The sequence below is a fragment of the Psittacula echo genome, assembly GCF_963264785.1.
Source record: "Psittacula echo genome assembly, chromosome: 17".
Lineage (NCBI taxonomy): Eukaryota > Metazoa > Chordata > Aves > Psittaciformes > Psittacidae > Psittacula > Psittacula echo.
The window spans coordinates 1,781,822-1,852,105 of NC_137753.1; the positions used below are offsets into that span (position 1 = coordinate 1,781,822).

Below are 70,284 nucleotides of genomic sequence, written 5' to 3' on the forward strand. Positions count from 1 at the left end.
GATGCTGCGATGGCCCATAAAGTTAATGAAATATTGCTGAAGAAAGGGTAAACAATTAGGACTATTAGCTGTAAAGATAAACCAAGGCCTATTGCCCTCAGAAACACTGAAAGTAATTAAATTGAAAATTACAACATGGGACTACAAAACCAGAAGCAAATAAATAGAGAGAAAGAATTAACGGGCTTAATATCATGATGATAATATTATTAGCAATAGGAAGTGGGGATTGTATGATTAAAGCTGTTTATTCTCATTCTCTTTGGCTGAAAGGGGGTGGTGAATTGCTCAGGGCAACAGGAGGAGACCTGCAGCTCCAGGGTGTCTGCTTGGGGTCCTGGCCCCTCACTGTGGTGTATACATACATATGTCTTAGTGCCATTCCCACTGCCAGTAAGGGACTGTCCCCCTGGGCCAGTGGAGATCAGGCTCATCTGCCTGCAAACCTCCCAGTGCCCTAGGAGAGACCTCTGTCAGAGTCATTACCCCTCTGATTATTGGTTCCATTGAAAGGGATTAGATCCAAATTAACTTGTGGTTTGCCACCCAGAAATAATCCTCCTTCAAGGGGGCAGATCCTTCTGTAGCATCCAAGGACACTGTGAATGGGCGACGTGATGCCTGAGTGAATCAGGGATGCAGCGATTCCTGCTTCCTGGTGGGAATTACCTCGCAGCACAAGTTGTGTGTTTTACAGCTGAATCTGTCATGCAACATTTGCAAGCATCAAATACGAGCATCCAAGCTGTGAAGCTGCGTTCTGCCAGTCTTTATACTGATATTCCCAGGAAGTGCTTACAAAAGGCTTTCGGATACGTCAGATGATGCTTTCCGTGTTGTCTCGAATTTGCTTTCTGTTTCTAAGGAAAACTCAGGCTTTCAACTCCTCCTATCAACCGAAGCATCCAAACAGATCCCTAAGGCTTCAAATGATTCACTACTTCATTAAATGGGGGGAATAAAGCAGAATCTCAGGTAGTTCTCCCTCCGTTGTCTCCTTGGCAGCACAGAGCAGCCCACAGAGGCCACATCCCTATCCCATAGTGGGACATGTGCCAGGCGGGAGTCAGGACATGGCATACACTGGGATCACGCTGCCTCATCACTGATTGCATCCAGCTTGTTGTGATGTTCATTGACAAGGGCTCCCCTGCGGACAAGCGGTGCTGCCGTGGCGTTGGTCCAAGCCTGGCTCCTCACCCCGCTGCTTTGCTCTGGGCAGGAAAACCATTAATATGACAGAAGTGACCTGCAATGACTGCTGCTGGATTATTTAATCTGGCCAGGGTCCTTAGCTGCCATAAGAGAAGACAGACCAGCTGCCTGGTGTTTAAAGGTTTGGGGATGTAGGGTAGCATTGATTTGGTGCGTTTGCGAAGGTGCTGCTCTTTGGGCTTGCTGCGAGCAGGAGCTGATGACAAAGCACCCGCTGGTGCTGGTCCTCCCCATCCATCCTCGGCAACTGTTTTCCTCTCAGGAGTGAGTGGCTGGTGGGTGTCATGGATAACCCAGGTAGCAGGGAAGAGATGGGATGAGGTAATGGGGAGGAAAGCATCTCTGCTCCTTGCCCAGCCCTGTCCTGGGCTCCATGGGCCCCTCTGTGCCCGCTGCTCCTCTGGGCAGCAACAAGCCAAGCAGACGGAGCGCTTTGCCTCTCACTGGGAAGCATTAGTGTCAGCCCTTGGCTCCGGGAGGGGGAGAAGGCTCCCAGCTTCAGGCATTTAGCCAGCCTGGAGGGCAGCCCAGTCCCTGCGGTGCTGGGCTCACACCACAGGCACCTCCTGCTCTCCCAGAACCATCTCACTTCTTGCCTTGAGCCACTGCTCCTAAAACATCTCCATCACCCCTGCAGGGAGCTCCTGGGGCTGCCAGCCTGGAGGGGAGGCAAAACCGGCCACCAGGACCACTTGCCCCCTCTGAAAGCCACAGAGCAGGGGGATGCAGGGCTCTGCTCCTTGCAGCGTGCTGGCGACCCAAGGTGTCTGCCTATAATCCAGGGCAATTACACCCCTGATCTAGTTTACACGCAAAATAAACCCAATTCCTTGTTCATGTTCCCATCCACAGATTCCCAGGAACAGCCCACAAAGGGAAGCTCTGAAGGAAAGCGTGATTAATTCTCGGTGGCACTTTTAAACGCCGTTTTTATTACAATTCAGCCTTTTCACGCACTTTGCCCTTTTCCAATTCATTTTTGCTCTTTTGAGGTGGAACGGGGCTGATGTTCTGCAGCTCCCATTTCTCAAGAGCGCTTTTTAACTCTTCATCTGCCGCGGTAATGAACCTTCCCTGCTGTGCCTGCAGAATCAGGGATGTTCTGGGGATGCTCCCAGAAGCAGCAGCCTCCTCTGCTCCTCCAGCACAGGACTGGATGCAGTGGGGTATAAAGGGGTGCAACCAGGCCAGGGACGCCACCAGCCCCCCCCGGCTGTGCCATGCAGTGGTGTTTTACAACCCAGAGCAACAAAACCTCAAATGTACTGGAAATAATTCTACTATCAAATGCATTCAGCTCTGTTTGTTTGCTTTGAAATGAACATCGGGGGATGAAATGATTCGGTGCACTACAAAGAGATCCCTCGACTTGACAACAGTCACAGGCAGGTTTTCTTCCCCTATCTGTTGTCGCAGGAGGAAACATTTCAACATCTTGTCTGCTCAGCACAAGAGAAACAGCTCTGTGCTCCGAGCCTGGGAAACAAGGAGCTTATCAGGGAAATCTCTGGCATCAGACAGACTGAGGCAGCCAGGAGGCACCTTTCCTATGTGTAATGTGGGGAAGGAGGGTCTCTGGGGCAGCCTAGGGCTGCTCCTGTTAATGCTGGTTAAGACAATGGGTCCCAAGAGAGCTGGAGCCAAAGGAGCATCTGCATTAACAGAGTACAGTGCCCAGAGCCAAGGAGTGGAGCACAGGGAAAGCTTCTCAGTGGTTTTCCTGCAGAGAGAGGATGGAGGTGGCTGAAGATGCCAGGAGAGGAGTGGATGAAGCACATGGCGGGGGTAAGCCAGACAAGTCACAGAGCCTTAAGCCTAGAGGCATAATTAGACATGGGGACGGGAGCTGTGACCTTGAAAGTATTAGGGAAGAGGGCTTCTGATTAGGATACAAAAGGGCCTGGCGCAGCTTAGCCTGTTTCTAGGAGTCATTAAGTTGCCCTGGATGACTTTAGTGCCAAGATGATTTGGAGGATGAGCGGAGAAGCTTTAGCAAAGCTGACCAAGCAAGAGGGCAGGCCGGGCTGGAAGCAGGAACACGCTCCTCTGCGATGGAAGAGCAGCGTTTGAGAGTCCCCACCAAGAAGCTGAGGGATGTGGAAGTCTGAGCTTGTTGGGGTTCATTTCTCTTTGAGCTGGTTTGAAAGCGCCTGCCTTTCCCAGAGCCAACAAGGTTACTGAAGGATCACACTCACTGGTTCCGTCAGGTCTCTTCCACCCACCTAATGAAAACAAATGCCACCCGGGACAGGGACCATCCTTCTCATCTGTCTGCAGGGCCCCATGGACCAGCTGGCTTTAGACTGCTTTTTATAGATGCTATTTTAACAAAGGAACCAAATTACACCCTGGCTGCTCCAAGATGCATTCAATTCCCAAACCGTAATGGAGCTGTTGTGGGTCTCTGGTCATTAATCCTGTTAGTGTCAGGCTCTGAGTCTGGGCCTGGGTGTGTGAGGTTCAACTGGCCCTGAGAGGGCCTTTTGGAAGCAGAGAACTAAAGGTTCCTCACAGCCTATGGCAGCCCTCAAGCAGGAGGAAAGCACAGAGAAGCTGGGCAGCAGGAGGGGATATTTGTGCAGGCAAGCAAACAGGAGCTGATGAGAATCAATTGGTTTGCAGCAGGACCTTGACTGCAGCAGCTCCGATTTCCAGCTTCCTTTGCTCCTAAGGACCTCAAAACTTTAAGGCTATTTTTCCCCCTCAGTATTCAAGTCTCTGCTTTCCAGCCCTGCAAGTACTCTGTGTGTGTGTGAACGAGTGCAGTGTGAAACAAATTGCAAATAACGGCTTCTTTTTATTGTGAGATAAAAAAGATGAGGGGAGAGTGGAGAAGTGCTTAAATAAAGCTCTGCAGCTTGGGCTGGGAGCAAGAGAAAGCAGCAGACCTGGAAGCAGGTGACTGGTGATGTGCATCTCAGCTGCCTGTCTGTCTGCAGCCTCAGGCACTGGGTCCATGCACAAGCCCTGGTGCAAGGCATGCATTGTGCTCCATGGTATGACTGCACCCCTGGAGAACCCCACGTGCTGCCCTGTCCTCCCCAGCTGCCCCTCGCTTGCCTTATTGCTGCTTTCTGGGGAAACAACTGCAGGTGCAGCAGGGAAAAGGATTTAGTGATTGTTTGGGTCAGAAACCAAATAGTTGGGTGTTTTGTCTCCAACTTCTTACACTGACAGCGTTTGCTTCTTCCCTGTGCTGAAACTGTCTCTGCTGTGGAACCAGGCTGAGAGAGCTGGGCTGGGTCAGCCTGGAGAAGAGAAGGCTCCTGAAGGGGAGACCTTAGAGCAGCTCCAGTGCCTAAAGGGGCTGCAGGAAACCTGGAGAGGGGCTTGGGACAAGGGCCTGTAGGGACAGGAAAAGGGGAATGGCTTTAAGCTGCCAGAGGGGAGACTGAGCTGAGCTCTTAGGCAGAAGCTCTTCCCTGTGAGGGTGCTGAGGCGCTGGCACAGGGTGCCCAGAGAAGCTGTGGCTGCCCCATCCCTGGCAGTGTTCAAGGCCAGGTTGGACACAGGGGCTTGGAGCAAGCTGCTCCAGTGGAAGGGGTCCCTGCCCGTGGCAGGGGTTGGAGCTGGATGAGCTTTAAGGTCCCTTCCAACCCAAACCAGGCTGGGGTTCTGTGATGCTATGAAAACCACGAACTGCATCAAGCAGCTGGCACAGAGGGAGGGCACGGCTGTAGGGAGCAGGAGAACATGAAGATGTGTTTTCTGGCTGCCTCTGCTGGCGAGAGGGATTTACCCTCTGGGTAAGTGGGTAGGAGTGGCTGACACGCCAGAAGGCTGTGCTGCCATCCAGCAGGACCTGGACAGGCTGGAGAGTTGGGCAGGGAGAAACTTGATGAAATATAACAAGGGAAAGTGTAGAGTCCTGCATCTGGGCAGGAACAACCCCAGGTTCCAGTATAGGTTGGGGAACGACCTGTTAGAGAGTAGTGTAGGGGAGAGGGACCTGGGGGTCCTAGTGGATGGCAGGATGACCATGAGCCAACACTGTGCCCTTGTGGCCAAGAAGGCCAATGGCATCCTGGGGTGTATTAGAAGGGGGGTGGTCAGTAGGTCGAGAGAGGTCCTCCTTCCCCTCTACTCCGCCCTGGTGAGACCGCATCTGGAATATTGTGTCCAGTTCTGGGCCCCTCAGTTCAAGAAGGACAGGGACCTGCTGGAGAGAGTCCAGCGCAGGGCGACTAAGATGATGAAGGGAGTGGAGCATCTCCCTTATGAGGAAAGGCTGAGGGAGCTGGGTCTCTATAGTTTGGAGAAGAGGAGACTGAGGGGGGACCTTATTAGTGTATATAAATATATAAAGGGGGAGTGTCATGAGGATGGAGCCAGGCTCTTCTCAATGGCAAACTATGATAAGACAAGGGGTAATGGGTATAAACTGGAACACAAGAGGTTCCACTTAAACTTGAGAAGAAACTTCTTCTCAGTGAGGGTGACAGAACACTGGAACAGGCTGCCCAGGGAGGTTGTGGAGTCTCCTTCTTTGGAGACATTCAAAACCCGCCTGGACACATTCCTGTGTAACCTTATCTAGGTGTTCCTGCTCTGGCAGGGGGATTGGACTAGATGATCTTTTGAGGTCCCTTCCAATCTCTAACATACTGTGACTGTGACTGTGACTGGCTTGTGTTGCTGCTGTTCTCTGGAGCAAGACACCTGCTTTCCCCACAAACAAAGCCATAAATTGTCCTGCAGGCAGGTTTCAAAGGGAACAAAAAGCGGAGCTGGGACAACAGTGACAGGGAGCAGAGCAAGGATGTGAATTACTTGAAATATTGCTGAAAACTTCCATGCTATAAATACACTTCTGATCACAGCCAATCAATCACTGTAATTATCCTATAAATAAGGGGAAGGCTGGCTCAGTGGTACCTGGCTGCTTTCTGCAGGCTTCTGGAGCAAATTTGTTAGCATCTTAAAATAAACTATTTGCTCCACATGGTTTGTTTGCGCTCTCCAGGCTGGATTGTCTCCTCATTCATTTTTCATCGCCTTTGGTTCGGTCGCTGAGAATGGTTTTGTGCTTTTTTCCCTGTCTGACAAAGAGGCGCTGGGGGGAGCATGTTTAAAAACCAACTGGAAAGCGCTTGCTTTTCTTCCGTGCTGTCAGGGGTCCTGACAGCAGAGATCAAAGTTTCCTTCCACATCCCTCCGGGCTGGCTAACGTCCGTGTTCGCCTCTCGGCTGGGGAGGGGATAAGCTGGAGCAGGGAATGTGCTGGATGATGGTTATCCCGCAGTGTATCCCAAACCCAACCTGCCCATCCTTGCTGTTCCCGGTGGAAGAAGCCTCTCTGGGAATGCCCCATGGTGCTGATGCCAAGCCGGGAGCGGGTACTGAGCCCCGCATCAAGCACACAGGAAAATGGGGAACGAAAAGGTTCCCATCCTTCACTTGCTCCATGTATTTCTGGGGGAGACCGCAGCTCGGGATAGGCACACGCTGTGCTGGAGAGCAGCAGGGGTGCATCGCTGCCTCAGATGGCAAATCCTGTTTGTGTCATTCCGTGACTCTTCAGTGGGAAAATTATCAATCAGCTCCACTTACCTGTAAAGTGGCGGTTGCTGGGAAAGCCTGTGCATGTGCACAAACCATTCCTGGTGCTCCCCTGGGCAGGGAAGGAGCCGCAGGATTTATGAGTTCAGTCCAAGGCTGGCAATCCCGCAGCCTCACATCACCCATGACCTGCTCCGGAGCCTGTTTCTGCAAGAGGGTTTAATAAGCGATAAAGGCAGGATCAGCCTATGACAAGGTTTTATCCCGGGCGGAGGTGAGGATGCTGAATGCCCCTGCAGCCAAGGTGAGCCCTGCTACTAACAGACATGCCGCACTGGGGCTGGTATCCAGCCCCCTGTTCTCGGAGCGCTCGGTGCTAAGGAGTCCTCTGCTTAATGTCTTTTCCACAGGGCTATAAACTCGCAACACACCATATTTTTCCTTTTATAGATCAGCATTACTAATTTATTGGCAGTTTACTGTTTGGAAATGTCCTCATATAAATTAATGGGAAGGTAATATTAAACCTCAGTCCCTGGGGGAGGAGACAGGCAAACAAACCCCACATCCCCGGTGCTCAAGGAAAGGCAGCCCATTAAATCATCCCCTTTGCTCTACAGGGGCCATTGCTCCAAGGGCAGCAGTGGTGCAGAGATGCTCCAGAGCTTGGGCTCCGGCTCTTCCCATGGGTCCCACAAAGCCGGCACTCAGGTTGCTGTTTATTGCTCCTCTGCATCTCCTGGGTCCTCACAATCTCCCTCTGTAACTTCAGTGGGGAAATGCACTTTCCATAGCGCCTTAGAGGCTTGCAGACACCTCAAGACACTTCAACAAGCATTTAATTGCCATTGTATGAGTCTATGAATTAAAATGGCACGAAAGGTTTGTGCATCCCTTCCCTGAAGCCAGACAGGAGAGGGGGTGAGGAGCTGTTGGGTGCATGCAGAGGAGGAGGAGAACTGGGATTTTTTAGAGGCATGAGCTGTTATTAAAGACTTCTCCTTCATCTCATGCTCCTTGGGAGCAAACTGGAAGTTACCTGCCCTCAGTGAGCACTTCCAAGGCCAGGTTGGACACAGGGGCTTGGAGCAAGCTGCTCCAGTGGGAGGGGTCCCTGCCCGTGGCAGGGGTTGGAGCTGGAGGAGCTTTATGGTCCTTTCCAACCCAAACCAGGCTGGGATTCCCAGTGTCTCTGGCTTGGTGAAAGCTTTCCCAGCCCCGTGGTGCAGCCACAGAGCAGAAGAGGAATGCTCTACCCGCTCCTCCTTTTGTTTTATAAAACTATTGCAGTTTAGAAGGAAAGCAGATTGAGTTCAATCACTTCTCCTGCAGTAATAGAGAACTGCTGCGGCTCCGGAATACTGACATGCGTGAGTCGGGATCGCTTTTCTCGCTGAGCAGATGAGGAACAGGAGTGATTATTTCGTATCACTTATGGAAGAGACCTTACAGTAATGTACCTGCTGTGCATTGATAAATAGCACCCGTGGATAATAAGGGCCTTAGGCAAAGAGCAAGGAAGAAAAAAAGGCTTTCCAATGTGTGCACACAAACGCTTTAAATGTGAACTAAATTGGCCTGATCATTCCTCAGATTCGCAAAATTAAACCGTGCCAAAGTGTCAGCGTCACTGAGATTTATGAGACAGCCAAAGCAAAGGGAATCACTAACAGCCCTGCTAGAGACGATCGGGGGGATGAAGAGGCACGGACTGCTGATGCATCCAAGTGCTACCATTCTGTACCACTTCCCGGCAACAGAGAGCTGGAAAACCTTGGGGGAATGGCAGCCAGTAGCTGTGCCTCCCAGCTTTGCCATGCCTGGGTTTGCTGACGCCGCCTGCCTCTGCCAGGGCCATGGTTTTAAATCAGGATGTAGCTGCCATGAGGTTACTGGGGACTCGAAGTTAGCAAAATTGAAATCATCTTTGCTGTTGCCCTGACTGCACCTCGTGCCCCCTGGGCCCTCAAACGGCTGCCATAGTTTGAACCCCCGCTCCTGCAGAGGTTCAAGGAGAAAATACACCTCTAAGTGGTGTCTCTCTCATCATGTTTGTTTCCCATACCCTCATCGGCAAGCCAGGGCTGGGTTATCTTTTCTTTCCCCATGGGGAGCAGCGTGAAGCACTGCAGCCCGTAGCAGCACAGGCAGAGGAGGCCTCCGCTTTAGTTCCACATCTCCACGGTGTTGATACCTCCCAGCCCCTGGGAACGGAGCCACCTTGGTTCACCTTGCGGCAGCGAGATGTGAACCTGGGGAAACCATGGCAGTGCTGAAGTGGCAGCACCTTTCTAAGGATGCCAAGGATTCCAGAGCACCGTTACCCAAGGCAGGTGCCTCTGGGGCTGTAAAGTGCCATTTCCAGCCTCCTGCAAGATGTTTCTCAGGCGCTTGCTTTTGACCCCAGCCAGTGCTCCAAGCTCTGCAGAGGAGCAGGGGGACAAGGGTGTGCAGCAGCCATGTGTCCATCAAAGCTAAATGTACCTCAAAGCTGGGGGATGCAGGAGGTGACAACGAGCACTTGAGTCCAGGCAAACTCTGGGTCAGTTGGGGACTGAGGCTCCTGAGGCTTTGCATGCCCTGAGGCTGTATCAAGGGCATAGCCAAGTCAGGCACTTCTTCCCTCTCTCATTAAGCTCTGAGGCTCCAGCTTAGTTATGCTCCTGGGCTGCTAAGTCAGGGCTTCATGCTTTCTAATTTTTCCTTTTGTCTTGCAAACACATATGAGACAGATTTTGCTTCCACAAGGGATATTTATAGGACGTATGTTGGAGCTTGAAGAAGCTGATTAGCAATGTTTAGCTTAAAAAAAGAAGAAACTGCATGAGAGCAGCCTAGCCAGACAAATACTATGCAAGATGTTGGCTTCAGGGTGACAGCTCCCCCGCTGCCTTTGCTGGTTGTTGGTACCGGGTAAATACAGCTTTGTCACCTCATCTCAGCCCCCATCCAGCTCCCCCACTGACCAGCTCTGCCTTGCTATACAACCCTGTTGAGACCATTAGAGGGGTTTGAGACAGTGGGTGTGGGGGGGCTTCCTTCAGTGAATACGAGTCTCAGAGTCCCCTGAGAGCTGCTCAGAGTACAAAAGCTGCTCAGTGCTTTCCAGAATCCTGTTCCCTGTCAGCAGTGGTCTGAAAACCCGAAGTATGTTCTTACAAGGAGGTGGAAATTGCATTATACTCCTCTCTGCAAGCTCTAAGTAACACTCCTGCTTCTATCTTATGAAAGGAAAATGGGTAATGACAACCTGTTTCTATTGAAGGGACAATTTTCACTCCTCTTTGGCAAGTGCAGCCGAGGCAGTGCCCTTCTTTCCGCTCAGAACCAAATTAACAGATTTTGCCTCAAAATCACGATGGGTGAACTGCAGCCGACAATGGGCACCCACCACAGCCAGCAGCACCCTTGGAGTGCCCACACGTATTCATGCTCATGGTGGGTGGGTTATAATGGCATGGGAAAACCAGGAAGTGCAGTTGGGATCACAGGGAAAACCCCTCCCCTCTTCCCATGCTGGGGCTGTGTGAGCATCTGTGACCTGCATCACAGCAGCCAGATCCATGCAGCGCTTCCAGCTTGGCACCAGCGCCAGGAACTTGACTCTCGTGGAGAGATGACTCTGAGGAGAACAAGTTCGACAGATGAATTCGCTAATGACTTCCTTCCCTCCCACTTCAAGGGTGGGATAATTCTCAGTTCCTGCTCGGCAGCGGGCTGCTCCATCGCCTGCTGCCGGCTCTGCTGATGGGAACATGAGGCAGAGAAAGGGACCACGCTGGCCCCTTGGCTTCACTCTGCCTGACAAAAGGCCGCTAAAAATGGGGTGCTGGCTATTTTATGAGGGTGCAGAAGCGAGTGCAGGCAGTGGGCAGGCAGCAGGGCTCTCCAGAGGGCAGCAGGAACATGGCTCAATCTGAGTATCATCTCCCTCCCCATGAGGTCTTTGCTCCAAGCACCTCAGACCAGCCCCAAACCCAAAGAACAGCCTATGTACAAAAGCTTTGCATACACACCTGCTTTGGTACTGTTGAAAGCCTCAAACTTCCCTTTGAGCTCTCTTATTTTCCTGGTTCAGGAATAGTCTGGGAGCTTCTGGATGGTGGCGTTTCAAGCTCCAGAAGAGCCCCAGGGCCAGGGGGAAGCTGATGGCCAGGGCATGGTGCCTTCAAACCCAATGTTTGCTTGTCTTACTGGTATCTGTAGATGTCTAGCAGATGCTTATAGCTAAAAGAGCACAAGTAAAGTGTTCTGTTGACTTCCAGCCCCACTATCTCAAGTTCAACCTGTGCTGCTGGACATCAGAACTCCTTGGACCACAGGACGCATCCCCCAGTGCCTATTCCCGCATTGGCTCTCTGCATCCAGCATGAACAGGGAAACAATACTTTTTTAAGTGGGGCTGAGTTAAGAGGATTTGTTTCAGATACAAGATAGCTCTCATTAGCGTTTGCTTGTTTGGGTTTATTTAAGCCTTAATTGATTGTCTTCTACTTAACTGCATTCCAGTATCTCTCAGGCTCCAGAACAGCCTCTTGTGAGACTCACAATTGCACGCTCTTCCCTTCTTCTCTCTGCAGATCTTTCATGTTCATTAGCCGGGTTTAATGGATGATAAAGTCAGTGGGCTTGTAGCAAAGCCGAGCTTTCCCTTTCAAGTCACTTTCACTTTCAAGTCACATCCAGCCCTTGGAACGACTGCATCCAGGTGAGTGTCATGCTTTGATATGCATTTTGCTGAAGCTGTTGTAATCTGCAGCTGTGAACATGTGTACAGCTGAACACACGTGCAGTGTAACGTGTGTGCAGCTGAACACGCATACAGCCATGGGTTCGCATGGGATGGACACCCCTTGGGCTGGTGGCTCACTCTGGTCAGAGCTGAGCTGCGTAACTGGCTTCATTCTGAGGAGGTCCATCACCAGCCCTGCAGATTGGGATTCACAGGTGGCTCCAAAGGAACCATGCCCAACCTTCCCCAGCAGGTTAGAAGCACACTTAGGGAAAACCCAAGCTCAGCCTGGCCATTATTTGGGATACCATTGTAGCCCTGGTTCTGCTTGGGCCTGGGCAGAAGAGGTTCGTCTGCCCAGTGGTTGACATCTCGTAGAGTGAGCAACCCCTGAGATTTCATCCTTCCCAAAATAGCTTCCTTCTGACCAGGAATCCAGCTCCAGGAAACGCGGGGGTTTGGAAGCTGAACTACAGCACTTCTAGTGGCAGCTGGAGCCCATCCACCGGGAGCACACACGGGGAGCAGGGACCTGTGAGGCTCAGAGGGACAATGGTGACCTCTCATTGCTGCCTTGTGCGAAGGAGGCTCCTTCTGCTTCTAGAATAAGTTCGTACGGAGGCAGGAAAGAGCCGGTGACTCAGAAAGGCAGCGGAGGGGGACTCGTTTCTACTCGAGTCCTGCTTTTCGGCGTGCCTGCTTTGAAGGCAGCGAGCCGCGGTGGTGGAAATGCTGCCGGCTGTCCCTGTGCAGGGCTGGCTCTGCAGACTGCGTCCCACTCCCTGCTCCAGGAGCAGCTACAAAGAATCCGTCCCCAAATTCACACAAACCCTTATTTTATTGCAGCAACCGCACAGAAACCACCCAGAGAGGCTTGTCTTTTCAAGAGAGACACTTGCCTTTCAATACATCAGCTAAAGGAATAATTTAGCTTCTTAACTAAGGCAGCACCCCTGGAAAGAGGGAAACCGCATCGGGCTCTGATGAAACACCTCTTAAAATAGCCGAAGTCTTTCCCAGACGTTCGCTCGTCCTCTTTGTGCTCCCATGGCTCCAAGCGAGCGCGGAGCACAAAGGCACGAACTTTGAGGCGGGCGCAGAGCTCCGCGGGTCAGCTCCGGGGCGGCCGCCGGAGAACGAGGCTCGTTGTGCGCGACCGGGAGCGGGACGGCGGCGGCACGGAGCTGCGCCTGCTCGCTCGGCCGGCGGGTGGAGCTCGCCGCAGCCCGGGCGGCGGGTGCCGAGGTGCGGGGCAGCTCCAGCTCCGCCCGCGCCGAACACGCGGACCCTTCCCCGAGCGATCGCCGGCAGCGCGGCGCTGGAGGCACCGGACCCGCGGGGACACGGACCGGGCCCGGCCAAGGCGCGCAACTCCTCGGGGGCTCGGCTGGAGCCGCGGACGAGGCGCAGCGCGCGACCGGAGAGAGACGAGGAGGAGGAAGAGGAGGAGAGCAAGGAGCGCTCCGCCGCGCAGCCGAAGGGGGAGTTCGTGGCCGACGCCCGGTCCTGCGGAGGGAACGGCCGCTTCCCGCGGGGTCAGCGCCGGGGGCCGCGCTGCGGCGTCGCTGCCCGCTGCCTCCGCGGGGTCCCGGTCCCGTCCCGCCCCGCCGCGGCGCGGAGGGACCGCGCTCCGCCCCCGCCTCCTCCCCGCGCAACTTCCCCGAGCCGCGGCCCCCGCCCCGCGGGTGCGCGCACAGGCGCGGGCGCGCCGAACCCAGCGAGCCGAGCCCATCGCGGCCGAGCCGCGCATGGGGCGCGCAGCCTCCGCGGGCGCGCAGCTGCCCCGCCGGTGCTGAGCGGAGGGAAGGAGGGAGGGTCCGGGGCCGCAGAGCGCCGACCTCCCCCTCCCGCGCCTTGCGGCCCCCGGGCGATGCCCGCCGCGGCCCCGCCGCCTGCCCCGCCGCTGAGCGCTGCCGCGGGCGCGGGGCGGCGCGCCCGGATGGAGAGCTGAGGCGGTGAGCCCCGCCGGGCCGGCCGGGAGACGTGACGATGTGGATGCGACGGCTCTCGGGAAGCAGGTAGGGGCCGGAGCGCGGAGCGGGGTGGGGGGGGATCCGGCTGCCCGGCCGCGCTCGAGGAGCGGTCGCGGAGTTCCAGCCCCAACTTGCCGGAGCGGGAGCGGGCTGAGAGCGGGGCTGCTCGGCACGGCCGGTCCCGCTCCGGGCTGGGTGTCGGGGCCGCCCCGTTCGGCACCGGGGCATGTGCGGCGGGCGGAGGGGATGGCTGCGTTGTTGGGGAGATTAATCGAGAATTGCGAAGCAGGGGAGAGGGAGTCAAAGTGTTACGTAACACGTTTTCATTACCGCTGCGAAGTCATCTTGAGCCCAAATCTTGTTATTTCCCTGGAACCGGTGGCTGCAGAGCGCCGGTCGCACGGCCCCGCAGCCCAGGAGCACCGGGCACGGAGCCGGTCCCGGTGGGACACGCATAGGTACAGCGCGGCGGGTTAGGCAAGTGAGACCGTAAGGAAAAGTCCGCTGCTGTGAGGCTCACGATCCATTTCTCCCCCCATATCCATTACCATGTTTTGAAGAAACCCTGATTCATGTGGGCAGGGGGGCGCAGCCTGCCCCAGCCTCCCCCCTTCGAGCAGGGCAGTGGGTTGGGGTCTCACTGCTCGACGGGTCCCACGCAGCAGCCCCTTTCCCACCGGGATCTGCGGCTGCTCCACGGGGAGCAGGACTTGGTTCCCCGAATGGCTGCTGGGTGAGTGGGGGGAAGCGACCCCCCCCAGCCCTACCCCGCGCAGCAACTAGAGGAGCCCAACATGGCTGCGGCTTTGGGGTGTGGGGGGGAGGCAGGCAGGGCCCCCCCATTGCCGCGGATGCTGCTTAGAGGCCTTTGTCCATCGCCCTTGGGAGCTGCCGGAGGCTTTGTCCCTCTGCCTGGGCTTTGGCTGGCGTCTGGGAGGGTGAAACTTGAACTGAGGTTTTGTCTGTGCCGAGGAGCCCTCGGCTTTTGTTTCACACTCGCGTGTGCCGTGCACAGTATTCCAGAGGCTCGTGGTAACCCAGTTCCTTGTGTCCCCATCCGATGGCAGCCCGGGCAGGCGAGCACCTTCCCAGTCATCCATCCGTCCGTCCGTCTGCCGGGGATGCGCTGCTGTATGTGGGAAGGACAGAGTCTCCTGGGAGTCTGCGGTGATGGAGTGACCTTAGGGATTGCTCCTAGGGAAAGCACCCGAGATGGTTTGATTTTGGATGTCTGAAAAGCCAGTGGAGCTGGAGGGCTGGTTCCCGAGGCTCTGATCTTGGAAACAGAGGATGGATGCCCTCTGCTTTCTTATTTTGCAAAGAGTTTAGCAATGAGGGCAGGAGCCTCTCGGTCGCTTCTCTCCTTGGTTTTGCCTTGTGAATTTCTTTGCTGTGCACCCTGGATTCCCAGTGCCAGGCCGTCCTCTGCCACCTCCTCGGCTTCCAGCCACTCTGTGTTTTATTTTTAATAAGAGGTAACTTTACTGCTAACCTTGCCTGCTGCTCTCGCTTCACTCTTAATTGCTTCTGGCTTTATTTCTGACATTTCCCATGTCGTTTCCCCTCATTTTCTTCAAGACTGCTAGAAAAATCGCTCCCAGAGAAGCAGCAGATCCTTCCAGCGCCCATTCCACCCTGCACAGGCTGTGCCCAGAGCTGCTGATGGTACCGTACCGCTCCGGTCAACCTGGGTTCCTTCTGCCTGGGCAGCAGGAGCTGCCTGACCTTGGGGCCAGCCTTGCTCTTGCACCGTGGAGGGTGAGACCTGCAGACCCAGAGCCACACGGCCCTTGGTCCTGCATGGAGCAGCTCAGTGCTGCCTGGTCCTGAGCATGGGCACCGTGGGGCTTGGGTTTGTCATTTGTGGGGGGACAGCAGCGACCGTGGCTCCCCATGTGTGCACTAACACATGTGTGCGTGCATGCGTCTGCGTCAGTGCCTGTGCCTGCCTGGCAGGGCATGGCAGCTTTCTGCAGCGTGCTGTCTGCCTGGCTTCTAGCGCTGGCTGAGGACTTCCCTTCCGTCGCTCCGAATGTAATACTTTAAACAATATGCCACGATTTTTAACAGCGTTTAGCTCCGGAGTGATTTGCAGTAGGAGTGAAAACACCATGTGCAATTTCTTCCCGCTTGTATAAAACCGCTCGTTAAAAGCATACATCCCTGCGCGTTGGCACTGAGGAAACTTTATGGGCCTTGTAGATCCTGCCAAAGCAAACATTTTCCATGAATTTCACTCATCAAGTTCACGCTGTCAAATGTAGATTCAGCCGCTCGTCAAAGATGCAAGCCTTGCAGTCTGGAAAGTAATGAGAGCAGTAAGCAGTGGGAGTTAATGGCCTCCACTGAGGAGTCCTTACTCATCCTGCATCCACGCAGGGGCTGAGCTGGCTGCTCTCAGGTGAATTGATTGCCACCGAAATGCGGCTGGTGTCACCGGCTATGATACTTAACAGCCACGATAATGCTCCAGTAAACTGCGCTTGTATGCAGCGGTTCATCCTTCCCAACCGGCAGCAATTCCACAGATGAGGCAGCGGGATCGCGCGGGTCTCGAGCAGCCTCTTCCCCAGAGCATGAACAATCGTTGCGATAACACCCGGGCCGTCGCGTTGCATTGCTGGTGTCTCAGTGGGGTGATGGGTGGAATGCCCTGTGGTCGTGGAGCTGCTGCTCACCTGGGGTGCTCCAGGGGCTGCTCTGTGTCATGGGATGGGGGAGCTGCCACCCGTCTGCACCATGCACCGAAGCACCACAGCCTGGGTTTGCTTTCTCATCAGCTGAAAGGGAGATGCTGATGTGCTCTCAAAGCCGGGCCCACAGAGGAGAGCCACAGGGAGGGAGAGAGGAGCTCCCCAGGTGGCCCGATAACCTCGCTCCTGCCTCTCCTCGCCCAGGTTGAGCCGGGAGGTTTCCCAGCACGGCTCATTGACAGTGGTGTCTGCGTGGATGTGAGCGGCTCCGCACAACAGCTCCGCGGGGTGTGAATAATCCACGGGACTCCCGACAGGTCTGAGGTTCATTATGGAAATGTATGCATGCCTGAGCCTTGAAACGGAGCAGGGCTGCGAGGAAAGATTGCGGGAATCAATATGCTGAGCCGGAGGAGAGGGAGCTGCTCCGCTCCGGGTCGCAGTACTCGTTATTCCTGTTAAGGGCTGGTGATGCTGAGGTCATTACAGCAGTTTAAGCCCAACAGAGTTTGGGTTTGAGACCGAAACTATTCCAGCGGGATAACTCCTGAGTGTGTTGGGTTGGGATCAGCAGGGAGGATGGAGCAGCCTCGTCAGTGCTTTTCCCCCCTCATTTAAAACACAGGGGTTTTCCTTTCTCCTTCCTTGGATGGTACTGCAGGGAGAGGGTGACCTGATGAGTCTTCTTGGGGATGCTCCTGAAGCTGCTGTTTTGGCCTTTCTTCACCTCGGGGATGTGGTTTTCATCGGAGTGATTTTTTTTCACTGGAATAATATAAAACTCTGGACCTGAACTGCCTCCTTAAAGATGGAATTTGAGTTGTTATGAATATTTCCTGTGGCGCTTACCAGGACCTGCACCTACAGACTTTGATAGCTTACATAATTTCCCGTGATGGAGATGTACTTCATCTAATTTCACTTTGAAATGCATTGATTAAATCAGAACTGCTGGGAGATTTAAACTGAGTCTCTGTGGCCTGAACTTAACTGTGGGAGGTTTACCTGCCTTCATCCTTCAACATTAATTTGGTTTTATGAGGATTCCTCGTGAAATGAGGTTTTGTCTGCCACGGAGTCGCTGCTGCTTTCTGGGTTTTTCTTCCCATGGCCCCAGTGGCTCTGCAAGAAGAAGCTGTGCTAAAGCCTCCTTCCAGCATCATGCTGGATGCCTTCGCCTGGAGCCACGCAGTGAGGACCATGGGTGCTTCTGGTGAGGCTTCAGCTCTTTCCAGTGCTTCTTGCCCAAGCTGGAGGTGAATCACCCGCGCCGCCCATGGCAGGACCAGTGATGCTGCAGTGAAGCTCTCGCCTGGGCTTGCGGGGTGCAATGCTCATGGAGCACGATGGAGACCTGCAGTGGTACTCCCAAGTGGAGAAGGATGTGCCCTCTCCTCACCACCAAGTGACTTGGCCTCTCCAGTACCAATCAACAGCAGGGGAAGGAGGAGAAATCCAGCCTGGATGGAGGTGGATGAGCCGTTGTGTGGAAATAAGCAGGGACGGGGACACTGAGGTCCTTCCCAGTAGAGCAGTGGGTCATGCATCCCCAGCCTTCGAGCCTGGCTCGGGTTTCCCATCCACGACCACCGACTGCCTTTGGGCCAGTGCCCCACCAGAATTCACTGTTAAAGGCTTCCCCAGCCTCCGCCTTTGCTGGCTGTGCTGGAATAATTCAATAGACTTCAAAAAAAAGCCCCAGGTACATGAAAAAAATAAAGCTTGTCATTCATAAAGTGTTCATTTTCAACTCTGATCTGCAGAATGTCCCATTGTGACTTGGGAATGATGCGTAGGCAGGAGATGTACTTTGACATGCGACGGTTTTCGTTGGTCTCTCTTGGCAGCTCTGTGCTCCTGGCAGTGCAGTGGCATTCCCAGTGGCACCGTGTCCACCCTGCCCTGGCTGCTGGTGTGTCCCCATGAGTGATGCTGCCGGCACTGCCCGATCCTGCTCGGTGCTGTGGGCAGCATCGTCTCCTGGAGCTGTGTCTCACAGGAGTGGGCAGCGAAAGCTGCTCGCCAGTTCCTACTGAAGAAGCTGGCTGGCAGCAAGGAGAGGCAGAATCCCTGCTCCAAGCACTGGGCGAAGCATCCATGGGATGAGACTTGGCTGTGGCCAAGTGGCAAGGTGGGCGCAGTGAAGCTTTTCCTCTGCTGGCTTCCCAGTAAAGGTTGAGTAGAAGCTGCTTTGAGAACAGCTTGTAGCTGGGAGCAGTGTCATGCTTCCAGCAAGAGAAATCCAAGTCTGGACCCTGGAGGTGGAAAAAATGGAGTCTGTTGGGATGTGTGTCCCCTAATATACAGGAAGTGCAGGGATGACGATGTGCTGGCCCAGGGACCCATGGCAAGGAGTGACTGTGTGCCTGGGGACACTGGCAGAGCTGCACTGCACTGCAGGAATGTGGTTTTGTGGAGTTCATCTACAGCCTCATTGGGATCGGTCCCTCCCATCCATGCATGGCTTTGGCCATGCCTCCCATTGTGCATCCTCCTGGGATGTTCAGGAGAACCTGCACGGCTCCAGCCGTGCCTTATGGCCCTATAAATAGGAATCGTGGCAGTGTGATGCTGGCTTAGCAACAGCGCGAGGCTCTTGTGGCTGGGTGTAGGAGGGCTGAGGGCTGGCTGCTCGCAGACGGCATTTGAGGCTCCCTTAAGAGCCAAGGGCACTAATTGATGTCACCACTTGACTGCGTGTCACTCAGGTTGAAGACACGGCAAGGTCGGGGGAAGCACGGGGGATCCCCTGGGATTCGCCTGCCAGGCGAGCCGAGCCGGCGGCTTCCTTAGGGACGAGTTCCTCTAATTGCCGGAGCCCTGTGTGTGACCCGGCCCTGCTCCCAGTGCTTGCGATGGCATCTCTGCCTCCATCTGCAGGACTCGAGTGATGGAGAGCCTCTTAATTGGCATGGATTAGGACATGCACTTCAGTTGCTGGGATCATGGTTGTTCTCTTCCTCTCCCCAGCAGCCCCAAAGCTCAGCTGGGTGTTACTCAGAGAAGCGTTGCCATGTCAGATGCTGGCAAGTGTTGTTTTAGAAAGAGCTCCCGAGCAGAAGAAACGCATTTTCTACAAGCAGTTGCCTTTCATGGGTTTCCTTATGAAGCTTTCTCCAGGAAGGATGAGGATGAGTTACTCATCTTCTTGTTTCTTGGCTTCATAAAAGGCTCTCTGCTCCTTTAGCGTCCTCCAATGTGAAGTACTCTGGGTTCCCATCGAAGTGACATATTCTCTGGCAAAATCAATTTTGCTAATTTTGATGGATGAGGATGGAATTATTTCTTATGGGCAGCTCCTTGGGGATGTTCTGTTCAGGTATCCGGCAGGAAGGGAGGCAGTTCCATGTTCTTCCCTTTCACCCTGCTAGCACATGGACCCAGCTCAGGGGTGTGTGCAGGAAGGGGAGATGCAATAACCCACAGAGATTTGCAGGAGGCCGTGAGGGATGCGGGAGCTCTGCCTGGCAGAGAATTCCATCTCTCCTCTGGAGATAACACTCGGGAAGGTTTAATCTCTCCCGCAACGGGGATGTTTTTGTAATGAATGCAAAGCACAGCGATACCTGACTCATTGGCAAGTAGGCTCCGGAGGATGTGTGCCCACAAACAGCACTGTGGTCTCTGATTGACTCACCTGCACCTCGATCCGATGGGATTTCGCTCCCACAAGCTGTCTGGATGCTGTTTGCATGGTGAGTTGGCCGTGGCAGGGAAAACTGCTCTCCTCTGTGGAAAAGAAGATTGTTCTGTGCTAAAAGGGGATTTAAACCTCTGTATGGAAGGATCAAGAGTCCTTGCCCCGGATTTTATTCTCGCTGCCTTTGCTTTCTATTTTGCTTTGGCTTTTTCTCCATCTTTTTGGGCTGTTCTGTTTTCCATGTGAAGTGTGTCAAGCTGTGAGACTTGGCCAGCAGTGGGATGTCCTGCTGCGGGGCTGGGCAGAGCTTCCCAGTGCATCCGGAGCCCTGGGAGCATCCCTGCTGCACCGGAGCCTCGGCTGGGCACTGTGCTCCCCTCCCTCATGCCCCAGCTCTCTGATTTGGCTTCCTCCAAGTTTTCCTATTGATGTTTCACACTTTCAGAGAGTGCTCTGCTGCTTCTATCTTATTGTATTTCTTGCTCCATCAAAGCCATCTGTCCCTCTGTCTACTTTTAGAAGCTTTGTTTCTCTCTTCTCCTCCACTTCTGTAGGAGTTTCTGGAGCTTTTGAAACCCTTTGTGCTCTCCCTGTCTCCATTCCCTGGGATGGCTGCTGAGGTTTCAGGGCAGCCTCTGCATCCCGGGCTGCTGGGGCCACTGGGGACTTCCCAGGAGAAAGCCAGGTTTGGATCTTGGTGAGAATGGAGAGCAGCTTTACCAGGAGAGTGCATTGGTCAGGTGTCCCAGGGGTTCCAGTGGGGTCGGTGCTTGCCTTCACTCCTGTGAAACTGGATCCTTCAGGAGATCATCATTAAAAACCCCATTGGAAGATGTTCCCATAGTCTGTGGTACCTCTCATTGGCGTTGGTGGGCATTGGTGGACTCTGGCGCGTGGCTCCTGCAATGCTCCGCGCTGTGTTCCAGCAACACAATGCACCTCGTTTAATTATTTGGATTTAAAGCTCGTTAAGCTGCTGCTTTAGCTGCACCGGGCTTAGGTTCTGAGATCAAAGCGTTTCCTGTGTGCGCTGTAATGACACGCTTGAGCACATCAATTTAGGAAATAAGATAAGTGCTGGGTGTATTTACCAGCAAAGCGGTGGTGGGAAAGGGTGGTGGAAGCGGTACCTTGTACCGTGGCTTTCCTCTCTGTAGGTCCCTCCGGAGCCAGAGCGCTGGGCTGAAATAGTCACTGTCTCTTGAAATCGCTGTGCCTTCACGGATATGGGCTTCAGAGGAGAGAAACCCTTTGTAAGGCTCCTGCTCCAGTCTGGGATTATCACAGTCCTGGCCTTCATCCCCCAGGCAGGGAGAGCCCCTTTCCTGCTGTCCCATTCCACAGTGCTTCTGCTTTGCATCCTTGTGGGATGCTTTGTCCAAGGAGGAGGCCTGAGCATCCCGCAGAAACCTGCTTTGCCTGTGAGTTATACAGGGGTAATGTGCGGTAAAGGAAGAAGACTCCCAAGCAAATCGGGGGAATGAGCAGCTCCTTTGTGCCAAGCGGAACCACGCCGTCCTCCCTTGAGCATGTATCCGTGTCAGGGAGCCACTAAACCAAACCTTAGTTACTCTGCGTGGCATTAGGGTTGATCTCTAAGCTCCTGGGCTTAGTGCTCTTGTGCATCTGTCCCTGTTCCCTTCAGCAGGCTGGTTTTTAGTGTGCTTGGTAAAAGCAGGAAGTGTTCCCTGCTCTTGTGGTGATGGGAGAGTGTCCCATGTGCTTCCAGGATGGTGTTAGTGGGGGAAGACTAGCAAGGATGTGCATGAGGTGGTGCAATGCAGGAGGAGGTTTGGATAGAAGCTAAACTAAGGGTAAAACCCCTTAATTTCCTTAAGTTTATGGGATAATCACCAAGAATGGAGCTTGGTGCTGTGATTATTCAACAAGATTTTAGGTGGAAAAAATTTTATTCGGAAATCCGAGACAAACTTCCCGGCAGGTTGTGTCTGAACCAGAGCTCTTGCTGCTGCCTGGTGCCTGATGTGGAATTCGGGGGGGGGGACGAGTGGGAGAAGCCGGCGGCAGGTGCAGGTTCGGGCTGGAAATGCAGCGCTCACAAACGCCCTTTATCCGGGCAGGACAAAAGGCGAGTGTTTCTTCCGACGGGGGGATGAAGCGCCCAGTGTCCGGCCCTGCCGCGCTAAATGCGCGCAGTGTTTACCGTGCTCCGGCGGGACACGGAGCTGCCGCGTTCCATGGAAGCGCTCGGGGTGGTTCCTTGCCCAGCACTGCGCGGGCAGCGGGCGCAGGCAGCTCGGGGCAGCTTGCCCAAGCCCTGCCTGGCGGCGTCTGGCAGATGAAGGCGCAGCCGCTGGGTCTTCCCAGGGGAGCCAGACCGCGCAGGGAGCTCCTTCTGCCGGAGCCGCCGCCGGTGAATCACCGAGCGCCGGCTTTGCACTGAGATGTGCTGGAGACGCGGCTGTGTCTGAGGGCACTCGCTGGCTGTGGGGCTCCCCAGCGCTCCTCAAACTCCATCGGAAGCAATCCTGCAGGAATGGGGGAAGCACGCGGCAGCAGAGGCACTGCCCTTTCAGAGCAGGTCAGGGGATCCGGGATGGTGGTGCTCGTGCTCGTCCTGGGGCTGCTGTGGTGCTCAGTCCTGTTGGCAGCCTTTAAATCTTGGATGATGGAGCTGAACTTGAAACCCAGGGTGAAAGGTTGGCTCGGCCGCGGCCAGGCACATCAAGCAAACCTTTTACCTTCGCAGTGCTGTGTACTCCCCGTCTGTTCTGTCCTTTCTCCTCTTCCCCAGGTTGCCCTGCAAGGCCGTGCCATGGGATGTACCAGAGGGGTCCCGTGCCGGAGGGCTCCAGCATCATCCCTGGGCTGCTGCATCTGGGGCTTTGCCCTTTGCCTCTGGCGAAGGACAGAGGCCCGGCAGGCGAGAGCAGCTCTGCTGCGCCAGGGCTGTTGGCTGACAGCTTTGGCAGGGTCTGCACCTCCCGCATCAGCATATTGGCGGTACCGCTGGGTATTAATTATGGCTCCACACTCACGGCCATTCACATGTTAAAATTGTTTATTTGCAGCTGGCTGAGCTCAAGACAGAGGCAGAAAAGCAAGCGGCTCCCCTTGGCTGCCCTCCGGCCTCCTGTTCCTCCGTGGGATGTGGCTCCCCAGGCACAGGAAGGGATGGATCCAGCTGCTGTATCCCGGCATCTCCATCCTGGGGAGGATGCACAGCTCCCCAGCCCCAGTGACCTCTTTCTGCCCTGTTTCCCTGGGAAAAGAGGAGCTGTTTGTGGCAGCGTGGTTGGGAGGATTCAGCCTATTTCACCCTCTGCTGATTTCCCTCCGTGATAAATCCCATCCCCTCCGTTGTGGGAAGTGGTGTCAGTTTAATTACTTGTGGGGAGAAGGGGGAGAGCAAGGGAACTTAGGACTTGTTTTAAGTATCACTTTTATTAGCAGGTAATCCTGAAGCTCGGTTCTGTAATACAGATAGGTAGTGATGTGGCACATTTAATTTACCTAGGTGCTACTGTGTGTCAGCTTTTGTGCCTTAATTCCCAATCCCAGCTTTAGACAGCTTGGCTGCCATAGTTTCGCAAATTTGCAGTGATCTTGGAAGAAGCCGTGGCTGTGGATGGTGCAGTGAGCAGTAAATCCCCAGTTCCCATTGGATCTGAGTTCAGAGTGGTGTGTCCCGGAGCAAAGCATCACTTAGGAGAGATGCTTGTGGTCCTGCGCCTCTGCTGCCAGCACCCAGGGGAGCAGAATGGGATGCAGTGGGTGCTGTGCACCCCACTGGGGTGGTCCCTAGGCTCTCGTGCAACTTGCCACATGCCTTTCAGCACTCATCCATGCTGCCCTTGCAGCCTTCCTTCCTCCTGGCCCCGTGAGGGTCCCGTTCCAGCCCACCATGAACCAGTGATGCTCCGATGCTCTATTGCCATGGCGATGGCTGGTGGTGTCACATCAAAGGACAGTGGCTGCACTGCAGGGATCCTCACGCACCCAAGCAGGGCGGGAGAGTGGCTGCGGTGGGCACCAGGTCTGTCGTCCCCATCTTGGTGAGGACACACAATCACAGGCCAAGTACCTGCCGCCGCCACCGAAGCTTTTCCCTCTTCCCATCGCTCAAGTGTGAAAGTCACCCGCTGGGATGCAGCGGCCTCATTCTTTTCCCATACAAAGCCAGCGAGTTCCTGCATGTACTCAAACCATGCCGTGTTCCGAACGCCTTTGTAGGACACTGCCTGTCCTACTGACAAGGATGCTTTTCCTAGAGCGTGTCTCCTGCTTCCCTGCTGTGTCTTGCCTGGGTCAAGCACACATCGCCCCATCCCTCCAGCCACGGCTCCTGCTTGTGCTCTGGGCATTCACAGGAATATTTTTGCCTCTGTCTTGCTCGGTGTTTGGAGCTGGGAAATGCTCCGAGTTCGTAAATCATCCCAACAAGGACGTAACCTTGATTCCCTGTGCAATACCGATAGATCACTGAACAGGAGGCGTGAAATGGAAGAATGGCTCCATTTGTATAATTCTGCATTAAAAATCAGCCTATTCTGCATTTAGCACTGCCTGTGAAGTGTCTCCACAGTCACAGGGAGAAAGGGGCCGGTGCTGGAGAGCGAACAAGTACCTTATGAGAAGGACACAAACAGGCACCTTGTGCTGGTGCTGCCCCAGGCTGCACACTCAGGGCAGCCTGCAGAGGGTTGTGTTCTGCATTGGTCACAGGTGCTCAGAGACCATGATCCTGGTTAATTGCCTGGATGGATTACTGAACCCAGGGATTCAGTGGGTTTGGGTTCTGGGCTTGGATGCAGGTCCAAGGCTGCCTTTCCCAGGCCACTGCTTCCCGTGTTTTTAAGGTAGTCACAGGGCAGAGATTACTTTGTGGTTTAGCAATCTGAGGTCACTAATTACCAAAGCATTTCTTGTGGGTATTGTGCTCCTCAAGCTGCTCGGGGGCTTCTGGCTGTGTATGTAGCTTCATCAGGGCGGGAGGGATTCAGTTATCCTGGCTTTCCTGGTTGGAAGGAGCTGACTGCATATGGAGCTGGTGGAAAGAGCTGCAGCGTCACTGTGCCGGTCCGGGATGTGGAAGTGTCCCGGCAGCCTCTTCTGACCAGCAAAGAGCATGGAAAGCTCGTGTCCTCCAGCCTCCTTGAAATTAATCTCTTAAGTGCCAGCTTTCCTCCTCCTCAAAGCACGTGAAAGGATTTGAGAAGGGGCTTTCATATGGGCAGACATTTGGAATGGTGGGAAGGCAGCGGCAGCTCCGTCTGAAACACCTTTGTGCCAATAATGTCGCCTTTAAAGCGGAGATTGGCTCAGTTGGGCTCTGGAACCCTGGAGTGCTTAATGAGCATGATCCTGTAATTAGCCAAGTAGTTTCCCTGGAATCTGCTCTTGCACTTCTCGGGAAGCACAGGTAAATATTTGTAGGTGTTTCCCTTATGGCGTGAGAACACAGCTGCCTCCATCCATCACGCTGCGGGAGCAGATCTGTGGTTCTTGGGAGCGAAGGCTTTAGGTGCGGAGGGCAAAGAAGGGGTTTCACCTTCTCAGGTACCTCCACTGCTCATTTCTTTTTGAACCCAATTTCAGAGTTTTGTTGAATTTTTCTTTGACTTTGAGAAGTGTTTTGGGATAACATCCCCATTCACCTCCAAGGTGGAAAAAGGAATAACATGAAGTTTGCCCATGCTCCCCATCTCTCTTTGTGATGGAGAAACAGTTGTGTTTGTGCTCATGAAGCCGAAATCCTGATTTCCATAGGGTTCAGTGAGCAGTGTAATCATGGCCCTGCCTGGTGCATCCTCCAACACCACTCTCTGGGCTGCCTCTGGGGACATGTCTCTTGCCACCTGCCTTGATGGGGACCAGGGCAGCAGGAAGGGTGTTGGGGTGAGGGCCGGGTGGTCCTGCCTCTGGCAGTGCTGCATCCCGCCGCCGCCACGCCGAGCACATCGCGCTGCGTTGCCTAGACAACGGCAACTCCTACACGCTGCTATTTATTCTGAAGGACACTTGCTCTTATCTGTTGTTGCAAAGCCCTCAGAAGATCGCATGCCACGCAGAATTCCTCTGAGATAACTGGGCTCGCTGCTCCCGCCCCAAAAGCCGCTCTCTGGAAATGTGCCGGCTGATGGGGTGGCCAGGAGGATGCTCCTTGGGTGACAGCCGCTTGGCCAGCATCCCTTGAGGGTAACCCTCATCATCCTTGGGGCGGGATGGGGTGCTGCCCACCCTGAGCTGTGGGTGTCCAGCATCAGCAGAGGCTCTGGCCTGGGGGTGATGCCAGCAGTGAGGGACACCCATGTGTGAGGCTGGGTGTTGTACGTTGTGTTTTCCCACGTGTCCTTCTGATGCTGCAGGGAGCAGCACAGGGATGCTCGGGGAGGTCCCGCACAGAACCAAACCCCCGTGGGCTCAGGGCTGCTTGAGAACGTCACAAGCAGGCAGGAGGGAATGGGAAGAGGGGGGAAAGAGTTTTCCCTGTGAGCTGCCCCTCCTGAGTACCAGTAATTTGGCTTTTGGACACTTCCATGTGGTGGCTGGGATTTAGCAAGCACCAGGTTTGGGTTGGGTGCATCTTCCTGTGCCTTGTTCAACTGCTGTTCATAAAATCGTGCCATCACCATCATCTTCTGGGTGGTTTGGCTTTTTTGACGCTTCGAAACCCTTCCTCCCCCAGCCTGAACTATTTTGGTTTCTGTTATCTGTTTCTGGATCTTCCCTTTCTCTCCTTCTGCGCTCTTCCCCTGCGTCACCTTACTCCTCCCCAAAATAAATGCTGTTACGCTTTGAAAAAACACCCAATTAGGGACAAAAGAGCCAAGAGCTCCTCTGAGCAGAAAAAGGCTGGGCCTGGGAGTATCCAGGTCAGCTCCTTTAGCTTCATTTGCTCACGCACGGAGGGAGTGCATGAATGCCTGTGTCAAGCAGATGCGCGTTTTGTTGTGCTACCAAGGGCTGTGTGGGGCGCAGCGCTGCGGAGGATTAGTCTATTTAGCCATGTAAAGCTCTCATTAACTCCTGCTGAGTTCGACAAAAGTCCTTCTTGTGTAAAAGCTGAATAAAATGGAGTAAAGATTTCTGGGCTTTAGCCTAATGATGTTTTCTGCTGGGGGGAAAAAGAAAGGAAAAGAGAACAAGAGGAATATGCGTACGTGGCATTTTCTTGCCATGAAACACCGTGCTTCACGTGGGGGAGCATCTTAGGAGGAGGCGTGAGTGGAGCAGAGCCTTGGAAGGTGCAGAGCCCCTGCAGAGGGGAGGATGGGGCTGCTCGTCCTTCCCTGCTAGGTCAGGGGCTGTGCTGAGGAAACTGGGTCACATTCGGTGCAGGGGGACGCTCCTGCTGCTGCGTGGGTGACCGCCGTGGTGGGATTTGATGGGTTCCATGTGCAAATGCGGGAGTCCAGGAATCTTCTGCTTCAGGTCATGGAGGGGTTGATACCACTGCTCACTGTGGGCTTGTGCCTTGGCTTGGAGAGCTGGGGAGCAGAGAACGCCAGGACTCGTGCAGTGTAGAGACCCTGGAGTGCGGCTCTTGCTGCTGGCACCGTTTGTGCCATCTGCTTTAGGGAATTCATCTGAAAGAGCTGAGTTTGGGCAATGTGGACGCTGACTGTGTTTTATGGTACAGCCCATCCTCACATCACAGAGTGACCGAAGAGCAGCAAAGTCGCTGTCTCGATGGGGGTCCTTGCTCATGGTGGTGGGGTTTGCGGTGGCAGGATGCCTGGTGATGCTGGTTCAGGAGGGAAGAGGATGGCACCGCTGTGGGGGCTGTGTCGGATGGCCCATGCCGGGTTGGATCACTGGGGTGCTCCTCTGCCTTTCTAACTCGGTCGCTGTCTCTCCACAGGTCAGGTTGCCCGCTCGGAAGCCATGCTTGGATTTTAATAGCCATGTTCCACCTAGCCATGGACCTTGCCAGCTGCCAGCCCCCAGCCAGCGGTGCCGGCGGGAGGCTCTCACCGCGGCCGGCGCTCCGGCACAGACTGTCCCGTGGCTCACTGTGGGACACAGGGAACACAGAGGAGCTGCGGCACCCGGGACCCCCCTGGACCTGCGCGCCCCCGACCCCCCCACAGAGACCCCGCTCCCGCCGGCCCCCCCCCGCCACCCCACTGCCCCCCGGGCACCCTCCGCACCGGCCACGCTCCCGGAGGGGCCGGCGGCATCTGCGTGGCCGCGGCTTCTCCCCACGGGACGGGCGACCCACGGCGCTGCCCGAGGTCATCGTGTGGGGCCCCACGGGCGAGGAGGACTCCCTGGAGAGCAGCACCCTGCCCGGCTCCTTCGCCACCGCCGCCGCCACCACCACCACCACCGCTGCCACCACCACTGCCACCACCACCACCGCTGCTGCCACCGCCGCCACGCCACCCCCCGTGCCCCCCAGCACCCCGGCTCCTGTGCCCGGTAGGGACGTGCCCCGCAGCAGCCCCGGCCGCACCAGCACCAACGAGCCGGCCGCCGGCCACAGCAGCGGTGGCAAGGATGCTCGCCCGCCCCGCGGGCTGGGAGACAGCACAGGTAGGGTCTGCCGGGGCGGTGGGGAGACCGGAATGGTTTGGGGATCACTGCGGTGTGAGGCTCATGAAGAAGAGGTGTGTGATGGTAAATAAGAGCGCTCAGAGGGCAAGCGGCTGCTCTGCTCCGTGGCTTTTATCCGAGGTGTTTTCCAGCAGCTCCCTGTGTTTCCCATTAGTGGTATCCGTCTCCATCGCCCGTAATGGCGTTCAGCGTGGTGCTCGGCACAGCGGTGCGTCCCCCCAGCGCTGTCTGCTGTGTGGACATGGATGGGGAAGCCGCTTCCCATTTATTTCAAATTGTATTTGTTATTGCTGGTATTAAACCGTGGGATATCGCTGCGGAGTTTACAGAATGTGCTCGCTGTGCAGCGACTGCTTTTAGCCCACAGTGATTTTCTGGTTGAATCAAAGAAGAATTGTTTGGCCTAATCTTAATCCCAATTAGTTTATCTAGCCCGGCCCGATTGGCAGAAAGGGAGGAGGCATCCGTGATGTTGTTGCTGACTTAAGGGAGATATTTATAGCGGCGAAAATCTCCCAACCTACACTCCTTTTGGATAAAAGAGTGGAATTGGCTGGACAGATTAGCGAGGGAGTACCGGTGACGAGCGCTGGCGAGAGGGCTCGCTGCGTGATGAGATCTTCGGCCTCATCTGCCCAGCGAGGGGCACTGAGGACAACGCTATGGAGGCACCAAACCTGCCATGGTCGGTGCCTCGGTGGCATTGCCCGGTTGGGTGCATGGGGTCCAGGGGCCTGGTTGTGGCAGCAGCACGTGGAGTGTTGGCTCCCGGCACGTGCTGGTGCGCGGTGACTGGAGTTGGCTGCTGGGTTTAGGTGAGGATGAGCCGGTGCTGCCGGTGTTGGTGTCGGCAGAGCGCTGCAGCCCCGGCAGCCTCCCAGGGGAGCGGCTGCTTTAATGTGCCAGCTCTTAGCTCTCATTAGGGCCTTTTTCCAGGGCTGGAGTTTTTTGCTAATTAACTTCTTTGCGCCGAGTGGTGAATGGGATAAATTCCTTCCCGGGGCTAAAGGACCTCTTTGATCTGAGCCTGGCCACCCTCAACTGAAAAGAGCCAGAGCTCCAGAGCTGCTTCTCCATCCGTGGCTGGGGCTGAGCACCCAGGATTGCTCCCATGGGGAGCCCTGAGCTGTCGCTGTGCTTTGGGATGAGCATTCCGGTGCCTGGAAGCACCGGCCGCTCCGATGCCGGTGTTGCTGGCGATGCGCCCGTGCATTTTTCAGGCCCGGCTCCTCTCCGTTGTGTAAGCTTTAGCAGCTGGAAGTGTTTGTTCTCTGCTGGGAAAAACATATGGCTACAAATTAGGATTAGGTAACTTGCCTGTACTTCTGATTTGCCTCAGCGAGCACTGCCAGCCCTCATCCTGTAAAGTGCTGCACGTCACGATGGGAGCCCGCGGTGAGTGCAGAGGGAGGGAAGGAGGGAAGGATGCTGCGCTTACTGCTTGTGGTCCTTTGGCTTCCTCTCTGGTCGGGTTGGTCTCACTTGCTTGTGGCACCCCAGGGAGCTGGGGACCCCGCGACCCTCAGCACCCAGCAGCACCCATTCCCATTGGATTGGGTGCTGCCGTCATGCTAACGAAGGCAGTGCTTCACCACCATCCCCTCTCTTCCCTGCACGCATTGCCAGGAAGGGATTTGCTACTCGTGGTGCTGGGGGGCAGACCTGGTGATGGATGGGGGACTGTGGGGGTCCGCAGGGTGGGAGTGCATCACGAAGGCAGCAGCGCTCACTTAGACAAGCAGTGAAGGCAATCCTGCTCACTTAGATCTTCCTCTCACCCCACTCCTCCTCGCTGAAGAAGGCAGCAAAAAAGCCAAAAACAATGTGTCTGTGACTCATGAGCAGCGAAAAACAAGCTTAGAAAAAGTCCCCCGGAGTAAAAAACACTGCAGGTAGGGAGGAGAGGAGGAGGCGAGCGGATCCATGCCCTGTTGGTATTGCTGCTCCATGCAGTGGGTGCTGCCGGGGATGCTCCGGGTCACCCAGTGCTCAGGTGCCTTTGTCCCGGTGCCACCTCCGCCTGCCCGGCGCCTGGCAGCGTGCGGTGGCAGTCAGATGGGGACGCAATATGTTCACCCAGGCGTGGTTTGTGCTTATGCTTTCAGAAACGTGCTTCCTTTCTCGGGGGCTGCCAGAGTCGGTTTGGGCGGGAGCATAGAAGGAGAGGAATAATTACCATGCCAGCATGCAGTGAGAGGGAAGGGCCGTGGGGAGCTTTACCGGGGTGGATGCTCCCCGTGCGGGCTCAGCTCCTCCACCAAGGCTGAGCATCCTCCAGTACCGTGGGCTGAAAACAAGGAGAGAAGAGAATGAAGCAAAGAAGGCAGGAATTATGCTGGCTGGGCTGTCCGAGGCTTTCCTCTCAGTATTATTAGAATAAAGCCGTCTTTAATTAAACCTTTAAGTGCTTTATAAGGCAGAAGACTTTATGTGCCGTCTGCTGCTCTTAATGGCGATTTGATTGCTGGTACGCAACGAGGTTGGCACCATGCTCTGCTCGGGAAGGGGCAGAGGTGAGGGTTTAATAGGTGAGGGTGCTCCGAATGGGGGCAAGAGGCTGTGTGGGTGCTGGTGTGGGCCCCAGAACATCTTCTGGCTCCTTCCCCACTGCTGTCTGGGAGCGTATTGGGAATAAATAACCCTAAAGAGACATTAGCTTCCCTGCTGGGAGACGACCCTGCCTTCAGGAAGAGGGTGCGGGAGGGGGGTGCTGGATGCGAGCAGATGCTGGATGCAAAAGGCGTCAAAGGAATTAATTAAGGACAAAATGTGTTTGAAAGCAGACCCTGGGCGGTCGGGACAGAGCCGCCTCTTTGATCCCCCGTGCAGAGGTGTGGGGAGCCGGGGGCCGGATGGGAGGTGAGGGGCTGGTTGGTACCCCCTGCACCAGCACCCACCGGTCGCCTTCCCGGGGGTTCCCAAAGGATCCTTTGTAGGGCTGAAGGATGAGGATGATGGCTGAAGCAGGAAGGGAATGCATCCGTGAGCTGAGCTCTCTCTGGCAAGGGAGAAGGCGCTGTCTCCTCTGGGATTAGCAGATGCTGTCGTGCGTGTGTGCCCTCTCCCACGTGTGCCTGAATGAGCCAGGAGCTTTCCTCTGCTGCTCTCGCAAGTATTTATTGCTCGGTGATATTTGCTGTAGCACCTGAGCAGATAAGTCCCAGTGTCTTTAGCTTAAGCCTCTAGGATCTTCATTCTTGGCAAGAATATTTCTCCGCAGCAGCAGGAGGAGGATATTCTCCTTTCATCAGTCCCAACCCCAAATACCAGGAGGTTTCCAGGAGCCATGGTGGGGTTTTTTGGCTGAAGAGCTGTATTTCACTTCAGCTCACTGGGCTGGGTCTCAGAGCCGAGCATCCTGTCTTCCCGGGGGGGAAATCAAGGGGCTTTGCCAGCCCAAATGCTGCTCCAAAGGCAAGAGGAGGGGGTTCAAGGAGGTTCTGTTGGTCAGGCAGCTCCAGGCTTTGTACCAGAGCAGGGTTTTCCAGGACTCCTGCCGTGTCTCCTCCCCTCTGTTTAACCGTGGTGTTTTCATAGATTTTTGTCATTATTTTCCTTCCAAGCTATTAAACAGCAGTAGGGTTTGACTGATCCCCCCTGGGAAAGGCCATTTGTGGCTGCGGCTGCAGCAGGACTGCCTCAGAACGCTCTTGATTGAATTTTTCTGTCCGAAGGCAGCTTTATCAGCTGGATGAAGCTTTCAGGGCTCAGATGCAGTTTCTGATGGCTGGGAAGCTCTAAAGCCTCTTGAGTCCACTTGGTTTTTCCCAGCCTTTCTGCGATGCTCGGGAAGAGATCTCCTGGTGCCATGGCAGGGATGAGGATGGGATGCTGAGCCCCATGAGAAGATCCCACTTTGGCGAGAGCCCCTTTGGCAGCCCCTGGCACTGATGTCCCTGTGTCCGAAGGCAGCTGGCGACGATGCCCAGAGCAGGCTGGTGGCCAGTTGCCAGGCTCACGTGCCTCATTGACCAGTGGTCACCCACTGCACTGGCATTGCCCTCTCCTGCCTGGAGATCCGGTACCCGATGCTCAGCTATTGCAGACTGGGGAGGCTCCATGGAGCCCAGCAGCCTCACTGTTCCCCATTCTGGGATCACTCGGCTCTTCCAGCTGTATTTTGCCTGCTGGGATGCTAGCAGGGAGCCAGCCCCAGTGCCATGGACTGTTGCTGAATCCCAAGAGGAATCCCTGGCAGTGTTCAAGGGAAGGTTGGACAGGGCTTGGAGCAAGCTGCTCCAGTGGAAGGTGTCCCTGCCCGTGGCAGGCACTGGAGCTGATTGAGCTTTAAGGTCCCTTCCAACACAAACCAATCTGTGACTATGAATCCTTCGCTGGCTCTTTGCAGGCAGCAGGTACTGACCAACCCACCATGCTGGGAGATGTGGTGGGACTGGGCTGAGGTGGTGGCTCCAGCATTGGTTGTTGGCTTCTGTGTGGGCTGTGGTGCTCACCATGGAAGTGACTTAGGAGGTTATTTTGGCCAGGAACAATTGCCATGTCTGTATTTTCCTTGTTTCCCTCTCTATAAGCTCTTCAGCCACTCCTGAGAGCCAGTCCCTTTTTGACGCTCATTACTGGGAGCCCATTTGGAATGGTCTCTCCCCAGTCTGGTGTGATGCTTTGCTGACGGAGAGGTGTAAACCCTGCTGCCATCACCACTTCCCTCTCCATCACCCCCGTGATGCCATACAAGCCCCCCCTGTTCCCCACTGCTTGCTGGCAGACCCAGCCCTGCCTTCTCTTTGGGAGATTTCCTTTCTTTTGGCATTTTGATTCAGACTGGGAGTTGTGGGAAGGCTGAGGCAGAGGAAGGAGCAGGAAAGGCATCCACATGGCACGTGTGCAGGAAGGTGCAGCAGGTATTTAGAGTGTCTGTTGTTTTCTACCACTGAGGTAACTCGGATTACACTCTCCAGAATAAAGCGGAGCTGTTTTTCCCTCTCTTAATGTTATGCAGCTCCGAGGCCTTGACGAGGGTCTTCAAAGAGTTGCGGCTCGTAGCTGTTTTTATTGGGAAAATGAAAAATACGGGCTCCCTAAGCAGGGCTGTTGAAATAAAGGCCTTGGGGGATAGAGGTTCTCTTTGTTTTTAATTAAGAGCTTATATCTCCTGTTCGCTGCCGTTGCGCACTTCTGCAGCAGCAAGACATTAGCCTCGAATGGATTTTCTCCTGGAATTAATTCCGTTGATGCAGAGCTGTCCGGGAGCCGTTTCAAAAGGTGGCCGGAAAGGCCAAAACTCAGCGCTTTCATCTCGCTGGCAAATAGATGGTCTTTAAAAGAACACAGAGAACCAAGCCCCGGCGCGCGCTTGCTTTGAGGAGATGGGGTTTTTCCTGGGATGCTGGGGCTGTGCTCTGCAGGTTACCGCAGAGCTGCTGCCCATGGGGAGCTGAGGTTGGGTTTCTCACCGCAGGATGGGACCTGAAGTCCCCGTTGAGAGCAGAGCTCGCTCGGACAGTGCAGCAATGGAAAAACCCAGCAGTATTTGAGTGTTTGCGAGGGTTCAAAGAGCGCCTTTGAAGAGCTTTCCCTCCTGGCAGGCGACACGTGGATTTCTGCTGCACCAGCAGAAGCGCAGGGGTTTGGACACACTTTCAATTCCATTAAATACTTCTCCTGTAATTACCCTCCAGTTAAATGGTCACTGCGTCAAATTGCCTGGTAAAAGCCTGGTGAGAGGGAGCCGTTCGCGGTCCCTGTGCAGGGATGAGGCGTTGGCAGCCCGTGCTGGACGGGGCAGCCACTCACCGATGCCATTCCCAGTGCCAGCCCTGGTCCTGCTGGCAGCTCCTTTATTCACCGCTTATTAAGGTGTAATTAAAGGAGCACCGTGCCTGTAGCTCATTGGGATCCAGGCTTTGCCATGTGCAATGTTTGCTACAGAGATGAGCAAACAAAACCAAGCCAGCGAAATTCCTGCTTCCATGTTCTTCCCTGCAGCTCGCCCCATGTGCCGGGAGCACGGGCTCTCACTGTGAGCTACACGTGTGCCAGAAGGCTTCCCACACTGGTGGAGGAGGGTAATTTTCCTTTATGAGCTATTGATTTTATCCTCCAGGTTCCTTTCCTGCAGACAGATTGGGCTCCTAGGGCTGTGTTTAAAATAATGCTGTGGTCTTTGGAACCATCTCTCTCTTTCCTCTCGCCTTTTCCCTGGGGGTGGTGTCCCAGATGGGATGTTCCCTTCTCCCATGAATGTCCCATCCATGAGCACCTTCTCTTGCAGATGGGGTGTTTCTGTTGGATTTTGCTCTGTGCAGTTCTCTACATTCCTGCAAAGGCCTAGAGGAAAGGATTTGAGATATCGAGGAAAGGATTTGAGATATCGAGGAAGGGATTTGATATATTTGCGAAGTTGACTAAAGACCTGTTAGCCTTTATTGCAGTGGGCATTGCTACAGGGATTCCTAGGAAACCATCCATCAGGTCCCTTTCCCTCTTTCCATCATTGCCATGGTTAATGCTGTTGGGAAAGTGATCTCCTGTCCCCTTGAAATCCCTGGGCTCTGGTGCAGAATTAATATGCGATGTGAAGGAACTTTCTTCCATGCTGGTACATATGGCAACTTATGTATGTGATGGAGTCTAAAATTATCCAGCCCTTCTTTAAACCCATGTGTCCTGCTCCAAAGAGCTGCCATCCTTCCCGGCGCTCAGCCACCTGCAATCTGTTCTGCCTGCGCCTTCCCCATGATGGAAGTGCAGGGATTAATTGCATCCTTCGGTTCTCCCGTGTCCTTGCTCTCTCTGCCTCCGCTCCTGTCTCTGCAGGTCTCATCCCGGCGCCGCTCCTGTTCTCAAAGGAATCGGGCACTGGGCTGGGTTTGGTTTATTTTTAGAGCCTTTCCCTCCCTCTTTGTCGGCGGTGTCCCACTGGGACCTGCTCCAAGATTGCCGCGAAGGATGCGCCGGCGCCGGGGTGGGCGTCACTCCTGACCCGGCACACGTGGCGCGGGCTGGGAGCTGCTGGCAGTGCTCCTCGGCTCCATCGGGACATGGCTCCTCTCGCATCTGTCCTCCAGGTTCCCAAAGTACAGGGCCAGAGCTCTTCTCCGCGCCTCGCCTTCAGGAGAAGGCGTTATCCCTGTGAATTCCCTTGGGAAGTGGAAGCTGGAGGCAGAGCAGCAAACTCAGCTCTGGCTCTGCAGGCAATTGTGGGGAAGCTGAGGCAGCCCAATGGCTGCTTCCCAGGGTCGGGACCTGATGGAGCTGGTGCAGGGGTGCTGGGTCCTCCCTGTCCTCTGCCACCAGGTCCCCAGCCCTTGCGGTCACATCCTGACCCGCTCTGTGTTCTGACAGCCTTGGTGGTTGAGCCAATTGAAGTGTAATTGGGAGTAAATGGAGGAAATGGGTCATTTGCAAAATAGATGCTTGAGCTGAGGGAGAAAAATAACCTTGGCATGTTCCTGTCCCTCTGTGCTCGGCTGTGCGGTGAGCAGCCGTCCGTCTGTCCACCTGATGGCTCCCCAGGGAGGGAATGTGTGGCTGGAAGCCCTGGGGAGCAGAACGAGAACCCCCAAATACATGGGGGCTGCAGCATCCTGCATCTCCTGTGTTTTGGGCTCTTGCCTTCTGCTGTCCTGGCACTGGGACCGTGCCAGGACCCAAAAGCCAGCATTTCAGAAACATTTGCCTTCAGGAAGTCATTACTCCTTGGTCCTGCCTCTAGAAAACCCCTTTGCTGGTGATGTCCCCCATGTCCCGCTCCAGACAACATCCTGTCCTTAAACCCGGCCAGATCCCTGCTCTCTCCTCCAGCTCCTATCCCAGATCTCCATCGCGTATCCACCGGGAAAGTGGAATAAGCACTACAGGATGCTGGGTGTGTGCTGCATTTCAGAGCCCCTTATGCTTTACTTTTGGAGGTGATACTCTTGGTCTGCCGGACACCAGAGCATTGTGGTCACCAGGCGGGTGCCAGGCCGTCGCTCCTGTACCTGGTAACGTGGCATTCCCTGCCGGGGAGTGCTTCCTGAGTGCTGGCCATGTTTTTTGGACAGACTCCCCAGAGGTGACCTTGGTTCTGTTGTATTAAACTGTCAAGGCTCGCATTCTGGAGCGCTTGATTTAGAAGCAGCATTTCTCCCTTGATGAGTGTTGTTGACAGTGTGGGAGCAGGCAGGGACCCAAACCCCCCCGGGGCGCAGGGATGAGCAGAGCTGGGTGAGACGCTGTAATGAATTCCCAGGGAGTGAAAACTTGTGTCCTGCGAGAGCAGCAGGCGTGATCCCAGGTTTAAAATCCCACTGATGAATCTGGCCTAACTGGGGCTTGAGCTGCTGCTCAGTCTCCTGCGAGCCTGCCTTGAGTGGGGGGCACTGTGCTGGAAGCCAGAGAGCCGCAGCATGGCCCCAAATCCGCTGCTTGGGAGCGTGGGAGAGCGCTGGGCGGCATTCCCATGGGAGCATAGGGATGCTCTGTGCGAAGTCCCTGCAGAGAGTGGTGCTGAGGGCTATGGAGGGGGCACATGCTGTTCCCAGTGTGTCTCTCCCAGGAGGGTTTTCCACCCGCTGTTGCTGCTGCCGGGGAAGGGATGGGTGTACATAGAGCAACTGGGTGGGCAGTCATGAAATCATAGACTGGGTTGAAGGGAACTGGATCCAGCTCCAATCCCCTGCCATGGGCAGGGACACCTTCCACTAGAGCAGGTTGCTCCAAGCCCCATGCTCATCCTCACCCATGGGCAGCGGCTGGGAGCCCGTGCTTGCTTCCATGGGGAGAAGCAGCCACGCACACCCAAAATAGCTGGGAGTGCTGCGCATGTATTGCACAGGTCCATGTATATGTATATATGGATAAAACTACAGATATAAAAAGCTGCTTCTTTCCTGCCATGCCAACACGTACTTACTTATTAAAAATACCATCCATCAGGAGCTGCAACATCTGTTTGTGAAAAATAGCACATCCTTGGGCCGCAGCCAGGAAAATCATTTCATTACGAAATTGCAACTGTAAAGCAGCACAAAATCACAAACATACTGTACATCGAGATGCTTTTGTTTCCAAACTGCTCATTAGGACTGATACACGAGCCAAAATTATACCCCGTTTAAGGTGAATTAGGAGAAAATGAGCCCATCCGACCTTCTAAGTGAGCAGCAGTTAGTGCAGTAATTATTATCTCTGGTTAATCCTGCACCCACTGCAAGGCTGCGCTCAAGTTTCCCTTTCCGTCCCGGAGGGGATACGGCTTCACATCTCTTCCGTTCTTCGTGCCTAATTCAGGCTGACAAGGAACATACTTGAGAGGATAGGAAATGAGAAGCTGGGCTTAAAGAGTCTTCTCTGTAAGCAGGGAGAGGATCGTGTCTGCCGGGGCTGGGAGGCGGGGGGGGCTTTGCTCATCCTTCCCGGGATCCCCTCTGCTCCCATTCCCATTCCCTCTCGTTTCCTCTCTCCGCAGGTCTGGCGGTTCATCAGATAATCACTATAACCGTGTCCCTCATCATGGTCATAGCCGCTCTGATAACAACTCTTGTCTTAAAAAACTGGTAAGGTCCCTCCTGGGTCTGTTGGGCTGGGGAGGATGGCGCGGGGATGGGACAGGTTGGGGATGGGAGAGTCCTTTTCCTTAACAGCTACGGGTGCTAGCGCCTGCACCATCCACCGGGATGCCTTTGGAAAGGCATTGCAGGAGAAAATGGGGTTTTATAGTGGGATCACCTGGGTTTGCTGTGCACTGAGGACCAGCACATGGCTGGGGTCAGCGAGTCCCACATGGGGCACATGCACTGCGCTGCTCCAGGGTTGAGTCGCTGCCACGTGATGCCACATGGGGAGGTCAAAGTCATGCGTTTGGCCACAGCAGGAGCTCCCTCAGGGTGCCAGGACCTGCCCCGTGCCCGGTGGCATCTCCTCAGCAGCCTTGCTTAAGCAGCTTTGCTGCTGCTCCTTAAATCCCCAGCCTGGCTCAGCAAGCAGTTGGGGTTTCTGACCTTCCCTGCGACTCCAGGGATGGAAGGGCACCTTCCGAGCCCCTCAGATGCTGCCGGATTGAAGTGTGCCCCATCCCCTGGAGCACTTCTGTGCTTCTCCGGCTTCGTTTGCTCCCGTTTATTCTCTGAGCATGGCTGGGCGTATGGCAAAATAGGTTAGCGCTTCGCTCCAGGCACTCCTGGCTTTACCTATTTTCCCAGGGAAACTGGCCTACTTTGAGGTCAGTGCTGCCGGTGGAGGGATTCGGATGCAGCTCTGGACCGGTGGGAGAGTTGCTGTGGTGGGTTCTCTCCTCCATCAGCTCCTCCTGCCCACCTAAGCTCTCCATGGGCACTGCAGCAAATCAATTCCTGCACCCAGGAGGGAATTAGAGAAGCGGGTGGAGGAAGAAGCCTGCTCATTCCCCAGGATTAGAGGAAAACCTATTTGCAGGGCTATGGAGGCGTCTTAATCTGGGCAGAGCTGCAGTGTGGCATTGCAGCCGGCCACAGCATGGGGTTACTCACCCTGCAGCTGAGTTTGCTTTGCTGGGAGCAAGCCCATGGGGACACATCAGGAGTGCAGCTGGGGATGCTCCTTTCTGTGTCTCGGATGGGGTTTACTTGACAAAACTTCCTTACTGGAAGTAATATTCCAGTGAAGGAGCAGGGGAAATACTTGATCAGGGATTTTTCTCTAATAGCAGTCATAAGCCGTGTGTATCATTGATCCGGCTGACCGCAGCTTAGCAGAACAGCTCCAGTAACCTCATGCTGAAGCCAAAAAGGGCAAACAAATAAATACAGCAATCAGTGAGGAACAGAAATCGTTTACCATGGGTGAGCTGGGGAAATGAGCAGGGAACCCCCGCAGACAAGCACGGTCCTCGTGTCCCAGGCAGAAAGCAGCACTCTCTGAGTTTGCTCAGCTCTAGCATTTGCCAACCAGGTTTGGTGTTTTAGGGCAATATTGGGCTGCCCCCAGTGCTGCTGGTACAGGCAAGGGCTGGCCAGTACTGGTCCCCTTGGGTGGGAGGTGAGTGATGGCTGTGCCACACCAGTGTCCTCCTTGTTACTGCTGCAACGTGCTGGGGGAGCTGGGGGTTATTTCAGGGGCTGTCTCTTTGGGTTGCATCAGCCAGTGCAGGGCAGGATGTGTCCCACTGCTGCTGCTGCTGCTCCCGGAGCTGCGCCCTTCCCAAACTCCAGCATTGCAATAGGCGCTGCCAGTCCCGCTCAGGGAAAGAGCGACATCTTAATTAAATCAGCATCCAGCCCCTCAAACAGGACCAGCCTGGTCGAGGGCGGGTTCCTGCTGCCTGGTGCGCTCCTTGTTCCCTATGTACTGACCGAGGAGCGGTGATCCTAGGGGAGTTAGCGGGAGGCAGTCATCCCTGTGCTGAGGGGGAGCACATCTGCCGTGCCAGACTGGGCTCCGAGCTTATTTATCCCAGTAAGTTAAAGCCTTCATGTGCCTCCCAAATGGCAAGCATTTCACTTCATTGTTCTCCCCTACATCTTTTCACTTAAAAGAAGGCTTTCGTTTCCTGCAGGTATAAAGGAAGGAGTGGTTAAGTCATTCCTGTGATGGCAAAAAGCCCGCATCTAAAATTTAAATGTGATCCTTAAAACCAAGCCGAGCCAAGTGACTGCCTGATTGTGGCTGATCGTCCCAGAGCACCCGAATCCTTACCTGGCACTGAGCGAGGTGTAGCTAAGGAATCCTTACCTGGCGCTGAGCGAGGTGTAGCTGAGGAATCCTTACCTAGCACTGAGCGAGGTGTAGCTAAGGAATCCTTACCTGGCACTGAGCGAGGTGTAGCTGAGGAATCCTTACCTAGCACTGAGCGAGGTGTAGCTAAGGAATCCTTACCTGGCACTGAGTGAGGTGTAGCTGAGGAATCCTTACCTAGCACTGAGCGAGGTGTAGCTAAGGAATCCTTACCTGGCGCTGAGCGAGGTGTAGCTGAGGAATCCTTACCTAGCACTGAGCGAGGTGTAGCTAAGGAATCCTTACCTGGCACTGAGTGAGGTGTAGCTAAGGAATCCTTACCTGGCACTGAGCGAGGTGTAGCTGAGGAATCCTTACCTAGCACTGAGCGAGGTGTAGCTAAGGAATCCTTACCTGGCACTGAGCGAGGTGTAGCTGAGGAATCCTTACCTAGCACTGAGCGAGGTGTAGCTAAGGAATCCTTACCTAGCACTGAGCGAGGTGTAGCTAAGGAATCCTTACCTGGCACTGAGCGAGGTGTAGCTGAGGAATCCTTACCTGGCGCTGAGCGAGGTGTAGCTGAGGAATCCTTACCTAGCACTGAGCGAGGTGTAGCTAAGGAATCCTTACCTGGCACTGAGTGAGGTGTAGCTAAGGAATCCTTACCTGGCACTGAGCGAGGTGTAGCTGAGGAATCCTTACCTAGCACTGAGCGAGGTGTAGCTAAGGAATCCTTACCTGGCACTGAGCGAGGTGTAGCTAAGGAATCCTTACCTGGCACTGAGCGAGGTGTAGCTAAGGAATCCTTACCTGGCACTGAGCGAGGTGTAGCTAAGGAATCCTTACCTGGCACTGAGCGAGGTGTAGCTGAGGAATCCTTACCTAGCACTGAGCGAGGTGTAGCTAAGGAATCCTTACCTGGCACTGAGTGAGGTGTAGCTAAGGAATCCTTACCTAGCACTGAGCGAGGTGTAGCTAAGGAATCCTTACCTGGCACTGAGCGAGGTGTAGCTGAGGAATCCTTACCTGGCACTGAGCGAGGTGTAGCTAAGGAATCCTTACCTAGCACTGAGCGAGGTGTAGCTAAGGAATCCTTACCTAGCACTGAGCGAGGTGTAGCTAAGGAATCCTTACCTAGCACTGAGCGAGGTGTAGCTAAGGAATCCTTACCTAGCACTGAGCGAGGTGTAGCTAAGGAATCCTTACCTAGCACTGAGCGAGGTGTAGCTGAGGAATCCTTACCTAGCACTGAGCGAGGTGTAGCTAAGGAATCCTTACCTAGCACTGAGCGAGGTGTAGCTAAGGAATCCTTACCTAGCACTGAGCGAGGTGTAGCTAAGGAATCCTTACCTAGCACTGAGCGAGGTGTAGCTAAGGAATCCTTACCTAGCACTGAGCGAGGTGTAGCTGAGGAATCCTTACCTAGCACTGAGCGAGGTGTAGCTAAGGAATCCTTACCTAGCACTGAGCGAGGTGTAGCTGAGGAATCCTTACCTGGCACTGAGCGAGGTGTAGCTAAGGAATCCTTACCTAGCACTGAGCGAGGTGTAGCTGAGGAATCCTTACCTAGCACTGAGCGAGGTGTAGCTAAGGAATCCTTACCTAGCACTGAGCGAGGTGTAGCTGAGGAATCCTTACCTGGCACTGAGCGAGGTGTAGCTAAGGAATCCTTACCTGGCACTGAGCGAGGTGTAGCTGAGGAATCCTTACCTAGCACTGAGCGAGGTGTAGCTAAGGAATCCTTACCTAGCACTGAGCGAGGTGTAGCTAAGGAATCCTTACCTAGCACTGAGCGAGGTGTAGCTAAGGAATCCTTACCTGGCACTGAGTGAGGTGTAGCTAAGGAATCCTTACCTGGCACTGAGCGAGGTGTAGCTAAGGAATCCTTACCTGGCGCTGAGCGAGGTGTAGCTAAGGAATCCTTACCTAGCACTGAGCGAGGTGTAGCTGAGGAATCCTTACCTGGCGCTGAGCGAGGTGTAGCTGAGGAATCCTTACCTGGCACTGAGCGAGGTGTAGCTAAGGAATCCTTACCTGGCACTGAGCGAGGTGTAGCTAAGGAATCCTTACCTGGCACTGAGCGAGGTGTAGCTAAGGAATCCTTACCTAGCACTGAGCGAGGTGCAGCTAAGGAATCCTTACCTGGCGCTGAGCACGATGTATCTAAGGGCCCATAAGGCGAGCTTATGCCCCCCTTCCTGTCCCGCAGCTGCGCGCAGAGCGGGCGCCCGCGGCGCAACAGCCACCAGCGGAAGCTGGACCAGCAGGAGGAGAGCTGCCAGAACCTGACCGACTTCGCGCCCGCGCGCGTGCCCAGCGCCCTCGACATCTTCACCGCCTACAACGAGACGCTGCAGTGCTCCCACGAGTGCGTCCGCACCCCCGTGCCCGTCTACGCGGAGGAGGCGCTGCGCTCGCCCGGGGACTATAAAACAACCTTCAATGGAAACAGGTAAGGCGGGATGGGGAGAGCCGTGCCGTGCCGGTGCTGGTTCCCAACGGGAGATGCCCATTGGCTTCTCCCAGCTTCCTCCGGCTCTCTGAGCCATGATGCTCATTGATGGACGTTGCTCAGTGACATCCATCCTCATCGGCAGGATGAGGGCTTCACTAGCCACATAGGCAGCCCTGTCCTCAGCATCACTTTAGAATATCACAGAATCATAGAACAGAGTCATAGAACGACTGGGTTGGAAAAGACCTTTAAGATGATCAAGTCCAACCAGCAAGCCCTGGCAGTGTTGAGCACCGCACGTTTTCCAGCTCCCGACAGCACACAAAATGCTGCTGGATCCATCATCCAGCATCCGTGCTGTCTCCTGAAAGGCATCGCAAGAGCCGCTGAGTTGGGAATGAGCAGGGTGATTAATGGAGGAGCCAAATGAGCTGTTAGTCTGGTGTGAAATAATGATGCTCTAACAAGGGGCTTGGGAGCAGCTGGTGGCACAGGGTGAAAGCACAAGCACTTCTCTGCATGCCCTGTGTCTGTCAGGAGGGGTGCTCAGTAGGATTGGCTCCCCAAGCACATTCACTGGGTGCTGCTGGGGTTTTACCGTGCTGTAGATGTGTGTCTCCCATCAAAGGCAGAGGGGAAATCTGGACGAGGCTTTTGAGGGAGGAAATGAGCATGCAGTGCTCTGCGCTGCCTGGCTGGACGTGGTGGACGTGCTGCCCGCAGCTGGGGTCTACCTGCATGAAGGAGAGAAGCCTGGAAGCCGACAGCTTTTTAACCGGCATCTGCGTGCGCGTGGGCTTGTGCTTTGCCCCTCGCTGGTTTCCAAGGCCAATAAGCCCATCCCAAGCATCACTTTAGAGAGCTGGTTATTTTTGCCCTCTAAAACAGCTGATCTGTGCTGCAGGCCACCGCAGCTTGCTCCTGGTGTGTCACATACCAGCACCCGCAAGCCCCTTTTTGTGCTCACTGCAGACCCTCTTCTTCTGACCGGCATCTTATTCCCGTGGCCTTTGTGTCTGAGAAATGGTTTGAGATCTCCTGCTGACTGGCCGAAACCTGTTTGACTTCTGGGGCAGGGCAGACGCCATCGGGCTGTTTCCTGGTAGGTATCGTGCTTCCCCCATGCCTGGCCCCTGCCTGCTCCATGCCTCTCGTCCCTTGCCCATGTGCGGTTGCTCTCCTCCTGTCTGGTTCCATCCTCCTGCTCCTGCTTCTTTCGGGATGTCAGAAACCACCTTTCAGGATGGCCACAGGATGCAGTGGATGGGATGCTGGGTACCAAAGCAGCTTTTCCACAGAGGTGAATTGCAATCAGGGCAGAGCTAAAAGGCAGGGACTGAGATGGATGTGGATTTAAGAGTAATGGGTCCCTGGGGCAGCCTTGAACTTCAGCCTGATCCTGTGGTTCCAGCCCACCTCGACAAGTGATAGTAATTTCCATGCTGTGAAGTGGCCTGGTCTGTAATTAACCTCTTGCTGCATGATGGACAGCCCATCTCGTTCATGAGTCATGCAGCTGACATGCACGCTGCCTTGGTACCCAAGAGCTCATGTGATGATGTTTGCTGTCATAAACACTGCCATGTGAGGGTGCTGGGGTCCTCCTCTTCCTTCTCCTCATCCTCTTCCTCCTGTGCCTTTCCTTGCCCTGCAGGAAGCGCATCCTGCAGGCCCATGTGTGCAGTCCCTAGCAGCCAGGTTCACCCCTCGGGTGCTGCTGTGTTGTGTGATGTTGTACTGCTCTCAGCAGTACACTGTTGGGGATTTCTTCCTGGTTTGGAGTTGCCTTGAGCCATTTTTCCCTCCTTATATTGTTGTTGAAGGTGGCCGGAGGAGCAGTTCTGGTTTGTTGCATGGGGCTCACTGAGGGGCACCGGTGCCCATTTGAGCCACGCACTCAGGTGAATTAATGGGTCTGTCCCACGTCTCTGCTGTAATGAATCATATATTCAGTGTAAATGAAATTTGCAGCCGTTCCTGACTGCAGCTTGCTCAGAATAGCCTGCTTAACATTACACTCAGCTATTGAACACTGAAATATAATTAGATTAGAATGGAAGGGAATAAAAAGTTCATGGTCTCGGCTGTGCTGGGGGCTGGCAGTGTCTGGGCAGCCCAGGTGAGGTGTGCGCAGGGAGCACAAGGCACAAAGCAGGAGCTCACCCGTCGGCCCGCTGGTGGCTTTGCCCATAGCTGCCCTCGGCAGCTCTTGTGCCTGAAGCAGAGGGAAGGAGGATGAGCAGCTCTGAGCTCTTGCCCCCTATGGGAAGCCTGTGCAATTCCTGCCCGAGGTCCTGTGAAACTCGGTGCCAAAGACTGCTCCCTGGCCATCTCTGCAGATCTTCTTAAACAGCCCAAAGCCATCCCATCATGCCTTATTAAATCCTTGAAATTCTCATTGACCCGTTTTCATGGAATCCATAAAACGCGTATTGACGCGCTCTGGAAGAATCTATCCGAGTCGTACCTGGAGCATTAGCTCCATAATAGGGTTTCAATTATTTATCCAGCTCTGGACACTAATGTTTGGTTTCATTAATGTTGGCAAAATGAGATTAATCCAAAAGCTATTCCCTGCGTGTGTACATGGGCATGTGTGTGTTTGCACCAGGGTGTTTAGGGAGCACACAAGCATAAGTGGTACATCACAGTGAGAACCAGGTGGCTGCCAGAGATCCTTCCCGTGTGTGGGGAGTAATGTAGAGAGCATCAGCACGGCACAGATACTGCAGGGACTGCCCTCATCCCAGAATGGGGTCAGCCCAAATCCGTTAGAAGTCAGAAAAAGGTCACTTAGTATTTTTTCCATGCTGTACTATTTCCTACACACGTTTGCCTACATCTGATGTGGTTGGTAGGTTGAGGACCTGCCAGGGTCAGTGTTGGTGTCTCCTGAGGGGGCTTTGCTCTGCCAGCAGCATCCAGTTGAAGGATGCGTTTTGCATGAATCCATGCATGCCAGCTGGGACATCCCGTAAGCAAAATGGATATTCCAAGTTGCACGTGTCACTGTGTAAGGTAAAACCTTCCCAGAGGAGATGGCATTGGACTAAGCTCCCTGGTAGACTGTCTCTGTGTTGTTAGGGTGGCCTTGTGCTGTCACCAGATGGATGCTGCAGGAGAATGGTGGGATGAGGATACCTTTCCAGCTCTCGCTTCTAGAGGAGAGGCTGATGGCAAAGTTGATGCTTTGGGCTGCACCTCTTCTGGAGGGATCCATGTCTTCCTGGCTGGCTTTTCCAACAGCAGCAGCGCAGCCTGAGGGCAGCAGTTAGTGTTGACCCCCTGTCCCTCAGCAGAGGAGGAAGGATGCTCTCCATCCTGGCTGGAAGGGTTGTGTGCAGCGTTCTCTTCCCAGCCCCTTTCTCTTGGTGTGTGCAGGGGATGGTGGGCAGCATGAGGGGGGACACCCCAAAGCCATGGGGCAGTCCTCACTCTGCAGGCACGCAGCCACGCGCCAGGAGGGGTCAGACACTGCGCTGGACACTGTGCCAGCAACCTCACTCCGTGGAAAGGCTCAGAGCCCTTTACAAGGTTTAATTGATGGCCCTCCACAGCTCCTAGCTGTCTAACAAGCAAATTAGTCCTCTGAACATGCAGAGTCAGAGCTGGAGGCGCAAGACGGACGCAGGGCAGCGAGGGTGTGCGGACATTTGGACCAGATGAGCACCGGGAGGCCGGTTGGGGTTTAATGTGCACTTTGCAGATGGCAGCCCATCAGCACTGTGCTGTACCTAAATGGCAGCCTGGCATTTGAGGGTGCTGCTGGCAGCGTGAGGCTGCGCGGGTGCAGGCAGCAGATGTAAGGGACAGCACCATGGAACCGTCTCCAGCCTGGAGAGCTACAGGCAGTGCTGAGCTTGTGTCAGGAAACCTGGTGAAGCTCATCTGGCTACACGGCAAGCAGATGTTGAAGTTGTTTCCTGGGGTCAGATTCATCCCGTGCCAGGAGGAGCGATGGAGAGCATTCCTGTGCCACTGGCATGGTCCCTGCTGAGGCACTGGCAGCTCAGTGTGCAGATGCAGCCACAGCATGGCCCACGGCTGGTCTAGGTGAAGAGTAAAGCAGTCACTTATAGCATTTGTGCCAGGCAGCTCAGGGATTATCTGCATAGGGGCTTAAGAAGCAAACCTACCTGTGCCATGATCACAGTAGATGACAGAGGAGATGCAGTGGAGGCAGGAACAGCCGTTCTGCAACCCAAAAGGTGAAGTTTGCTGGAGGCTGAAGTGGCTTTGGCTAGGCACTGCAGCAAACTGAGGCAGCGTTGGTTTGATTTCATACTGTCTTTGGGGCTCTCTGAAATGAAGGTTGAGATTTCGTGTTGTTCTTGTCCTTAATCCCGCTCTTTTTGACTGAAAAACCCCATGGAATGAGATTATACAGAAATCTGTAAGGTTGATCAAGAGCTGACCTACTTTGCACAAAGAGAGGCTGTTTGGAATACAATACAAATTGTACATCCCTCAGTGCATGCATTAGATAGGATTCATCCAGGACTACGTAAACATTCGGCATTGCTGTTAGGGAAGTGGCGGTCCGGGACCTGAAAAATCATCCTGGCCACGGTAACATTGATCTGACCCCAGCTTTTGCACAAGGTGGATAAAATGCACAGCGCTGTGTGGTAATTCCAGCCTTTGAACACAGCGAGCAGCTGCTGTGATGGCCCCGTTCTGCCTAACAACAGCAAATGGTTTGTATTAACATTAACAGATAATGAGTCATCAGAAAAAATCCAGGCTTGTCTTGGAGGAATAACAGCAGTCCCGGCACAGCCCCGGCGCGGGAGATTAAGGACTCAGTAAAATCTGTCTCGCTAATTAAGACTGGAGCCTTGTTCTTGGAGATGGTGAATATTGGGCATCTTGCCTTAAAATAATGCTGAGGAGAGAGCCCTGGAACAAAAAGCATTCCCAGGGCTGGTAACCAGCTTGTGTGGCTCCGGGCAGAGCTGTGGACCCAGGGCACTGGATGGGGAGGAAGCCCACACATGGGCAGTGGTCTTAAGACACTGGCATGCGTTAGAGTGTGTAACACTACACACCAAGTCATATGCCCGTGAAGCAAGCGGCCACACACGGATGATGGGGAGTAATTGCCTTCGCATGGAGGTTTCAGGATTACGTAGGGAGAGAGCTTTCAGAAGGCAGCAAATAAATAGCTTAAGCAGAACTTCTGTAGGATCTCTGGGTTTGATGCTTAACCAGTTCTATATTGATCTCTTTAGGGCATCTAGCTTTAGGGAATTTTGTTAGTGCTCATCACTGTCTTCTCATCTGCCAGAGCATCCGCTGCTCTCAGCCCAAGTATGAACAACCTCAGGATGCAAGGGGGATCAGAAGGAAATAATGCTTTGGAAGAGGTCCTGAGGAAATAGTGTGCGTTTAGACCCACCTCTTCCACTGCTCACCAAAAGCATCCCCGTCCCACCACGTGTGCCCTGATCCGAGGGCTGCCTCAAGGAACATGGCTGCGAACGGGCTGGGAAGGGCTGAGGCTTCAGTGGGGAGGCTGAAGGAGTGATCCCAATCCCGATCCCACCGCAGACTGGTGTCTGGTCACCAACATCCTGCTTCTTCCATGCCCATCCCCGAGGGTGCCATCGGTGCTTGTGCCGCTGAGCCGTGCGGGGAGGCGGGGAAGGCTCCAGGGGATCACCAGGGCAGCAGCGCAAGTCGTGGTGCCAGTCCCTTGTCGTGATTTAATCTTTCTTTTTCTTCTCGTCCTTCACAGGATTCCATTGGTGAACCTGTAAAAAATATACAAAAATAATGGGTTACCTGTACCTACCATTTCTGTTTACCAGTAGGAGACTCAAAGAGCAGCGTTCTATGGGCCAAATCTATTTTTATACAAATGAACACGCCTGTAGGGAACTGCGATGGACAAAGAGCGCGTTTGGTGGGGAAGAGGAAGGGAAATGTGTGAGCAAAGGATCCCGTGAGGAAGAGGAGCCGGCGGGGGACTGAGAGAAGGGCCGAGCGCCTGGAGCCTGGACGTGGACGTGACTCTGAACCTGTGCCAATAATACCATTATGTGCCATGTACCGATGCAAAGGCTTGGCGAGAAGCCGAAGCCGAGTCGCTAACGCCTGGAAAACATTGTGGAGGACGAGTGGGGCGTCTCTTCTGGTGGGGTCATCCATTCCGGTCCATCCGCATACATGCATACGATACGTGTAGAGAGAAAATATATATATATATACACACACAACCACTTTTTGTACTGTAGCAATTTTTGAAGATCTTAAATACTCATTTTTAAGAAGATGTCATGGGCTAAAAGTCTCATTTCTTTAACACTCATAATACAAACCAGGTGAGCCGATGTTTTCTACTTTGGCAGCTTGCCTTTTGAACCTATATGTGTATATATAGGTAGACATATATACATATATATACGTGTGTGTGTGTATGTATAGACATATATATGTATGTATACATATATATATATATATAGTTTTGGTTCCTTTCGGAAATGCTTTTCCAGCAGTTGGGACGTGACCATGGCGGGGTCAGCCAGGGCTGCAGTGCCTGGTGCTTGCTCCAGCCGCAGGAGGGATGGCGGGATGTCCCGGAGCCTGGTCGGGAACGACAGGAGGATGGAGATGGGCTGGGATCCTAGCTAGAAGGCTGCGTCTGGGCCAAATTCACAAAGTGCATTCCTGCTGTGGGAGGTCAGAGGAAGCAGAACGCTGCGGCGAGGGGAGCGGGCAGCAGAGGAGCTCCCCTTTCCTCCATGCGGGATGCTGCAGGCGTGGGGCGGATCCTGCTCCCGCTCCCTATGGACCCTGTCTTCGAGGTGGTGTTCCCACACCATCATGTGCCCAGGAGCAGGGTGAGCGGGAAGCGAGCAGGGAGCAGCTTGAAACGGTGGTGAAGGGTGTTTGCAGACTTGTGTAGCCCGATACATCATTGGGGTAGGTAGGAAAAGCCCCAAAGCCTGTGTCTGCCGTTGTTTTACTGAGCTAAGAGTGATGCTTTGGGGATGGCTGGGAGCAGGTTTTAGGTGTGGACTTCTGAGGGACGGGCCTCTCTTGGCACAAGAGACAAATTTCAGGAGCGGGATGAGGGAGTTATGTTGGAAAATGGCTTCTAAATTGGCCATGACACCAAAGCTTGCTCGGCCCTTTGTGAGACACACAAGAGGAACGAGCCCATTGCCTCCTGACCCATTCCGGGGCCAGAGAGCTCCCGGGGGCCTCTTCCTTGAGAAGGGAATTTTGCCCACGGTTCCAGTGGCTCCGTTTTGGTGTGTTGCTCATCCCAGTGCTCGCAGTGGTACCAGTGTGGGCTGTGGCACTAGGACAGCTCTCAGCTAGGGCTGGGCTGCTTCAGCATCACCTGGGTAGGAACGACAGCAGAATTCAGACCAAAGCCCTCCAGTTCTTTTTGTAATCTGCCCTTCATCAGTACTAGCGCTTTTTAGAGTTGTCCAGATACACATTCCTACTCATCCCGAGCTGTTCAGCCCCATTCCCTTATTATAATGGACAAAAAGGCAGAAACTCCTGGTGTTGCGCATAGCCACGCGTGCAGTCTCTTGTTCCCGTATTCTTTTCTATCCTTTCCTGATGGAATTGCACTGTCTGGATTATCTTTCCTGAGTTCTTGGGAGCTGCCCCAGGAAGAAGTCTTCCTTGCCAGACCTGATGATTACCTGTGGACTTGAACCAAGCGTCTCCAAAGGCATTGGCAACATTCCCTGCAACTCCAATGAGACTCCAGCATCGCCTTTGGTGCGCTCCACACCAGGGTCGCTGCCAACCAGCAGCCAGGGAGGAGGAGAGGGGTTCCTGTTGCTCCTGGCCAGGGTTTCATCCATGGTCCTTCTGCAGAGGTGGTTTCTACTGGGTGGGCATAGGCAACATGTGCATCCCCTGGCTGGGTGGTGTTGTTGGGGGTATTTAACAGGGCCGGGTCCTGCATCAGAGCAGAGATCTGCTCTTTTTGTGTTTCACAAAGCAAACCTTCCCATGATGGGGCCGGGCACTGGGCAAAGGGGTGTTGCTGTGTGCCTCATGTCTGGCTCTCTGGGACACTGGGTGGATGTCCCCACCAGCTTGCTTTGGGGCAGGAGATGGTGTTTTGCTGGGGGAGTGCTCCCCAAAGCTTTAACCTTCCTTGATGTCTGCCAGGAGCATTTTCCCTTGGGGTGTCCCTGGGGTCTGCCCCGAAATGAGGGGTCCTGGTGCTGCTGCTGGCAGTCTCTAGACAATGGGGACCTTCGGGCTGCAGTTAATAGCATAGAGTGGTACCTTGCTCCGATTACCGATGCCCTTGCTCCACAGCAGCCCAGGGGAGCTCATTGCAGCGGGGTCAGCCAGAACTCCTGTGAGAAGTGACCACTCCAGGGTGATCCATCATCTCAGTATACCAGAGCCTTTGTGTTTTACTGATGTGCCAGAGCAGCCCCTGCAAATCTCCCTCGCTGGCACAGGGTTTGAGTTCTCCTGTGTTTGACTCCGCTGGCATCAATCCACTCCAGCTCGGGAGCTGTTGTGCTGCACCCATTGATCTTCCGATTTAGCTGTGTGTGCTGGCTGCACCCAGGAGTTCTTGCGGGTGTTCCAGTGTAATCTCAATGGCAATTTGACACCATAAAATACACCTCAGCTCCCTCGTTCCTGAGTGTTTGAAGGATCGTTCGGCATCCCTGTGTGTATGGAACCGCTGCCTGAAGGGGACGTGTTGGGCAGAGCACAGGCAGCGGTGCTGGTGCTGGAGATGTGCCCTGCCCCAAGCCTGGCACCCATCTCCTGGACAAGGAAGGGGAATTGTGTGTGTGTGTGTCTGTGTGTGTGTCAGGGAAAGAGAATGCAGGCAGATAACTGACCCCAGACTACAGGAGCAGGGTTTTGAGGGCAGGACTTGCACGAGCTTTCCACATTGTCTGCAGAAGAACATGTCCTGGTCACCAAGAGACGAGCGGTGAACCGGGGAACAAAAGTAGATGCACAATCTTCCCTTATTTATAAGGACCAACAGCACTTGCACTTTATCAGAGAAACCCTCCCATCCTATGCATGCAAGCACACCAACAAGGGACGACTGCCAGGAGGAAGGGAAGGAGAGAAGGAAGAAGGGAAGGGCCGGAGCTGTAAATGCTGTGATTTAAGAGGCAGGATCCTTGCAGCCCAAGGTCTGTCATAAGTAAGAGAAATGAACAGCAGTTATTTCATTCCCTGCTATTGATGAAAGCCAAAAAAAAGAGACCAGAAAGTCACTTTTATCATGGCATAGACCATGGGCAGCTGGGCCTTGCTCCTGTGCGGGGACATGGGACTTGTGCGTGTTTGGAGAATTAAGAATTAGGGATTTTAGGGATTTTTCTGCTCTTGTGCAGAAGCTGAGCCTCTTTTCCAGCCCAATAGCATCGCACAGGCAGCAGGGAATGTTCCACCATGGGACACGGCTCTGGGAGCTGGACCCTTTGCACTGCCATGGATTGAGCGAGGGCTTGCGAGGGGCGAGGTGGTGGCAGGGCCCTTGTGAAGGTCCCTGCTGTGCGCGGGGGTCACCTCGCTGTGCTGGGGAGCTGTGGGTTCGTGTGGTGGGACTCAATGGATGGGCAGTAAATCCAGAGGAGCAGCCTGGACGTGGCATCAGGCAAACCCCATGCTCCGGCGTGCCCTTTCCTTGGAGAAACAGAGCCTCTTGTGTTTTGTTTCATTGTGGTTCTGGCAGGTTGAAGGAAAACCCAAGTTTTGCTCCTTGCTTTGCCGTAAACTCCCAGCTTGCTGCTTCTTGGTTCGTTTTGGTTCATTTTATGGATTTCTTAGCCCGAGTAGCTCCTAAGAAACACATCAGCGCTGCGAAAAGGCTGCCGCATCCCCCAGCCATGTGGTGCTGTGTCCGCGTGTGGCTTGTGGCTCAGTCTTAAGAGAGAGGAAGGTTTGGGACGAGCCCTTCTCACCACCAGCCTGTGTTGGGAGCCGTCTCTCCAAAGCTGATCGCTCACCATCACTGTCTTCCCAGCTAGAGACAAGGGCAGCGGGGGGCCGGGTGGGAGGTGCGGGATGGATTTGGGGTTACCTCTTCTCCATGGGCCGCTGGTTGCGAAGGAAGGTCGTTCAGCTAAAATGGTAGTTAAATAGTAGATATTCTACACATATTCTATATTTTGTACAAAAAAAAAGAAATAAACTAGAACAAAAATATCTATCTCTATCCTATCTCAGCCCACCCATTTCAGGATGAATGTGGTTGGAATTTTCCTTCAACCAGGTCTAAAATCTATAAGTGACTTTTATCAAAACCAGCAAGAAATCCCTCCCCCCTTTCCAAGCCCCTGGGTCCGGTCTCCAGATCCCATGTAACGCTTCTCGCACATTTGTAAGACTTCTTCTCAGCGTTTGTAGGTGCATTTTTAACAGTGTCACGAGTGGAGATAATATTTACTTTGAGAAAAAGTAGACGTTGCACAAAAGATGTACACTAAGGGCACAGATTTCTGACCCAGATTCTTCTATTTTAGGTTCCGAGGGGTTTATTTTTTCCGTTTGCTAGGACACGTACAGGTGGAGTTTACACTTTATTTTTATTTTGCCAAAAAACCTGTTTTCTAACATGAGACAGCGTTCCCTTTGTCACCGGTTTTACATCACTGAGTACTTCTTTCTTTTCCCTGGGAAAATCCCGCGCCGCGGGACATCCGGCACGCTGCTGCAGGGGATGCTGCGGGGCCAGGACTCCTCTTCCCGAGTGGTTTTTAATTTGTCTCTGTACTTGGAAGCTGTGTACTTGGAAGCACTGTAAATGCCACCCTATACCGATCTCCCTGTGTATATTTAGTACTCTGATGTTGCTATTAAAACTGATATGAGAACCGCGCAGCCGGGTGCTGACTGGGTTCCTCTGCGAGGCGGCCGCGGTCCGTGGGGGGGGAATGGGGGCGTTTGGGGGGCTCGGAAGGGAGGAACCTCCTCGGTTGTGCACCCTTTGTGGGGCAAGCGGCTGAGAAACAGCCCTGCCTTCATCCTGGGAAGAGGGGCTTGTATATCTTGGGAAGAAGGCATTGCACATCCTTGGGAGAGGGTCTCAGCATCCCCACCACGGAGGCACCCACATCCAAGCCCCGTGGCAGAGGTCAAGCAGTGGGGACCCGTGTGTGTGTGTTGGGATGGTGCTTGAAAGAATGAAGCCCTTCGACAGGGCACTTAGGGAGTTAATTAAACATCACTAATGAGGTTTTAAATGAACAGCTATGCAGCAAGGTGAGCAGGCGTTGTGGAATCGCTTACCCTGGGTGTATGTTGTACATAAAGAGAAATCTGGGCTGTGAGCAGTTGTGTGTTAAAATGATGCTTTTTGTCTGCAAGTTGGGTTTGCAGTGGGTGATGAGGGGTCACACTCGGGCTGTTGTGTTCCAGCCAGGGCTGGCCCTGCTCTTGCTCGATGGACAGACGGAGCTGCAGAGCTTTGGAATACCACCTGACCTAGAAAGGGGAGAAAAAAGCTGTTTTCAGTGTCCATATCAGCTTTGAGGAGGGATGACCTGGGCAGGCAGAGCTCGGCACAGCCGCCCGCTGCTTGTGTCTCCCATAGTGCCTGCTAGCACACCAAAGGAAGGACCAGAGATGCAGCCCAGCCAAATCCTCCCCAAAAGCTCTGTTCTGCGGGAAAACATATAGGAAAATGAGGAGGGACAAAGTGAGATGCTCTTCATTGTAGGGCCAAATTGCCAGCTTAAATCACTGTGACACTGTGTACAAGCTAACAGGATGCGAATGGCCTCAGAGCTGCATATATCAGCAGGAGAACTCTGTTCATTTCCAGGTACAAGTGGGATTTCAGGGCATGAAATAGAGCGTTGGGATCTCATTCCTTTCCCTGCTATTTATCACAGCCACAAACGTACTCACCAGCGATGTTGTGAGCAGAGGAGTGCAGAGGAGGAATACTGTGCTGAGCCATGTGGTGTGGGAGAGGGGACATGGGGGGCTGGACAGCTCGGTTGGATGCTGCACGGATTGTGGTGCTGCAGGAGCAGGCAGCAGCTCTGGTGCTGCTGTTTGGGTCACTTCTCATGCAAGTGAAATGATGCTGCAGGAGCTCCTGCCGAGCCCATTGAGCTCAGCCTCCTGCATTGCAGCCAAAGGGGAGCCAGCCCTGCATTGCCGGATGTCCCTGTGCCCTCCAGCACCCATCGCACCCAGCACGGAGCCGGGAGCATCCCGTCCTGCTGCTGCTCCCCCTGCCACGTGGTGAGGGCCAGGGCACAGCCACCACACTGGGTTCAGGTGCCTCAAGTGGTCCCCCTGGGTCACCGTCCCCTTCTCAGCGCTGGAGCTGCCACTCTGCATGCTCTGAGGGCTGCCTCAGCCCAGCAGCGGGGCGAGACTGGCAAATGAGGCTGGAAACAAAACGCGAGCGCACTGATGCCGCAGCACACAGCTCCGTTAAAAAGTGGGACTAAGCATTATCCAAGTTTAATTATTGTAATTATACCGGGGCGAAGTAATTGCTGGAGATATTTTAAGCATCAATCAACACGCTATTTTGAAAAACGAAGCCCTGATTTATCCAGGGCTAGGTGGTAACCATCAACATGCAACAAGGAGGAGCCCACCGAGAAAGGACTTTAAAACTGGTTGTATCTTCTTACTTGGGGTGGAGACAAGAAGGGGGAAGGTAGAGAAGGATCCTTGGCTATGGGGAATTGGTCATGCTGGCATCCCTGTGTTCCAGTCTAGGAGCCAGGCTCCCAGCATCAGGCTGGGCTTCAGAAGCAGCATCAGCTTTGGGATGAGGAGCCGTGTGTGATGTGGTGACAGCACCTCGGCAGTGGCTTTGAGGAAGATTGGCTGAGGCTGGATGATGTAGCGATGCTGAAATCATTTAAGCTTGTTATTGTGGTTTCTATGGCTCTCTGGCTGGATGTAACAAATTGTCTGCATCATTTTCCAGATGGATCGTTCTTAAATCATCCAGGACAGGCTTCAGGGCTCAGCACTGAAGCGGTGGAAGGCACTTCAGCTCAATAAATGCTGGAAATGTGCTATATTGAGTGCTATTTCTTATTAAAAGTGGAAGTACATCATCCAAGCTGATGGGTCGGTCTCACAGCCAAGACCTCCGCGCTTCGCACCCCTTCTAAGTGCCAAGCTCCCCGTGGGGATGGGCCATGGAGGGAGCCATGCGAGGGTGCCGGTGGCTCTGCAGTGGGTAATGGGCTCAGCCAGCAGCTCATCCCTACCCCTGGCCTCTTTCTCCACAGATGGAACCAGCCCACAGCGTGCATCCCACTCCAGGCTCACGGCTCAGCGTTTGGCCGTGGACTTGCGTGCCCAGTAAATGATGAGCGCTGAGAGAGCATTTTATTACTGCCAGGCAGTTTGTGCTAATAAGCAGTTCGAAGCAGCGAAGCATCTCAGCAGAGGGATGATTTATTATGGCAGGAGGGCGTTGGAAAGGAAGAGCCCCGAGGATGCTGCAGCAGAGGAGACCTGCAGCCAGCACAGCCCGCAGTGGGGCTGGTCCATGGTGGGTTTAGTCCATGGTGGGATCAACCCATGGCTGGGTCTCTGCTGCCCGGTGGGGATGGGGAGCACAGTGGCTGCCCACAGCTTTTGCTGGAGGCTCAATGGGATTCATGTTGTCTCGTGAGGACTGAGGAAACACGTGTGCCTGCCATTCACAGGCTTCAAGTGCCAGGCTGCTGTTAGCTGTAATCTCAGGTTTTACTGACACTGATACAACCCAGGAGCCCGGGTTCAGCTCTGCCGGGAGTGACATCTGTATGTTTTTAATAAACTTCCCAGAATGAAATCCTCGCTGTTCCTGTTCATCCTTCGAGCATGATATTAACTGAAAACTCACATCTATCTTAGTTCCTTGTCAGGCCAAAGCGAGGACAGAGTTTCTTCAAGGTTGTTGTTATCTTCCCCTTGCAAATTCACAAGTGTGTGTAAGTGATGTGATGGGAGCAGAGGACAGAGGCAGGAGCCGGTGGCTGTCATGGGAGCCTGGTCCTTGCCTGTGCCACACTGAAGGACAACAGGAGGTGCAAATGAAAGCCCAGTGGGACCTGGAGCTGTGGCCCCGTGTGAAGCCCCACACGAAGCAGAGGTCAGCAGCACCGGAGCACGCAGCACGGGATCCATTCTCAGCGCCCCCCGAGCAGGGTACCACTCCAGCAGCGATGCCGGGGCAGAACATCCACCTCTGCGGATGAGCTGCATCCTCTCAGGTGCGGTATTTATTGACCTGTCAAAGGGCTCAGACGTGGCTGACTGCACTTTCCCCCTGCAGCAATTGATTTCAGTTGGCTTGGATCAGGGAACAGTTGATTTCTTTGCCCGATACTCGCTCTGGCGTTCGATAGTGCGAGTGTTTAGAATACATCACCTGGTTTCACAGGCTGGAGAGCATCGCCTGGTGTTTCCAGTGGGCAACATTAATGTGCATGGCCAAGTGTGGCCTTGGGGCTTTAGTTTCCACAGGAGAAGCCATAGTTAAGCAATGCTAGTTCAGCCTCTGGTTCACACTGAGTATTCCTGAGTTCTCTGCTTATCTAGAGGACTGCTCTGTTTGTGATGGTGATATGGGGCCAACTCTCATCCCATTTTTGCTTTGGCAAAGGGATCCACTCCATGACAGCTCCATGCATCCCTTGGAGTCTCCTCTCTCTGACCTCAATGTCTCCATGCCCACAGCATATCGGGACTGGCCACGAGGGACAAAGCTCCTTTGGTCTCAGCTGAGCTGAGCCAAGCCTGATGCAGGGAGTCAGTGCGCAGCATCCTGGTCCAGTGTTTCCAGTTACCAGCACATCTTTCTCTTCTTAAGAGGCTGGCCAGCACCTTGCCCTCCATCTATAAAAGGCATAGCTTGACATTTGTTTTTCCCTATCTCTTTCTCATTCGTGTTTTCCTTCTCCTTGCTTCAGACCCCTCACTGACATCCAGACCAACAGCTATACGCAGCGCAGTGGATCGCAGCCAGTGCCATTTATAAAACAGTTTTGTGAAGCCATGAGAAGAGCAATATCCATGTAACAGCCCATAAACCTGTACATCAGAGCAATTAGCCATGATCACAGGCCCTGGAAGAGAAAAGCCACACATCCACCCATTTGCTGCCCATCAGCCCAGAGAGCCTTTCATCTGGGAACCATCCCGCAGCCAGCGGTATCAATGGGTGCTGTTAATGCTTTGGGCTGGGATATTTGCACTGTTACTCTCCCAGGGGTTTAGAAAGCAGGAGCCCACATAAATCCGCCCCTCCTGGGCAGGGAAATAGGGAACCTGGAGCTTTTCTGTGGCTCTGTGTCCCACATCACCCAGGGGGGAGCTGGCTTGTGCATGCCCTTATCCCACCAAGGTCTTTGTAAGTCAGGCAGAGTGAGTGAAAGTCGGGAGCCAGGGCTAATATTTAAAAGGCAAATAAAGCGGTTTCCCTCCGGGCCGGCAGGTTTTAGCACTGCCTGGCTTCAGTTAATTGACTCCCGAAGCCACTGGGGCTGCCTCTCCTTGGGAAGAGGCAAGGACAGAACAGCCTGTGCTTCCTTACACCTCCCAGGCCTCACCTGCCCCAGGATACAGGGGATGAAGCAGCCAAGAGACTAAAAACCCTCTTCCAAGCCCACATCCCTGCTCAGTGCCAGGAGATGGGGATCGCTTGTGCCAGGGACACTGGGAGCCCGTTGGAGCGGACCCCATCCGGGATATGGCACACTGGCAGGGACAAAGCCCAGTGACAACTGAGTGACACGGAGCAGCAGGCGCCGGAGCCTGGGAGCATCCTTTCTCCAGGGGGCTGGGAAGAGGCTGGACAGTGCAGCCAAAACACTCAGTGCATTGGCTGAGCAAAGAAAGTGGTGGGACAAGAGGCCCCAAAGCTGTGGTGCTCACCAGGGCTGTCTGAGCATGGCTTGAATGGGCTGAATTGATTTGGAATGGCTTCCTGGCCAAGTACAGCCCTCAAGTCCCGCTGGGGCTGTACAAGGGGAGTGTCAGCTGGAGCAGGGCTTGAGCACTGCAAAGAAAGGAAAAGGAAAAGTGAAGGTTGACAAGCTCCATGGAATTCCTTCCTGGAGTCCAGCTGAGTGAGCAGGACAACGCAGCATCCCGGCAGCAGCAGGGCCGGCGCCGTGATTCCCGAGGGAGCAAGGAAATAGAGGCTGTTGTTTTCAAGGAGAAAAAGATGAGAAAAGGGAGAAGAGCAGGAGAAAGAAAGGAGGCGTCAGTGTGAGTGGGGTGCAGCAGGAACGGTACCAAAGGGGCACTTCACTACTTAAGCCAAGTTTGGAAGAGCTGTTAAAGCAGGAGATCAGTGAAGGGGGAAATTGAAATGTTTGGGGCTGGAATGGAAAATTAGGCACAGATAATGGCACAAGGGTTTAAAGCACCCTCCAATAATCTGCTGTCAAGAGCTGTGAAACACTCCCATGTGAGATCATCTCTGTATCCCTGTGGTTGTGTGATCTCCGTGTCCGTATTCCCTGTCCTGTTGTAAAGTGCATGTGGAGTAAATCACTGCTGCAGCCTAACGGGGACTCACACCCTCTCTCACATCAAACACAAGCCCTCGTGGAGAGGAGAAGTTAACACAGATAAGCTTTCGCTGGTGCAGACCCTTTCCCCTGTTCACATGGGTTACGGGAAGCAAAGGGAAATCATGGACATGATTCTATGATATAATTTGATGATAATGTGCCAGCCATGGGAGCTGGATGGAGCAACCATGGGGGGGGGGGTTGCCACAGTGGAAGCTACAGTGCAGACAGATGGAGGGCCTAACTTGCTGGCTGGGAGGACCTGAAACACTGTTCAGTCCATGAAGCAGGGAAATCTCTGCAAAGAAAACCGGCTGTAGCATCAAACACAAATAGAGCTGGATGCATCTCTCTAAAGCTTCCTGGTGATGCTGCCTCACAGGGGCTGGGGACCACCAGCACCCAGAATGCATTCACTTCAGAAAGTCCCCTGGGATGGGGGATCTGGGTGCTGGGTGCTGGTTCAGCCCCTTTCCCAGGTGGGCAGGCACCAGGCAGACGAGCAGGCACCTGCCCATAGGGTAGGGGCTTGATTGGGCTGGGGGAGATGTTATTTAAGATGCAGGTAAGGAGCCATCATTGCCTATGGCTCAGACCCTGCTTGTGCCTTCTGGGAGCCTGGTGGCAGCTCATCCCCGACAGGGCTGTGGTGGCCTGCAGGGAATTGCCTGTTTCCAAATGCTTTTCCACCAGCTTTTCCTTCTACCCTCCAGCTTGCAGTCATAAGCCTGGCTTAGGGAGATATGCTAATCTGGCAGTTGCTATGAGACCCACTTGACGTTTTTGATGCAGCGTGGAGGCAGGTGAGTCATTAAGGGGAATATTGTGGTTTCTGGCACTGTTTGAGGAGCTGCAGAAGTTTTCTGGTGGTTGGTGGGATGCAAACACCCAGAGCCCCGGCAGCAAGGACGTGCATGGCTGCGAATGCCAGGAGCAGCAGCTTCTCCCCATCGTGGTCTCTTTTCCTTGTGGCTTTCCAGACTGTCACTCCTCAGCTGTGTTAGTACTTAGAGGAGAACATTTACCAGGTGAATTCTAAGGCAGAAAGAGCTTAATATGTGCCTGGCTCTAATTGTGGCTCATGAGGCGGCTTGGCTGGTGAATGCTGACCCGCTCCCTCCCGGCGCCGACTTGGAGCTCCTCGAGCATCCCCTCACAGGAGCGTTAAATGAAGCATAATCCAGTAGTAATTTGCAGTCCCATTAAATGTGATTGATGAGCCCCAGAGGTGGGGATGGGGCAGTCGCTTTGGCAGCTGTGATTTAAGAGTGGTCCAAGGGCAGAAGATGGTCCGTTTGGAGGGCTCGTTGCGCAGGTCCCCCAGCTCTTATCTGTGACCCCAAAGCACCAATTCAGGTTTTGGTTATGAGGCTTTTTCCTTCTTCCTTGCCATCCCTTTATTGAAGTCTGGCAGACCAGAGGATCAGAAAGGATACTAATACTCACCTTGATGTTATCTGGGAATGGGAGGAATGGGGCTTTGCTCCCTCACTGTCCAGGAAGCACATCCTGGAGATGCCAAGCTGAGGGGTTCCTATGGCAATAGCACACCAGCCTGCAGTGTTTTGGTCCTTGAGGAAAGAGGGATTTGAGGAGGGAAGCATTAAAATAATACCTGCTGTAAAGGAGGAATAAAACTGGTGGGTGCCTGCACTGCCCTCATTTGTGCAGCTCGTGAGCGAGGGTGCTCCTGTGATTCAGTGAACATCCCAGAGTCCCTGGCTGAGGTTTTGGCTTCACTTGAGCCCCAGGGCATCAGTTTCTGGAGCCCAGCCAGGCACTGTCAGTGCAGTTCCCCCTCCAGCTCCTCACCCATCATCGCCTTCCCTGCATGGGAAGCTGTTCTTCTCTCTGAGCAATCCTGCAGGAGATCGCTCCCCGCACAAACTCTTGTCCATACCATTTAGAGCTGTTATTCTAAAGCCTGCATGGTTATCAGATTTGGTGCCATTAATACACAGGAAAGGTTAGAATGGCTGGTGGTTCATTCAGATGCTGAAGTCTCCTCTCAAGCTTGCGGCTCTGCAAGTGGAATAAGAGTGTTTCTTCCTAAAGTATTCAGAATCATTTTATTTATGTAATCTGACAAGTTGTTATGCACAGCCCTTATGTGACTTTGTGATTTATGGGAAAGATCTTCAAGACTATATTTAAAATTACTATGGAACAGAATTTCTTGCCTCTTCAGCTGCCATAGAAGCACCATTAGCAGCCGTTGCCCTAGAGCTCAAGTGCTTCATTAGGTTGGGAAAATTAATTTCTTTCCATTAAGCTTTCCTAGGATCTGATGCTATATTTGCTTGTAAACTTTCAGGAATAATAATTAAAGTGTTCTGTTAGTTGGGATCTTTGGTTTGCTCTTCTCTTTCAGGGCTTTAAGGGGGTGTGCAACCTGTGGCTCCATTGTTTGCCTCTGGTTGAGCACCAGGAACCTTGCAAAGTGGTAGGAGCAGGGATGAGGGCCCCTGGGGCTGGGCTGGGAACAGGCCCCAGATCCCAGTGTTCCCGTGGCTCTGCAATGCCCACACAGTGGGAGATGCTCTGGGAGCACTGGAAGTTCCCAGCGCTCCTGTGCTCCATCCGTCTGCTGCTCAAAGCCTGCGGTGAGGTGGCTTTTCAAATGGAGATTAATCTGAATCAATTTAACTTCCTCTTCATAGCCCACAGAAAATGCCAGAGACTCCTCACTCGTACAGCTACTTCTGGCAGTTTCAAGGTGTTGTTAGAAGACACGTTACTGTTTTCATGCTCCTTCAGCTTCCTAACAAAAGAGCTGATAGCAATCGTGCATATAGACATGTGCATTATTCCCAGCCTGGAGCATTAATTTATGCTGAATTCTATCACATTTCCTTACGTCTTTCTAGTTTAACTTTTTTCTTCTCTTACTTGGATGTTACTCCTACATTTTGATTCAAAAGTAGGTAGAGATGGGTGCAGGTCTCCTTCAGAGGCCTCTCCTGAGGCTGTCTCCAGTGTTCTGCTTATAATCCCATTAGGGCTGCAGAGGTGAGGCCCTCCAAAACCCAGCTGAACAGGGAGGCAGTGGTTGTGTTGGACACCCAACCTGTGCAGCCAGGTGTATGGAGATATTCTGTGTTCTATTCTATGCCTTATGGACGGACCAGTAAATTTGCCTTTAATAGAGCCTTAAATATTCACTTGCAGTGTTTGCATAAGCACTGTAACAGCTGCACAGGAGTCATTAAGGACTTCTCATGGAGATAAGCCTGGGTTTAAAATTCCTTTAATGTGCATTTCCAGAGAGATTACAGCCACATCTCTCCGGTCAATAAAAAGCCTGTGCCCCTCCGCAGGGTTCGAGGCCAGACCGGGAAGGCAATTGAAAGGAACTGGGCAAAATGTGTCTGGATTAAGCTGTGTTTGTTTCTGGCTTCTGTTGGCTTAGTCTGCAGCCGAAAGCCATTTCAAAGGAGCACTGTGTGTTCCAGTTAGCTACCGAGCCCGGGCAGTCCCACACACTGATAGCATCAATCACTGCCCCGATAGAAGGTTCTCTTCATCCAGCTCTCCCTGCTGGAGCTATCTGGGCTTTGAGGAAATGAAATGGGGTTTCCAGGCTCCCTTCAATCCCGTAGTGAGAGGCTTTCAGGCTGTTCTACTTGTGCTGTGTGAGCTGGGGACTGCTGCTGGGGCGAGTTACCGACCACCGAGGTGTTCGCAGACCGTTTTGTTACTGTAGCTTGGTTTCTTTGTTTGCTTTCTGATTTTTGTGGCTATCCTCAGCATCTCCTGGCAAGGCTTTGCCAGTGTTGACTTGTTACGGCAGCACCGAGTGCTGCCAAAACACTGTGCTCAGTACCCCTGGTTGGGCTGCAGTGCTGCCATTTCTTGTCTGTATTATGTATAGAGTTTAATGTTCCTTCAGAGCCTTGCTCAAGTCCCGTGCGTAAGCAAGGTTTCTCCATGAGGAGCCCGGTTCCCATCTAGGAAAGAGAAAGGAGGCAGAATTGCCAAACGCTTTCTCACCAGCTCGGTGTTTACCACGAGCTGGACTCTGACGGCTTGGAGCTCCCGACTCCTTCCCCTCTTCCAACATTTCAGCTGGCCGTCTGTGGCAAGACACTAATTGGAGCTGGCAGCAATTCATGTTCACTTCTCAGGACAAGGCATCGGAGAATAGGCAGGAGCCGAAGAGAGGCACAGGGGAGGATGCGCAGGGAGCTGCTCACAATGGGCTCAGATGAGAAGAGGGAAAATGAGGCTGCTGCTCGCTGCCTGACAGCACATCTGGGCTCAGAAATGCTTCCACAGGGCGCTCCGGGAGGTTTTGCTTTGTGTTTTCCTGGAAGGCAGCGGAGCCATAGGGAAGAGCTGGAGCAGGAGGTGAGAAAGGGCAAGGTTGGAGGCAGATGAAGGCAAGGGCAGGGTTTCATCCGCAGCCTCTTCCTTGTGCGGGCTGCTCACAGACCCCATGTGCTATGCACTGGCAGCAGCACCATGGACCTTTCCTCCTTCCCTTACCCAATGGGAGAATTTCACTTGAAATCATGGAGAGATAATAAACATGGAGTGTGTTGCTGTAGGAGTTTCCTGCGTGGAGCAGCACTTTAAATTAAGCACTGTAAAGCTCTCCTAAATGGAGCAGGAGAACAATTCAGGGCTGAGCTGAATGTGTAGTCGCCTGTCCTTTTCCTTTCAGTCCTTTCCTTCCTCTCCCAGTTAAAGCCTGAACCTTTCCTGCTGAGGTTCACAGCCTGCTCAGCTCTGGCTGTGTCCCAGCAGGTACTGCTCCTTGGATCAGTCTGCATGCTGGGCACTGATGGCATGTACTGGTACTGAACCGTGCAATGCCCAACTGCAGGGAAGGAGGCTTTGCCTTTCCATCAGACCTCTCTTCCTGCAGGACATGTACTTCTCCCCATTACAAGTACTTGATTTGGGCTGGGATTTTGGGGTATGAGCTGCAGGGGCAGAGCCAGCCATCGCACTCATTCCATGTGGTGCTCCCCGCGGGGCTGGCTAGAGGCAGTCATGGGTAGAGCTTGGCCCCAGCCACTTGCCTGCAGTGATTACTTGGAGTTTTACACGGCAGCTTCGATCCAAGTCTGCCCATTGAGAGGGATTTCAGAACCTCTGCCCTGCCTCTGAATCCACAGAAGTTTACAGAAATAAACCCGCTTGGTGCTGGAGCCGCTTGGAAACGGCTTCACTGAGCGGCCCTGCTGCACTGTGCCGGGGATGGTTTGGTTGAAACCTCTCCAGCCCAATGGACTTCTCCTGGCTCCGAGGCTGGGGTCTGGGTCTGGCAAAGTGCCCTGCAGCAAGGGACTCACTTTGGAACCAGCCTAGATTCAGGAAAAATCCATTGCTCCCTACCCAAGCAAGCCTTGTTTGCTTTCTGCTTCGCTCCATGCCCTAGAAGCTCCGGTCCCAGGCGGTGATGCTGCGGTGCTGCTCAGCAGCAGCTCCCTGGCCTTTAGAGGGAAGATTTTCAATGGGGAGGTTGCTCTCTCGAGCTGGTCCTGATGATGGGAACAAAATCAGCCTGGGTTTCCTCTGGGCAGTGCAGTGCTCAGGAGGGGATGCTGTGCATAGAGCAGACTGCAGGTGGGCACTGGGATTCAGCTCTGTTCATGGGATCCAGGAGCAGTTTGGTTGCTGTAGCCTCTGCTCCAAGAGCTTTGCTGCAGGCAGTGTGAAGGCAGCAGGGACATCTTTCCGTGTGGCCTATTGCAGGGGCTGGCTTTCCAGCTTTTAGGAGCCTGGCTTTCAGGTGCCTGATCCTGCTTCCCTCCCAGCCAAATCTTCATCCCTGGCATGAGCAAACAGCGCTCCATAGAAACGGTGTTTTTCCTGGGCTGTCAAATATTGTTTCGCCTGTAATCCCGGAGGAGACGGATGAAAAACTCAAAGCAAACACTTGCGAATAGGTGTAGGGGAGAGGAGCTGGGACCCTCAGGGTATTCTCCCGCTCCGCCAAGCCTGTACACACTCCTTTTAATTTCAAGAGGTATTTATAGCTCCTTCCTTCCTCTCCAATTATCGCCATGAGAAGGCGATGGAAGGGAAGAGAAGGGAGGGAATCAGCTCTGAAGTCTGCGAACGGGAGCTGGGTCTGTTGGGTGCTTCCTCCCTGCCTTGCCCATTGCAGTGCATGATGCGTCCCCATTCCACATGCTCCGGGGATCCCAATAGCTGCTGGCTCGGTGCTTCCTTCTCCCCTGCAAGTGGGAGCTGGGGAGAGGGGGGGAAACAAGCACCAGAACACAAGCTGCAATTTCAACTTGTAATTTTATTTGGTATGTAATAGCTGAAGCAATAATTGTATTTGTGGAGCCAAAAAGTGAAAGGAGACAAATGGTTTAATTTGAATCAATATTAATTTTATGCAATTTAACTTTTTATCACAGCAAACACAATTATCGTGCTTGGGATTCATCAAGGAAGAAGAAAGTCCTTTTAGCTCAGCAGATGCGTGGCTAACTAGGCAGGGTGGTTTGGAGCTGAGAGGATTGTTTATTGCTCCAGTTTTGTGAGGCTTTAACAGAGCTGGTCCCTGTGGGAGCAGGCAGCAGCTCAGCACCGGTGCTGCTGCGGATAGCACAGCCGCACGCCTGGATGCGCACTCCCCGGCTGCCATGAGATGGGAAAAGTCTGGAAGGAAGGAACCAGACCCCTTGCATACACTGAGAAATAAGGAGCAGGAATGCATGCCCTTGTCTTCCTCCTGCATAGACATCCAGGCAAGAAGTAATTGAACTGCTGCAGGCTAGCAGGGAGCCCTGTTTGCATCTCTTATCTTCTTCTTGGCCTGCCCCCCCCCCAATGCAGGAGCAGCCTCACTTGGTGACTGCCCTGGGGCTGTGCTGATGCACGGATACCCATCATGTACCTCCTCGCCGCAGCAGGCACGCCACTGGTAATAGATGGCTTTTTAGTGACGGCATCTGCATCAGTGCTGGGTTTCAGAGCTGCGTTCAGAGCTAAGCTGTGTTCTCTTTCTAAAGCGTCTCTCTTCAAGCCGTGCGCCAGTCAAGGGGCTGCATTACGAATGCACAGGCATTAATTGGGAAATGCTGGTGCTGTCTCACACACAGCCAGAACAGCTTCTTCAACAATCATTGCTGCAAAGTATTAAACACGGCATTTATCTCTCTGAAAATTGGTACAGGCTTTGAACATTGATTTTTACCTTAGGGCTAACGTGTTACTTTGGGGAAATGGCTGTAGAATAAAGGATGTTTTGATCTGTTTTGCTTTAACCTTTTTAAATACATCTTGAGCACAAATGCTGACTGCTCATTCATTACCTGGGTTTGATCGCCTGCAATATTCAGGGGAAGGAAGGGGGGAGATCAGAAGGACAGAGCGGTTACTGCTGCCTATGGCAGCTCGTGTCTGTGGGTTGTGGCACACTGTGCCTATTGCTTGGGATGTGTGCACCATGGGGACTGGGGACAGGCACAGCTCAGCCTGTGACTATAGTGCAGCAGGACCGGCTGTACGTGGTGTGGCATCTGGTTATGGCTCTTTGTGTCGATTCAGGACCCATCTCTTCTACCTGCAGGCAGACAGAAGCCTGATGCGTCACTCAGGGTCGGCTCCCTCAGCATCCCCTACTGAAAGAGAAATGCTGGCAGGGATGCAGGGATGCTCACTCCCGCTCTGTGCTGCGGCCCCAACTCCATCACACAGAGCCCAGGGATGGGGGAAGCCCAGGGTGAGCAAAGGCAGGAGAAGAATCTCCCCTTGGGCTTCGTGGAGCTCCTGGGCAGGCCCTCATGGGTGAATGTGAGCTGCAGAGGGCAGGGAGGTTGGCGAAGGGGACCTTGGGTGGTCCCTTCCCACCTCAACTGTTGTGCGAGTCTGAGATGCTCAGGCACTGATGTAGCTGAAGGGTTTTGGCAGGAGTAGCGGGACAGCTGGAATAACGCAGGCCTGCGGAAGGTTGGTCTCTTACTTCTTTCTGAGAACCAAAGAAAAACCCACCAAAGACAGATGTCTGCATTTTAAGGTCTTTTTTTCCCCTTGTATAGGGTAAAGCATTAGCTGAGCAGAAGCAATCCTCGGTAAGTGCCTTAGGACAGAAGAGCTGGTTTAGGGAATCGGCTGTGCGATACTATCTTTCACCTAAAGTGCAATAAGTAAATACAGTTTCTCTTCAGAAAACATGGGGAAGCTATGCCATGAATCTCCCGAGAAGTTAGGAGACCTTTGAAGCGTTCTGGTTTAGACATAATCCGTCATGTTATGCATTTAAAAAGCAAGAAAACCGGGAAAGCAAACTGCAGACCTCTCCTTAATGTGCAGAACTTTTGGAGAGTTTCATTTTTCAGGGTGAGTGATGGTCGGGCAGGTCCAGCCTCTTGCTGGGATCTCCATAAAGATCGCATTAGGGTGGAATTTATGCTTTTAGAACATGCCTTTCACACGCTCTACTGAATTCCTCGTGTTTTACGCCTCCTCCTTACGAGCAGCGGGAGGATCAGGTTGTACAATGCCAAGGCTCTGTATTGTTAACAGGCGTTTGGATGAGCTCCTGCGTGTGAGGGCTCAATGCCACAACGGCGACGTGTGGCTGCTGGTGGCACCGTCCTCTGCTGTTGGCCATGGGATGGGGGCTTTGGCTGAGCCCAAGGAGAGGGGCTCGAACAGCATCTTGCACCACATCCTCTTGCAGCCCAGGTTAACTCCTGTCTGAAAGAGAAGCCATCAGGCAGTTCAAGCTACAAGTCTTTGTGTTGTGGTGCTTCTTGATCAGGATGCTCCCAGTCCCAAAGCAGGCAGGGGCTTTGGATTGAGACCCTGACTCCCAGCTTGGAGCTTGTGCTAGAATGGGGACAGGGTGACTCACCCCTAATGCCACAGGCTCCCACTGGAGCTGGGTTTCGTGGATGCTGTTTCCCTACCGGGTGTCACTTACACTGAATGCAGAGGCTGCTCAGCATCCAGCTACTCACAAGCGTTCTTTCCCTGCATGCCAGGACCAGGAGGAACCCTGCCAAGGGTCTCTCCCTCCAGCACTGCAATCACTAAATGACCATATTCATCAGCAAACACAAAACAAGGGAGTGGAACCAACCAGGAGTTTTCTAGGACAAAGCAAGCTGGTATGAAAGGCCATTTAGAAACCAAACTTACTTGGAATTTATTGTTCTCTTGGAGCAAATTTCACTTTTAAGTTAGAAAAAACCTTTTGACTAAGTGCAAAAGCATGTACCACATTCTCCTGGCAAGAAAAATGTGTGATTTGCATTGTTTTTGGTGCAAACCCCTCCCAAAGCCATAGAACAAGGCGGCAGCAGTCGTTCTGCCTGCACGGGCTCCTTGGGCAGCCGTGCCCTCGGCTCACCCAGGGATGCAGCACAGGGCAGCGGGTGCAGCTTCTACCCAAAGATTCCCAAAACACTGCATCCTGCTCGGTGTCTGCAGGCTTCCAGAGACCAGGGATCAAGCAAGGCTCTTCCCTGCATCTCTCCTGTTCATCCCCCATCTAATCACTAAGCAGAGCGTGTGGCTGCATGCCTGCTGCTGCGTTTCCATTTCAAACACAGCCGAGGTCGCAGCTTCGAGAAACAAACAGCCCAGCATCTGTTTCCCATGAAACCTCCCCAAAAGGAGGCAAAGTAGCCACGCATTCCATAGGCTTCCCATGATGTGTGAGATCTGCCCCAGCCTGTGTCCGAGCTCTGCTGACATCCCACTTGGGACCGCAGCCGCTGCCCCCTGGGAGCTCATGCTGAGGCTTCCTGATGCTTGGAGCTGGGTTATGATGATGTTTGTAGCCTGAAATGGTGATGAAACCCCACATGTTGTGTCAACAGTGATTGCTTCGTGTGCTGTTTGCTGTGCGAAGGCAGCAAAGTGCACAGGAGCTCTGCAAGTGAAATGGAACAAGGTGAAGCAGCCCGTTTCCCACAGCTGGTGTTTCCCAGCGAGTTTCCCTGATTTCAATAATATAAAAGCACTTCAGTGTATTTCTGACATTTTCACATCAAAACATAATTATGTTTCAGTATTCAAATATTTAGAAGAATGTTCTTAACCAGTCCTTGCTACATTAATTATTCCTATTAATTATGTATACATTTATAAATAGCAATATAATTAATATTTAACAGTATTTTTATTAGGGAATTTCAAAAGTGTGTTAGAAATCTGCATATCTGAAATGCTACCTTTCAAGTCAAAGGACAGCTTTCTTCTTCATCTTCCTCCTCACTCTCTGTCTGCTCAGCCTAAACGCTGTCCACACTTCTCCCCAGGGAAGATACTTTGAGTTTGGGGCTTTGGGGTTTTTAATCATCATTTGTAATAGGATGTATAAATTGAGTGCTGCTAATTAGGGCTCATCCGGTGCACGCGGTATTCCCGGGGGAAGCCGGCTGAGGGCTGTGCCTCTGCCCCATCCATCCCAGGGGAATGCTGCACCTGCGGCTATTCCCGGGTAATTAAGCACTGTGGAGCTGATTGATTTCCTTTCGGGAGGGCTCAGAGCAGCAGCTTCCCTGGTGCAGCCAGGCTGGGTGGTGATGAGGTTGAGATGCTCAAGGGGCTGTCCCGGATCCTGTCCACCCACCTCCTCCCTAATGCACTGGGAGAACTCTTTGCACCGGTGCCCACTGGGGCTGTCACCAGGAAACACCAGCAGCTCCTCAGCATGGAGAAGGGGTGATATCAAGATCTACCTGTGGCACAAGCCTTTTCTTTAGATCTGCTGTGAGTTCACTTCCCCCCCCATCACCTTAGTGTGGGTTTCTTGCCTCTGAAAGTCAGTGTGAGCATTTCTCAGCCAGTGCACGTGCTCCGGCTCAGTGATGGGTCTGGCCCTGCTTCACCCATCACTTTCTTGCTCTTTTCTGACAAAACCCCCCTCCGGGTTTTGTTGCTGATTTTATGCAGTGTGTGAGGTCCCGGGAGCAGCACAACATCTGCCTGGATCTCTGAATTATGGTGTTTCAGTCCCTGTGGTTGGCACCCCAAAGCGTGGTCATGGTCAAAGTGATGAAGCTGTTTTCTCACGAGAAGGCACCTTTATCAAAAGAGAAAACAATGATCATCAATTCTCCTGGCCCCGTCTGCAGGCTACAACAGGAGAAGAAAAAAACCCTAGAATGAACCAATGGAAAATTCCAGCACAGGTTTAAGTTGGGGAGAAGGAAACAGCCTGGCTGTGTCCCTGACTACTGCGATACCCCAGCATCAGGCTCCGGGCCTGATCCCGAGCGAGCGGGATGCTGCGCATCTGCCTTGAGTCTTGAATCGTTCATAGTCTTGCATCACCTTGAGAATATCTGCATATGGTGATGACACTTGGGTCATCAAGATTAATAGCGATAGACTTCTGCTGGTGTTTAGTCAGGGAGAAACACCTGGAGCTGCTCTTTTATGACTGATTAATGAGGAGGGGGGAAACCGCTGCAGTTCTAATTGGCGTTGGAGTTCTTTCTGAGTTGT

General features: G+C 53.6%; 1 protein-coding gene across 1 annotated transcript; it reads left to right on the forward strand.

Annotated features, from left to right (window-relative positions):
* Positions 1-13,435: 13,435 nt before the first annotated feature.
* AJAP1 (adherens junctions associated protein 1) lies at positions 13,436-43,406 on the forward strand (the record flags this gene model as incomplete). The annotated part of the gene is made up of 5 exons (XM_080631356.1): positions 13,436-13,464; positions 27,578-28,251; positions 37,685-37,772; positions 42,116-42,358; positions 43,334-43,406. 5 exons carry the CDS (start codon positions 13,436-13,438, stop codon positions 43,404-43,406), a joined length of 1,107 nt encoding a protein of 368 aa, XP_080487482.1.
* Between the last annotated feature and the right edge of the window lie 26,878 nt (positions 43,407-70,284).